We start from the raw sequence: 71,196 nt of genomic DNA, 5'->3' as shown, positions 1-71,196 counted from the left end.
ACCATCTACACAGATGCGTCAAAGAATGAACTAGGATGTGTTTTGATGCAAGAAGGAAGAGTTATAGTTTATGCATCAACTTAGACCCCACGAGATAAATTATCCAACGCATGAATTAGAGCTTGTAGCCGTTGTGCATGCCCTGAAAATTTGGAGACATCATCTCTACGGAGTTAGATGTGAGATTTTCACGGACCACAAAACTTTGAAATATTTTTTCAAGCATAAGGATATTAACATGAGGCAAAGGAGATGACTCGAATTAGTAAAGGATGTTAACTGCGACATTAACTATCACCCTGGCAAGGCCAATGTAGTAGCCAATGCATTGAGCCGAAAGGTCTCGTCAAAGTAAGGATGTCTTCTCACGAGAGAGGATGAGCTTATAAAGGACTTTGACAAGATGAGGATAGAGATGACAAAACCACCAGGGACGATAGCGAGTATTGTTGCGATGATGCCTAGTTTGAGGAAAATGGTGATTGAAGCACAAGGAAAGATGAGACAATGAACAAGTTACGAGAAAGGATAAGAGCATGAGATCTCAAGAGTTACCAAAAAGCATCAGACAATGCTATCTTATTTGAGGGAAGAATATGCATTTCCCGCGATGATGAACTTAAGAATACGATCATGAGTGAGACTCATGACACGCCTTACACCGCTCACCAGGCACAAAGATGTATCAGGTTGTGAAAAATAGATTTTTGGGGGACAGAATGAAATGAGACATAGCTTCGTTTGTAGAGCGATGCTTAGCTTGTCAGCAAGTGAAAGCGTTACACCAACGACCCTATGGGAAGTTAAAACCGTTGGAGATTCCCGAATGGAAATGGGATCACATAGCGATGGATTTTGTGATAGCTTTACCGAAAAGTCAAAGAGGAAATACAGCAATTTGGATGATTGTAGATCGACTAACAAAATCTGCACATTTCATACCGATCCTATTCGCGTATGGACCAGATAAGTTAGCACAATTGTATGTTCGTGACATTATAAGATTGCATTGAGTACCGGTGTAGATCACCTCAAAATATATATATATATATATATATATATATATATATATATATATTACATCACGTTTTTGGATGAGTTACAGAAAGAGTTGGGTACAAGGATGAATTTTAGCATAGCAGACGATAGAAGATATGATAGAAACTACTATCCTTGATAGAGGAGTAAATCGGGAGAATGTGTTGCCACTAATTGAGTTTGCCTATAAGATGTGAGACAAAGTTTCGAGATAGGAGACAAAGTTTTCTTGAAGGTTTCACCCTCAAAGGGGATGAATAGATTTGGAGTTAAAGGACAGCTTAGACCCAGAGTTATAAGTCCTTACGAGATATTGCAAAAGATAGGTCCAATAGCGTATAGGTTGGCTTTGTCACCTAGCTTTGGAAATTGTGCGTTCCACGGTATGCTCGTGTCAATCACTTTGGACTGAGATTCAAAGTTTTCATCTAGATTCTGTATGAACTTGAAGAAGAAATTAGGCACAAGGTTAGATTTCAGTACCACCTTTTGCCCACAAACATATAGATGGTTGAGAGAATAATTCACTCTCGAAGACACGTTAAAAGTAGTACAAGGAAAAAGGTGAAAGTGATGAACAGTGATGTCATTGATTGAGTTTGCCTACAATAATAGTTATCAGGCAACAATCAATATGGCGCCTTATGAGGCAATGTATGGAAGAAAATATAGATCACCACTCTACTGAGATAAAGTAGGTGTAAGGAGAATTTTAGGACTAGACACGATGAATGAGATGATTGAGATAGTCTGACAGAAAGCAAGATGAGAGAAAAATATCATAACTTTTGTGATGATATGCAAATTTCGGGACGAAATTTTTGTTAAGAGGGGTAGTATGTAATAGCCCGCTCTTTTATTCTATGATTAAGATAAGTAAATGCGATATTTATTTATCGCATTCTTCAGTAAATGAAATCCAGTAATTATTTATGTTTAAAATTCAGCTATGATTCTAAATTGTATGTATACTATGCCTATTATTATTTTAGTTGTGCTTATTAACTCGAGTGAGAAAAACCGCAATATAAATTATTGAGCCAGTCAATAATTTATATTTTCAGATTTATAATTGACTTAGCAAAGTCAAGTTAAAGTTGTTATTTTATATGCGATAGAGATTTTATTTCTATTAGTTACTTGAAAGTCGTGATTTAGTTCCGACTAATGAGAACGAGTTAAATTAGTTATTTAATTCGTAGAGATGTTACATCGAAGCATAGTTATTCAGCAAAACCTAGAACCAATTTTATAGATATGCGATGATACAAAGAAATTAGATTTTCAGATACAACTTTACACAATGACTGTAGGGAATTATTTACATCACCACTATTCCCTACTTACAATCAAAACCTATCACTATCACAAAACACTACAGCTACATACCTACAAGCATGCGGGAGATAACGCGTGAGTGTAAAAAGAAGAAAAATGAGAGAAGACCAATCGGCTCCTCCCTTCAATTCAGCCAACCACCATCTCCAATCCTTTGACTTTACAGCCAACAACTCACGCATTAAAGCACCAGCCTAACACTTCATTCCTTCTCTCATACACCAACCACCAGAAAGGGAGATGAAGAGAAGTTAATTCCTGCTGCCAACTGCCAAGTATCGAGAGTTCCTTCCCCATTGAATTCAATAATAACAGCAGCCAATCAAGCACAAAATACACAAGGTATTTACACCATCTCAGTTCAGTTCAATTTCTTGCTTCATACAATCATATCAAGCATATGTTTTCAGTTGTATGGAAATACAAATATTACAACTATAGAATGATAGAGAACTAGATGATTAGCTCAACCACAATTTATATATGCTTCTTCGCTAGATAAACGATGAGAATTCATATGACAACAGAAGAAACTTTTGCCTAGTTTTAACTCTTGCATACTCGAGCAACTCAACATACTAAGCACAACAAGGAAAATCAAGTCTTTACAGTAGAGTTTTCTGAAAATTATTCAAATTCACAAACCTCCTATGGAGTGATAAAACGAGAGGGAGGAGAACGAGTCGGACTCCGGGGAAGGGCAGCTCCAACGGGCTGGCCGCTGTCGGCAGAAGCTATCTGTCGTCCCTCGTCAACTCTGGAACAACGACGCCGGCGGATCCAAGAGAGACCGCGGCCGCCGAGACTCCAGTTGACGACGGCGGCGGTGGCTCTGAGCGAGGCGGGCTGCTGGAGATCAGACCAGCGACCTCGATTCCGGGCAAAGCAGCTGCAACTCCGGGCGGCGGCGTTACCTCAGCAGCGGCGACGTCCGGCGATAGAGCTTCCAGGCGTGTCGGCGGACGGCGGCGGTTGCACCAGATCTTCGCTGGTCTTCCAGAGGCGGCGGCGTCGAACCGTGATGAGATGAGAGAAGAAGGCAGCGATTCTTGAGAGGGGCGGGTGGCCGAGGACGGCACCCTCAGCCGGACACGGCCTCGCCGGGGCCGTTCGCGGCGGAGCTGCGGAGGCGGCGGAATTTCGAGGGAGAAGGGGCGGATATGGCGGAACCAAGGGAGAAAGAGAAAAGCTATGTGCGTGTGAGTGAGCGGCTGAAAGGGGGGGAGAAAAGGGCTTGAAGGCTAGGTGTTGGGCTTTGAGGCTTGGGCCAATTGGGCCGATTTTTTTCATTTTTTTTTTATTTCAGTTGGGCTTCTTATTTGGGCCGGTTTTCTTTTGATTTAATTTATCAGCTGGGCCTTTATTTTAATTGCTTGGGCTGTAAAATTTTAAGAACTAGCCCTACATTTGGGTAGTCCATAAATTAATTAATTTGACTATAATTAGTTTGATTAATTATTTTAAAGATGATTTGCATAAAAATATTAATATTATTATGTGCATATTTTAAGTTATTACTTATTATATGCTAAGCATGACATGCATTTGCATATGCATTTTGCAATAAAAGTATTTATGATTTAATTGGTTTTAATTATAATTCCAATTTTTAAAGAAAATCGAGTAAGAATATTGTTGGTGTTCTTAACTCAAGAGAAATGTTTTCAATTATTTATTCATTAAATTTTGAAAACCCGGCTAAGTGAATCATAGAATGTTAAGCACTACACCATGACTTAATATTAGATTCAAGGAGATCTATTAAGAATAGAATTTCTTGTAGGCTTTGTGACCAGGGGGATTAGCGCTGCTTTCCCAAGACAGGTTTTTATGTGTATGATCTTCAGGCTTTGCCTATCCAGGTGGGCATTACTTTTACTATACGTATATAGAGATCCCCTGCGTGTCGTAGGCCTCTTATACGAATGAATGCATGAGATGATTTAACTGTTAATTTCAGTTTTATATATCTATCAAATGAGTTTAATGTTACATTTGAGCAAGTTATTTCGTTACAAAATATTTGAGTTAAAGTTATTTCAAGTATTGTCTTGCCATAAAATGTTTAAATTTTAGTATGATATCTATCTGCTTTGGCTTTGCCAATGATGCAATCGAATTCGGGTCCTGAGCAGTTGATAGCTATCCTGCCAGGGCTAGTGTACACCAGTGACCGTGAGTCATCTAGCGGGTTGGCCGGTCAAGTGACCGTGAGAGGTGGCCACCTCTCCGGCACACAGTTTCAGATATGATAGATTACAAAAGAACTTAGTCTGATCAGACGAACTTTAAGAATCACAAATGAACTTAGTAAGCTTGGGCCTTTTTAGCGAAAAACCCCCTTGTTGTACTATTTATGATGGCATGACAGTTTACAGTCTTTAAGCATGTATTTTATACCTAGGCATACGTGCCCACTGAGTGCTTTTGTACTCAGCCCTGCATATGTTTTCTAAATGTGCAGGTTGAGCTGATGTGATGATGGTGCTGCAATGAGCGGAGTTTCCAGGGTTGTTAATAAATAGTTAACCTGTCTAGAATATGTCTTCATACATATGTCTGGCTACTTTCCGCTGCAAGATGTTGTTGATGTTATAGTATGTTATGTCATACTTTGAGTCTTAAGAGAATGGTTTCATATGATGTATAACTTGATTAATGATATTAATTAAGTTTTATGCTGTCTTTCATAGACTATTTTCAATTGAGTATTCATGAATAAAAATGACGAGTTTTATTAAGATGAGTAAGTTTTACGGCTATAAATGACGCCCCTTTTCTTCCCCTTCTTCTTTAACCCCATCCCTAGTCATAGATCACTCGGCTTAACTATCCTTAGTTAGGGCGGGCTGTGACAAAGTGGTATCAGAGCGAAGGAAAGCTCTGAATTATAAGTCTTGAGTTTAGTCTAGAATGAGTCACTAGACTAATAGTTATTAACAACCGTGAGCTCAGCGCACCATCACACCAGACTCAACGAGGTATGTAAAATTTCAAAGTTTATTTGACATTAAATTTTGAAGAGCATGATGTTGAGGTTATATGATGAGTTATGATGTTATACTTTGAAGATGCATAGTTTGAGTTTGAGGATTACAACATGATTAATAATGAGTTATTATGTTATAAAAGCATATGTTGACGTTACATGATGAATCATGAGAGCGTTTATATCATATGATGTTATATGATTGAGGATGCATAATTATGAGTTATGATGTGATGTATTTGAGATGTTTTGTGATGAGAATTGTTTGAGCAGTTGTGATAAGTCACAATGATTTAGATGAAGGAATCTAATGTCATTGTTAAGAGAGATTTTCTACTCAGTAGAAGGATGAAATGAGAACTTAGAGCTAAAGCTTGAGAGAATTAGCAATTGCTTTAAGTACTTGTTTGTATGAGTTATGAGTTTGAGTTATGAGCTTGAGTATAATAGCATGATTAATGATGAGTTATTAACATGCTGCAATGAGATATTGTACGATATGTTTGAGATGTTTTATGACGCGAGTTTTGCTCACGCAACCTTAATGGTACTTAAGGAGGTATCATGAGCCATAGTCTTTGGAGATGGCTTTGAGAGAGAATTGTTGAGTTGTCTTACTGAATCACGATGATTTAGATTAAGGGATCTAATATCATTGTTTAGAGAGATTCCCTACTGAGTAAAGATGGGACGAGATGAGAATTTAGATGTTTTGAGCTTGAGTTTTAAGATAACAGTACTACTTAGTAGGAGTTTTGCTAAGTTATGTTTTGTTTATTTCTGTTGCTGGAGCCAAGTAGAGTTAGTTCCTAGAGTCACCTTTAAGTTCTCCTTATAGGTTGGCCAGGACTGTTGGCACTGCACGAAAGTGGACTGTTGTGAGATCGAACTCAGGAAAGATCGGATACGAGGATGAGGCGTACAGTATGTGGTACAGAGATACCCTAGCATATTTTCAAACACATGTTCATAGACTATGAAAGGATGAAAGCCTTATGGTTGTTACTAGACTGGATGGCATCGTGCACCTAGTCCCCTTGCTACCAATCGAGTGGTAGGATTGAGCAAGGAAGAAAGCCTCTCAATATGATGGGACGTGTAGTCTTGAGTGCTGGACCCACAGGAGATGAGATTTATTACAGATGCCCAGATTTTCTATGCGGATCTACTGACCGGATGCCTGTTTTCTACCAGGGACTCTAGAAGAGTGTAGTAGATATCGAGTCGATCCTTGGGTATCAGTTACCAAAGATGATAAATGATAAACGATAATGAGGATGAGAAGTAGCCGAGGAGGGCTAGAGTTGATGAGGATGAGAAGAAAAGTCGATGTAGACTAGAGTTAAGGATGATCTTGAGAGTATGAGCGGTACACCCTCGTTGTTGATTAGTTTCAATTACATTGCGATGTATATAACTTACTTAGGAGATACTGGTACTTGAGCTTTTGACATGCTGATAGATAAGCATGCAAATATAGTACCCTACTGATGTTAAATAGATGGATGTTCCTAGTGTGCTAAAGTAGCAACTAGATGAGTTAACTGGTAGAAACTACCGTAAGAGGTCCAGACCGAGACATAGTACTATTAATAGTGTCGGTTTAGAAGGGACATTACGATAGATACTATGGTTTTTTTTGTAGGGTTTATATAACCCCTTTATGTAAGTCCTCTAAAAAGAGGCATTCTACTGATGGATATAATAGGTTGACCAGAGTGGTCTTTTTGTTAGCATTTCGTGAGTGCTTATTGCCTTACAGATGAATGTTAAGGTGACCGTGAGGGTTTCCTTAAAGTTGAGTTAGTAAATTGAACTTGAGTTTCGAGGATGCTTAGAGCGTTGGTCGTTGTGATTTCAAAAATGCCTCAAAGATGTCATCAAGAGTGTGATGTGAAGGATAGGCGGGATAATACTCCGCCACCACCACCGCAACATGAGAGGAGAGTCAAAAAAAAAAATATTGAACTTTCGAAACAATAGTCTAGAACATAGGACCCTAAGTTTAAGCTTTTAGCTTGCTGGTATGAACTTAAGTTTTGTTAAATATAGTATGTTGAGGGTTTAGAAGACACAGAATTTCCAAGTTCGGGATAGTATATCCCGTGTGACTGGGGAGTGATTATGTTGGACCTGGCCAGTCCGCATGATCCAAATCTCAGTAGACGTGTTTTGGGTTTATAAACCCATGTGTTTCAACTTTCGGTTGAAAAGCCAGATGGGTTCTTACTCTAGGTCATTTTTGTTCGACCTGGTAGTTACTTCATTCTACCCTCTGGTCATTCATTTGAGTCTCTTGAACAATTTGTTTTGATGTCATTCTAAGGTTGAACTCTTACAACTTTTGAGTTATCCTAGTAGATTCTTTTGATGTATAAGACTAGTGAGAGGCACGTCAGAGGACTTTAACACCCGAGCAACTGGTAAACTACACCTGAGAACAATTCAAGGCTACTCTTGAGAAATATGTACCGAGGAGTACAGTAAGCAGCGAGAGACTTATTATCGAAGTTTGATTCAAGGAAAGAAATCGATTGTAGAGTATAATTGAGAACTCTGTGAGCTATCACGTTCGCTCATCAGAAGATGGATACTGATGAAGAGATGTTTGAGTTTTAAGTGCTGGTTTAAGGTAGGATTTTAAGGTAGTATGGGCAAGATATTGGATGCACCAGTTAGAATCCTGTTTAATACAGGAGCCTTGCATTCTTTAAGTGTTTGAAGCATGTTACCTTCAAACTCGAACCAAAACGAGCTAGTCCCAAGTTGAGAGTAATCACTCATGTAGGAAGAGCTACTACAGTTTCTCACATGATTTCTAAATTAGAGTTTGAGTTAGGACCACTAAAGATGAAAACAAGAACCTTGCACTTAATGCCTATGTGGAACGTAGACATTATTCTAAGGATGGACTGGTTAGCAGAGAACTTTGCCCCGATTGATTGTAAGAAGAGACAGATAACTTTCCAACCACCTGGGAAGGAACGGACATATTTTCACGGCATTGATAGAAAGAAGAGAGTTCCAATCGTTTCGGCACTTCAGGCGTCGAAATTAGTAAAGAAGAAAGGAGCACAAGCTTACTTAATTTACTTGAATGATGAAGAAGAATCAAGTAAAAAAAAAAAAAAAAAAAAAAAAAAACTTTGAGGATGTAGCAGTGGTAAGGGAATATAGAGATGTATTTCCCGAGGTCTTACCAGGATTTGCCACCAACAAGACAGTTGGAGTTCACTATCGACCTAGAACCTGGATCAGCACTAGTGTCGAAGGCACCCTATGGAATAGCGCCTAAGGAGCTACAAGAACTGAAGATTCAGCTACAAGAATTGCTCGAGTTAGGTTTTATTAGATCTAGTGTATCCCGTGGGGAGCACCAGTCCTTTTTGTCAAAAAGAAGAATGGCACGTTGAGAATGTGTATAGATTATCGAGAGCTGAATAAATTGACACTCAAGAACAAATATCCTTTACCAAGGATAGATGACTTGTTTGATCAATTACGAGGAGCGACTTTTTCTTGAAAGTTGACTTGAGATCATATTACCACCAGTTCAAATTTTGACAGAAGGATACACCTAAGACAGCTTTTCAAATGAGGTATGAGCACTATGAGTTCATAGTTATGCCATTCGGTTTGACGAAGGCACCAGTAGTTTCATGGATCACATGAATCGAGTGTTCCATCAATAATTGGATAAATTTATCCTAGTTTTCATAGATGATATTCTCATCTATTCGAAGAATAAGAAGGAGCGCCAAAACATTTGAGAACGATGTTGGAAACGCTAAGAGTTGAGAAGTTTTTGCCAAATTCACCAAGTGCGAGTTTTGGTTGAACGAAGTAACTTTTCTAGGACATATTGTATCATCCGAAGGAATTAAAATTGACCCCGCCAAGGTACCAGCTGTACATGAGTGGAGATCACCAACTACGCCTAACGAGATTCGCAACTTTTTAGGCTTAGCAGGATACTATCAGAGGTTTATTAAAGGATTTCCCATGATAGTAAGACCGAGAAAAGAAGTTAAGTACAATTGGAAAGAAGAGTGTAAAGAGAGTTTTTAAGAGCTTAAAGGAAATTGACTACAGCACCAGTGCTGCTAGTCTCGGAAATGGATAAAGAGTATACCATCTACACAGATGCGTCAAAGAATGAACTAGGATGTGTTTTGATGCAAGAAGGAAGAGTTATAGTTTATGCATCAACTTAGACCCCACGAGATAAATTATCCAACGCATGAATTAGAGCTTGTAGCCGTTGTGCATGCCCTGAAAATTTGGAGACATCATCTCTACGGAGTTAGATGTGAGATTTTCACGGACCACAAAACTTTGAAATATTTTTTCAAGCATAAGGATATTAACATGAGGCAAAGGAGATGACTCGAATTAGTAAAGGATGTTAACTGCGACATTAACTATCACCCTGGCAAGGCCAATGTAGTAGCCAATGCATTGAGCCGAAAGGTCTCGTCAAAGTAAGGATGTCTTCTCACGAGAGAGGATGAGCTTATAAAGGACTTTGACAAGATGAGGATAGAGATGACAAAACCACCAGGGACGATAGCGAGTATTGTTGCGATGATGCCTAGTTTGAGGAAAATGGTGATTGAAGCACAAGGAAAGATGAGACAATGAACAAGTTACGAGAAAGGATAAGAGCATGAGATCTCAAGAGTTACCAAAAAGCATCAGACAATGCTATCTTATTTGAGGGAAGAATATGCATTTCCCGCGATGATGAACTTAAGAATACGATCATGAGTGAGACTCATGACACGCCTTACACCGCTCACCAGGCACAAAGATGTATCAGGTTGTGAAAAATAGATTTTTGGGGGACAGAATGAAATGAGACATAGCTTCGTTTGTAGAGCGATGCTTAGCTTGTCAGCAAGTGAAAGCGTTACACCAACGACCCTATGGGAAGTTAAAACCGTTGGAGATTCCCGAATGGAAATGGGATCACATAGCGATGGATTTTGTGATAGCTTTACCGAAAAGTCAAAGAGGAAATACAGCAATTTGGATGATTGTAGATCGACTAACAAAATCTGCACATTTCATACCGATCCTATTCGCGTATGGACCAGATAAGTTAGCACAATTGTATGTTCGTGACATTATAAGATTGCATTGAGTACCGGTGTAGATCACCTCAAAAAATATATATATATATATATATATATATATATATATATATATTACATCACGTTTTTGGATGAGTTACAGAAAGAGTTGGGTACAAGGATGAATTTTAGCATAGCAGACGATAGAAGATATGATAGAAACTACTATCCTTGATAGAGGAGTAAATCGGGAGAATGTGTTGCCACTAATTGAGTTTGCCTATAAGATGTGAGACAAAGTTTCGAGATAGGAGACAATGTTTTCTTGAAGGTTTCACCCTCAAAGGGGATGAATAGATTTGGAGTTAAAGGACAGCTTAGACCCAGAGTTATAAGTCCTTACGAGATATTGCAAAAGATAGGTCCAATAGCGTATAGGTTGGCTTTGTCACCTAGCTTTGGAAATTGTGCGTTCCACGGTATGCTCGTGTCAATCACTTTGGACTGAGATTCAAAGTTTTCATCTAGATTCTGTATGAACTTGAAGAAGAAATTAGGCACAAGGTTAGATTTCAGTACCACCTTTTGCCCACAAACATATAGATGGTTGAGAGAATAATTCAGACTCTCGAAGACACGTTAAAAGTAGTACAAGGAAAAAGGTGAAAGTGATGAACAGTGATGTCATTGATTGAGTTTGCCTACAATAATAGTTATCAGGCAACAATCAATATGGCGCCTTATGAGGCAATGTATGGAAGAAAATATAGATCACCACTCTACTGAGATAAAGTAGGTGTAAGGAGAATTTTAGGACTAGACACGATGAATGAGATGATTGAGATAGTCTGACAGAAAGCAAGATGAGAGAAAAATATCATAACTTTTGTGATGATATGCAAATTTCGGGACGAAATTTTTGTTAAGAGGGGTAGTATGTAATAGCCCGCTCTTTTATTCTATGATTAAGATAAGTAAATGCGATATTTATTTATCGCATTCTTCAGTAAATGAAATCCAGTAATTATTTATGTTTAAAATTCAGCTATGATTCTAAATTGTATGTATACTATGCCTATTATTATTTTAGTTGTGCTTATTAACTCGAGTGAGAAAAACCGCAATATAAATTATTGAGCCAGTCAATAATTTATATTTTCAGATTTATAATTGACTTAGCAAAGTCAAGTTAAAGTTGTTATTTTATATGCGATAGAGATTTTATTTCTATTAGTTACTTGAAAGTCGTGATTTAGTTCCGACTAATGAGAACGAGTTAAATTAGTTATTTAATTCGTAGAGATGTTACATCGAAGCATAGTTATTCAGCAAAACCTAGAACCAATTTTATAGATATGCGATGATACAAAGAAATTAGATTTTCAGATACAACTTTACACAATGACTGTAGGGAATTATTTACATCACCACTATTCCCTACTTACAATCAAAACCTATCACTATCACAAAACACTACAGCTACATACCTACAAGCATGCGGGAGATAACGCGTGAGTGTAAAAAGAAGAAAAATGAGAGAAGACCAATCGGCTCCTCCCTTCAATTCAGCCAACCACCATCTCCAATCCTTTGACTTTACAGCCAACAACTCACGCATTAAAGCACCAGCCTAACACTTCATTCCTTCTCTCATACACCAACCACCAGAAAGGGAGATGAAGAGAAGTTAATTCCTGCTGCCAACTGCCAAGTATCGAGAGTTCCTTCCCCATTGAATTCAATAATAACAGCAGCCAATCAAGCACAAAATACACAAGGTATTTACACCATCTCAGTTCAGTTCAATTTCTTGCTTCATACAATCATATCAAGCATATGTTTTCAGTTGTATGGAAATACAAATATTACAACTATAGAATGATAGAGAACTAGATGATTAGCTCAACCACAATTTATATATGCTTCTTCGCTAGATAAACGATGAGAATTCATATGACAACAGAAGAAACTTTTGCCTAGTTTTAACTCTTGCATACTCGAGCAACTCAACATACTAAGCACAACAAGGAAAATCAAGTCTTTACAGTAGAGTTTTCTGAAAATTATTCAAATTCACAAACCTCCTATGGAGTGATAAAACGAGAGGGAGGAGAACGAGTCGGACTCCGGGGAAGGGCAGCTCCAACGGGCTGGCCGCTGTCGGCAGAAGCTATCTGTCGTCCCTCGTCAACTCTGGAACAACGACGCCGGCGGATCCAAGAGAGACCGCGGCCGCCGAGACTCCAGTTGACGACGGCGGCGGTGGCTCTGAGCGAGGCGGGCTGCTGGAGATCAGACCAGCGACCTCGATTCCGGGCAAAGCAGCTGCAACTCCGGGCGGCGGCGTTACCTCAGCAGCGGCGACGTCCGGCGATAGAGCTTCCAGGCGTGTCGGCGGACGGCGGCGGTTGCACCAGATCTTCGCTGGTCTTCCAGAGGCGGCGGCGTCGAACCGTGATGAGATGAGAGAAGAAGGCAGCGATTCTTGAGAGGGGCGGGTGGCCGAGGACGGCACCCTCAGCCGGACACGGCCTCGCCGGGGCCGTTCGCGGCGGAGCTGCGGAGGCGGCGGAATTTCGAGGGAGAAGGGGCGGATATGGCGGAACCAAGGGAGAAAGAGAAAAGCTATGTGCGTGTGAGTGAGCGGCTGAAAGGGGGGGAGAAAAGGGCTTGAAGGCTAGGTGTTGGGCTTTGAGGCTTGGGCCAATTGGGCCGATTTTTTTCATTTTTTTTTATTTCAGTTGGGCTTCTTATTTGGGCCGGTTTTCTTTTGATTTAATTTATCAGCTGGGCCTTTATTTTAATTGCTTGGGCTGTAAAATTTTAAGAACTAGCCCTACATTTGGGTAGTCCATAAATTAATTAATTTGACTATAATTAGTTTGATTAATTATTTTAAAGATGATTTGCATAAAAATATTAATATTATTATGTGCATATTTTAAGTTATTACTTATTATATGCTAAGCATGACATGCATTTGCATATGCATTTTGCAATAAAAGTATTTATGATTTAATTGGTTTTAATTATAATTCCAATTTTTAAAGAAAATCGAGTAAGAATATTGTTGGTGTTCTTAACTCAAGAGAAATGTTTTCAATTATTTATTCATTAAATTTTGAAAACCCGGCTAAGTGAATCATAGAATGTTAAGCACTACACCATGACTTAATATTAGATTCAAGGAGATCTATTAAGAATAGAATTTCTTGTAGGCTTTGTGACCAGGGGGATTAGCGCTGCTTTCCCAAGACAGGTTTTTATGTGTATGATCTTCAGGCTTTGCCTATCCAGGTGGGCATTACTTTTACTATACGTATATAGAGATCCCCTGCGTGTCGTAGGCCTCTTATACGAATGAATGCATGAGATGATTTAACTGTTAATTTCAGTTTTATATATCTATCAAATGAGTTTAATGTTACATTTGAGCAAGTTATTTCGTTACAAAATATTTGAGTTAAAGTTATTTCAAGTATTGTCTTGCCATAAAATGTTTAAATTTTAGTATGATATCTATCTGCTTTGGCTTTGCCAATGATGCAATCGAATTCGGGTCCTGAGCAGTTGATAGCTATCCTGCCAGGGCTAGTGTACACCAGTGACCGTGAGTCATCTAGCGGGTTGGCCGGTCAAGTGACCGTGAGAGGTGGCCACCTCTCCGGCACACAGTTTCAGATATGATAGATTACAAAAGAACTTAGTCTGATCAGACGAACTTTAAGAATCACAAATGAACTTAGTAAGCTTGGGCCTTTTTAGCGAAAAACCCCCTTGCTGTACTATTTATGATGGCATGACAGTTTACAGTCTTTAAGCATGTATTTTATACCTAGGCATACGTGCCCACTGAGTGCTTTTGTACTCAGCCCTGCATATGTTTTCTAAATGTGCAGGTTGAGCTGATGTGATGATGGTGCTGCAATGAGCGGAGTTTCCAGGGTTGTTAATAAATAGTTAACCTGTCTAGAATATGTCTTCATACATATGTCTGGCTACTTTCCGCTGCAAGATGTTGTTGATGTTATAGTATGTTATGTCATACTTTGAGTCTTAAGAGAATGGTTTCATATGATGTATAACTTGATTAATGATATTAATTAAGTTTTATGCTGTCTTTCATAGACTATTTTCAATTGAGTATTCATGAATAAAAATGACGAGTTTTATTAAGATGAGTAAGTTTTACGGCTATAAATGACGCCCCTTTTCTTCCCCTTCTTCTTTAACCCCATCCCTAGTCATAGATCACTCAGCTTAACTATCCTTAGTTAGGGCGGGCTGTGACATAATACTAGTGGGCTTTATATTTTTTGGGGCCCCTTAAATTTGGGGGCCCTAGGCCATTGCCCCATTGGCCTAATCAAAGGGCCGGCCCTGATTGCATCCCCTGGCGGAGCGAGGAATTTTTACGGCGATTTTTTTTAGGTGTTCCGTATATTTTACGTGTTTTTTTATTTATTAAAATACAAGTATAAGTATAAGAGAAATAATAAAAGAACTGATCTTGGGTGCAATCGGTTACACCGTGCAACCGGGTTGCACCCTAACCTGCACCCTGACCAAAACCCGCGCACCCTGATCCGAACCATGTAAATGACACTATTTGGTTACTGACACTGCTTGTAATTGACACTATTCGGTTATACAAATGATACTGCGTATAAATGACACTGTGTATAATTGACACTATTCGGAAAATGATACTTTTCTGTAATTGTCAATATAAGATTGTAAATGACACTATAATATTTTAAAGGGATTATGGCCAAAAAATACACGAACTTTGAAAAAAATTATAGTTTTCACATGAACTTTCAATTAAGCCAAAAAAATACATGAATTTATATTTTGTTGTAATTTTCACCCAAGTTTGACTTTCAATGAATTTAGAGCTTAATTGATGGTCGAAATGATGTCAAATATATTAATTTTTGCCTTCTTAAACCTCCGAACTACTAAATACCTCATCATCATAAGTTAGACCAACATCAGGTGAATTTTCGACTGCCAACTAAGCTCTAATTTCGCCGAAAGTCAAACTCAGGTGAAAATTGCAACAAAAATATAAATTCATGTATTTTATGGCTTAATTGAAAATTCATGTGAAAATTGCAGCATTTTTCAAAGTTCGTGTATTTTTTTTCCATTACCCCTATTTTAAATGACACTATAAGATTGAAAATGACACAATAACATTTTAAAATGACTTAGTGTCATTTGTATAACTGAATAATGTCAATTATAATATCATTTGTATAAATGAATAGTATCACTTATAAACAGTGTCATTTGTATAATTGAATAGTGTCAATGATAGGATGCGGGTTCGGATATATGCGTGTTAGAATGCGGGTGGGTCAAGATGCGGGTCAGGGTGCAACCGGTTGTACCCAAGTTTTTGTGGTAATAAAGAACAACATTTTCATAGATTATATAATTTCAATACATTATAAATTTTTTTGGAGCATTTCATACATTTTAGGCATTTTTTTATTAAAAGGCAAGTATAATAATAACAATGAACAACATTTTCATGGATTATATAATTTCAATATATTACAAACTAGTTTAATATATTAAAAAAAATTGGGGCATTTCCGTACATTTTAGGTATTTTTTTTATTAAAAGACAAGTATAATAATAATAAAGAACAAACCTTTTCATATATTCTATAATTTCAATACATTGGAAACTAGTTTCAATACATTATAATTTTTTTTTGGTATTTCGTACCTTTAGGTATTTTTTTATTAAAAGAAAGTACAATAATAATAATATTAATGAACATCATTTTTATAGATTATATAATTTTAAATAACACAATTAACCTTAAATAAATCTTAGAGTTAATATATAAAACTATCCACTTTCATATTGTAAAGATAAAAATTGTCCACTAAGATAAAAATAATAAAAACTGTCCACTTTTTAATTGAAAAGACAGAAATACCCTCATTTAAAAATATGTACTCTCTCTTCCTCTCATTCTCTTCTATCTCTCCACTCTCTTTCTCTCTCTTCTCCCTCACGGTACACTCCCTTCCCCCCTCTCTCTCTCTCACGAAAAACAGATCAATCCCCTCTCTCTGTCGTCGATCTGTCTTCGCCATGGCCACCGCTCATTCCAGCCAGAACTCCGCCGTCGATCTCCCCCAACCGTTGATCTTCCTCCCTGCAGTGTGTTGTGAAGCACGCCGTCGCGGTGTGCCCTAGCATCGCCTCCTGCGACGCTCACTCCGCCATCCTCCCCGCGAATTCCTCGCTGTATGTCGGCTCCAGCCCTCCGTCAGCCCTAAGGTAGCTCCAGTAGAATATGTGCCGACAATTCGCCAGTTGTCGGATCTTATCCTCGTCGTGGAATTCGTCCAAGCAGATTGCAGATTTCTCCAGCCCCTGCTGCCAAATCAGAGAACTTCACCATCGGCAGCAGCTCGTGGATGAGCGCCGCAGAGACGGAGCGCGATTCAGAGGCAAAATGTTGGCGGAGCGGGTATGATGCAGATCCTGGATTGAGGATTTTAATATTTGATTTTCTGGATTAATTCTCATTTTTCTGGCGGAGCGGGTACAAAGAGAGAGTGTTTGTGTGTGTGTGAGAGAGAGAGAGGGTGTGTATGTGTGTTGTGCAGAGGAAGGGGCAGGGAGGTGGGAGTTGGTGGTGGGGTGATGGCTGAGTTTGGGAATTGTAGAAACACAGCCAACATAAAAGCCTGCCACATCAAATCTCACCCCAAACATGGCAAAGCTTAGGAATTGACCATACTTTTCCCATTCCGATCTGCCCCTTCCCCTGCCCCCTTTATATTTCAATCACCATCTCCATTTTACACTACATTTCATCAATATGCCTACATTATGCCCTAATAGTTAGCAGATTTTCAGTTCGATTCCCACTGCGGGCGAAGAGAGAGAGAGAGAAGCTGAAGAAGAAGCATTGTTGCATGGAGCGGCGGAGATGATTAGATCCTGGCAGCCTCTGAAACTTGTGCTTTCCACTGCACTTCCCTATTGTCAATTGAGAGTTGTGATATGAGATTTTGCTCTTCCGTATTGTCAATTGTGAGTTGTGATATGGGAGTATGGTTTCGTGATTTTATGAGTCTAGTTGCTGCTGCTGTCTTTTCAATTGTAGAACTCATTGAGATTGTTGCTACTATCTATTTTGAAATCAAATGATACTTCATTTCATATGAAGAAAATCAACGCCATAGTAATATGGGTCTACATAAAGCAGTGCTAAAAAATAATGCACACCAAGTGTATATATTATATTCAAGAAATCTCAAATTTTAATCCTTAATCTGGTTGCCAATTTGGACAAAGCCTATCCAGATTTGTTGTCAACCAAATTGAAATATGCGAAGGCACAACAGAAGCTAAATAATAGCTTTCTTTCACGGTGTAGAAAGCAATTAAAGATAATTAATTACCAGAGTTGATTCCATTATGTAGAAAGCAATTAAGTGGATGATTTACGAATTTTATTTTAATTGATTGAAAGAGAAAAATAGATTTTGGATAATTGATTAATTATCTTGAATTCACAATAATTCACAACTTAATTTTCTTAAATTCACAATCAGCTCGATGAATTCACAACTTAATATTTTTGAATTTACAACCAAATTTATAAATTCACAACCAAAATAAATTCTAGTTTTAATTGTAAATTCAAACTTTAAAAACCCCAAATTCACAACTACTTGAATTCACAACCAAAATAAATTCATGTTGTGAATTAAATTTTAATTGTGAATTCGACTGGTTGTTAATTCACAATCAAAATATTCTGATTGTGAATTAAATTTTGGTTGTGAATTCGACTGGTTGTGAATTCACAACCAAAAAATTATGGTTGTGAATTAAATTGTAGTTGTGAATTCGACTGGTTATGATTTCACAACAAAAAAATTCTGGTTTAGGGTTTAGGGTTTAGGATTTAGTGTTTAGTGTTTAAGTTTAGGGTTTAGGGTTCACAACTAGGGTTTACAGTTTTAGTTCAGTTCAGTTGTGAATTTACTGTTTCAGTTCAGTTGTGAATTCACAATCATAATAATTCACAACTAGGGTTTAGGGTTTCAGTTTAGTTGAGTTGTGAATTTACTGTTTCAGTTCAGTTGTGAATTCACAATTGTAATAAATCACAACTAGGGTTTAGGTTTAGGGTTTAATGTTTCAGTTCAGTTCAGTTGTGAATTCACAATCGTAATAATTCACAACTAGGGTTTAGGTTTAGGGTTTAGGGTTTCAGTTCAGTTCAGTTGTGAATTTACTGATTAAGTTCATTTGTGAATTTACTGTTTCAGTTCAGTTGTGAATTCACAACTAGGGTTTAGATTTAGGGTTTCAGTTCAGTTCAGTTGTGAATTACTGTTTCAGTTCAGTTGTGAATTCACAATTGTAATAATTCACAACTAGGGTTTAGGTTTAGGGTTTAGTGTGTCAGTTCAGTTCAGTTGTGAATTTACTATTTCAGTTCAGTTGTGAATTCACAACTATGGTTTAGTTTTAGGGTTTAGTGTTTCAGTTCAGTTCAGTTGTGAATTCACAATCGTAATAATTCACAACTAGGGTTTAGGGTCAGTTCAGTTGTGAATTCAAAACCAAAAAAATCTGGTTGTGAATTAAATTTTGATTGTGAATTCGACTGGTTGTGAATTCACAAACAAAAAATTCTGGTTGTGAATTCGATTGGTTGTGAATTCACAATTCACAATCAGTGTGAATTGCGGGATTTTTTAAAGGGGTGAAGTAAAGTGGACATTTTTTTAATTTTTAATGTGAAGGGCATTTTGGTAACAGTGAACATTTTTTAAGTTTTTTATTTTAGTGGACATTTTTTATTTTTACAATATGAAAGTGGTCATTTTAAAAATCAACTCTAAATCTTATATGAGAGAATATAACAAGCAATCAATTTTTATAAAACAAGATTCTTTTATAATTAAGGATAGATACATACATACATACATACATATATATATATATATATATATATATATATATATTTTAAAATTAAAAAAAATCTCAAAAAATTGCTGATTGCATCGTTCATTTGCTGTTTCTTCATTTTTTTTATTTTTTTTAAAGTTTTATCCTCCATATATTGAGATTACAATTCCATTATTGCTGGATCTTTTTTATAATTTTAACATTATAAAATGTACTTAAAACTCGCGCATTCGTCTAAAAGAAGAGCATTTTAATGGCAAGACACGTACGTAAATGCATATATACAGACTTTGATTTTATATGTAATTAACTTATAAAATAAATTATCTCAATAACAATTTAGAAATATTAGAATAAAAATAAATGTATAAAATAAAAAAGATTAATTATAAGATTTCTCCATATATATAATATTCGAACCGGAGTTAGAGTGACGAAGAAGTACTAGTTTTGGTCTTAATTAATTAATTGTAGCTCTAAAAGTAAGAATAATTGTTATAAAATAATATGTTATTTGAAATATACATATATATTCCAAATTAATTGATGCAGAAAAGCCAAATTAAAACGTTCCATATACATGTAAGTAAATATTTTGCGAAGGAACCCGAATAAAATTAAAACGGACATATAGAAAATATATACAAGATGATATATTATAGAAACGATTGGACATATGCATGAAATCAAATAAAGCAGATTCTATCCCTTAAATTCTCAAATAGGTTTCTTGATTATCAAGCCATCCAAACCCTAAAACTTGTTCTATAAGTTTAGCATTTAAAAATTGCGCATCACTAAAGCTTGCCACTCATATTACAGTAGTCGAAAATATGCTCACAGTCACCATGCTTCGCTTAGTTTGTACCTCTACAGTTATTCCCTTCGCTGCAGTTGGTGCAATCGCCTCTCCGAAAATTCGCTTTCTATCCATCGGTAATGCTTTGAGAGAGAGCCCCATCGTTTCCGGCCGCCACTTCTCCTCCGATTCTGGCAACCTCATTGGCCGTAGAATCGTCGGAGCCATAAAATCCCAAATCAAATCCCTCGAGTTGGACATCGTGAAAACTGTCCGTATTCTATTTATCCTTTTGGGTAAACAACACACTAATATTTATCAAATTTTGTATATATGTTGCTACGCAGAGTGGTTTGCCGGCCGATCTCCCGTTCACGGTCGAAGACGACGATCGATACTGCCACATCATGTTGAAAAGGGAATTGGGGGATGAGAGAATCGAAGTCACCGTGAACCCGGTCCACGACGTACCACAAAACAACTCGTCAGAATCCGAGGCGCCATCCGTTCGCATAAACGTGTCCATCTCAAAAGAAAACAAGGGAACATTGGACTTGGGAGCAAATGTCTGTGCTGATCTAGTTTCTGTGAACAAAATATCATTTTCTGAGCCCAATACCTATGTTCCTTCCCTCAGCTATCACACGTGCGTTATTACTTGTTCAATTAATCTTATAGTAATGTTGAATTTGGTTTTGTTAATTAATTTTGGTGAATATAAATGCAGGGAGGCGGCCGAGGCTGATGACTTGGAGGAAGCTTTGTATTGGTTTGTTAGAGATAGAGGTATTGAGGCATCAAATGTTGGCTTCTTGTACAAATATATGGTGGAGAAACGCAGACGTTGGGGTACGGTGTGGGTGCCCGGCCGGAAGCCGGAAACCGATGACCTCAAGAAATTGATGAAATTCGTTGAGGATTGGCACAAGACTACTACTACATCTACATAGACCATACGAGTATTTAATTTATTGTGTATCTAGATTTGGTTTTGCTCATTTTCGCAAGTATTGTCAACTATTGGGAAGCTGTTCCGCAAGCATTTTATGTGTTTGCTAAGTTGTTAACTGAAATGATGTTTTAATTAGTCAATATTGAGCAGCAAACTCGACCAACTGTAATCTTATATCCAAAAGAAATCTTAAGCAAAAATATTGTTTTCTGGGATGCTCTTCTCACGATCGGCTTTTGCATTGTAAGCAGCAACTTGATTTCTCATAAAATAGATTCACTTCATATTTAATATGAAAAATGATATAGTTAATACCATTATTTATACGGTTAAATCCCATTCTTGGAGTGGATGGGGAACTAATTACTAACATCTAACATGACTTTGCCCGATCAAAAAAAAAAAAAAAAAAAAAAAAAAAATCCCATTCTTGCGAACAAGTCAACTTCAAATTCTAAAACATATATTTGTCCAAATGTTTATTGTTGGGTTATATTCAGATGTTAGTTATTTTATTTATTTATTTTTTTTTTCTTGAGGGGAGTTGGGGAAGGGGAGCAGTGGGGAATGAGATCAGTGTACCACATTATATCGCACTTTGTGTCCCACTTTCAATTCTGTTTAATTTCTTATACTATATATTTTCTTCAATTTCAATTTTATATGCTTTAGTTTAATTTTGTAATTATTAACTAGGGTTTATTCCATCAATCTAGGGTATATAAATATTTTTTATCATTTAATTTCACTTTTATTAGCTAATAATAGGTTGATAAATTCAAAGTGATGGTATATACTTTTTAAAAAATTTAAATTTTTGAAATAAATATTAAATATAATTCATAATATTATAATAAATTTTATTTTTATAAAAAATATTTTTAAAATAATAGATATAAGCATGGGACATAGATATTAAAATATTTTTCTATTATTTTTAAAATAATAGAAAAATATTTTTTCTAATTTGTACAATATACATATCACAATATATTTAGTGACATAGTAAATTGTAATTAAATTTTACTATCTTCAAAAGTGTATGTACTAATATAACTAAATTTGTTTAAGTGAAATTGTAAAATATACCCCTTAAAAAAATGTAAAATATAAAATAATGTACAAAAACTCTTCTCTTTTTTTTTTTGTCAAAATTGTTGTACATGCATTACATTATTACATAAGTAAAAATTGGATGAGAATTGGTATTGTTTGTTTCTCTCTCTAGATAACCTATTGATTCCCGATCATTACTTCTTTCTCTCACTATATGTTTCTTGATTTCTGTTTGTGTTTTGTTTGGCAATTTTTTAATTAAATTATAAGTTTACAAAATATTTTTTTTAGAATATTCACAAAAATTAATTCATTTTTCATAATTTTCTATAATATGATCGATGAGCCCTTTTCTTCATTTACATATAATTATTTAGCATTATTAAAATTATTTTTTAAATGGATCCTTTCTTAATTCACAATATAATAATTATTTTTATTAAAATCTATATAGTGTTCTTTAAGGATTTTTTTTTTTTAGTGTGTATATATTGGCCAAGCGATAAAGCTTAATGCTTAAGGCCAAAAATCTTGGGTACGAGTATCATGTGACGCGATTTTTAAATTTTCTTATTTAATTGTGTTAATTTTTCAAGAAAGAAAAAAAATGAGTTTTCTTTTAGACTTTCAAAATTCGGCGCCGTGATTCAAAAATGAAGTTTTGAATGCGTAGCTTTGTTCGTCTCTCTCTACTTTCTTTTTCCAGATGAGTAGGTAAAACTTCTTCATTCGAGCTACCTTCTTATTTGAGTTCCTCCGCTGCACTAACCTAAGAAAAGCCCTAACTTGCTGCTGCACTGCACCACCGCCGCCGTATCCTCGCCTCCGTCGCAAGTTCTAGTTTTACATTTCAATTATTGCGTTATGAGGCAATATTAAAGGTAGATTATCAGTTAGTTTTGATTTTGTTTGTCAATAATTGAGATTTTCATTATTGAGGGAAAAATTATTGAGCTAAAGTTTAGGCGCAGATTGTCTTCTTTAAGATGATGCACTTCAATTTCACTGCACATGTTTTGTTAGTAATTTTTCATTGTTTGTAATTGTGATGATTTCGTTTCGTGTTTCTTCTTACCTTTCTAATATGTGAGAACAGGATATTAACTGATATTTTTCATGTTCACTCTTATTTGTAACAATTTATAGTATATTTTAACATCTTCCTGGTGCTCTATGAGTTGATCTTCTTTCAATTACTTTAGGATGGAGCACCATTAATGCGTTTCAAAGTCTTTTAACATCAGATGCTTATTGTTTTTGCTATTTTCCCAAATTTAGGACTATATTCTTTTCCTGCAATCCACTTGTTCACCACCTTCGAAATAGGTTCTTTGAAGAACTTTATTATACTTGCTCCCTACTTTTTTTTTACTCTAAAAAATTATCCCCTGTTGCTGACATTTGTACTCTGAATTTCATTCTAAAGCTTCTATTGTTACAGACTTACAGTCAGTCAATGATTCAATCTTTTGAGGTCACAGAACTACCAGTTGCACATTTTGAATTGATTGTGTTTTTCTATGTTTTTATTTTAGCATTTCCCTATATATATACTCCCTCCGTCCCTAAAATAACTTCCTCTTTTTCCATTTTGGGACGTCCCCCAAATAACTTCCTCTTTCTTTCTTTCCATTTTTGGAAACCTACCCCACCACTAACAATACTTTATTTATTCTTACTTTTCACTTTTCACCACTCCCAATACTAATTATAACACTTTTCACAACTTCCAATAATAATTATATCAATTTTTCTCCACTATCAATACACTTTACAACTTTTTATTAAAACCCGTGCCGTCCCCAAAGAGGAAGCCATTTCGGGGACGGAGGGAGTATATATATATGGTTGAGTTTAACAAAGAATGACCCTATGTATAGAGATTAAAGAATAAATCTCATCCAATTTTAATTACCAATTAAAATGAACGAAATTATAGTTTAATTAAGAAAAGAGCATAACAGTAACTACATTTGGGTTAAAAAACTACGCCAAAAAATGAGTTAATTACGCCAAAAATCATGAACTTTGGGCCAATTTCAAAAATTTGTCATGAACTTTTTTTTTTAAATAAAAAATTCCCTGAATTTAAGGGATTGAACAATTTTTCCATGCTTTTTTGCTCCGGTGAAGCACCGAGCTGACATGACACCGACATTGCGCCTACTTTGACTGAAAATTGACACATGGAAAAAAAGAACAAACCCCCCCCCCCCCATCGTCTCCCCCCTTTCCCCCACCCGCCAAACCCTAATTTCACCTCCTTCCACCGACCGCCGCACTAGATCCAGCGCCCCTGCCGACGCCGCACCAGATCCGCTGCCCAGTCTACCCACCAATCGTAGGAGTAAAGCCAGTTGCCTTCGCCCCCCACCCACCCCCGCAGATCCACCGCCTAAGGCGCCGAGGTGCTTGAAGAAGCTGTACCATAACAAAAATTCCGCCAGAGGCAGGAGGATCCGAGAACGGCGTTGGCTCTATCCTCGAATAGCCTGGTTCGATCCTCCGACGACGAAACCCTCTGCACATGTTTTTACGAGATGGAGCATTACCAGACCAGATCTGTCGCTCTCTCCGTTGCCTTTCCCCACCACCACACCAGATATGCCGCCCCCTACGCTGCCTTCCCTCACCACCACACAAGATTCGCCGCTTTCCTATTCCCCCAACCAACCCTGCAGATCCACCGCCTCCGCCACCAAACGTTTGCTGATTCCATCAAATTCCTATGTGGATGTCGTCGGTGGTGAGAGACGAGGGCGTGAAGGGGCCGACGAGAAGGAAAAAGGGTGCGAAGGGGCCGTTGGCTTTGGGCTCGGTGAACTACCGCCGCTGCCCCTAATTTTAGCAGACTTCTTAGTCGCGAAGAAGACAAAGGAAAACGAAGCAATTAAAAGGTGAACTCTGGCTCATCCCCTACTCCGATTCGCGGTAGGCAGCGGCAATAGTTGCGCCTCATCTTCACACAACAGCAACTCCTATTCGCGGCGACAGCGTCAATTCTAGGAGAGAGAAAGTGGAGAGAGAGAGACAACACACATGACAAAAATGACGTCGTTTTATCACACCTAAACGACGTCGTTTTATTAATCGTTCGACAATGCCACATCATTTTTTCAGTAACTTAAAATATGCCATGTCAGCTTTGAATTTGAGAATTTTTAGAAAGCATGGAAAAATTGTTCAAGTCCTTAAATTCAGAGAATTTTTTATAATAAAAAAAAAATTCATGGCAAGTTTGGAAATCAGCCCAAAGTTCATGGTTTTTGGCGTAATTAACCCATCTTCAATTAAAGATAAATGCAAGATCTTTAATTTGGTATAAAAATTATCAAATATGAATTTAAAACAAATAAATTATTATACTTTAAAATTTTAAGATGTTTATTTTTTCTCTCTCCTCTTTTTTTTAATCAATTTTTCATATTTTTTGTCTTTTCTTATTTATATGGTTGTTTTAAGGTTATCGTTATTATTAATATTTGGGAAAAGGTACAGATGCACCCTTGTAGTGGTAGCCCCTATAGCGTATAGCTCATCTTACTCACTGTGTGTGCAAATAGGCCCCCAAAGTCCAAAAAATCGGTCAATTAAACCCCTTTGACTAACAGTTGTTAGTGAATTTTTTTCAACCCCCATTTTCTTTCTTCTTTTAATTTCTACCCTCAATTTCTATCCCTAATTCCAATTAAGTCCTCGCCGATATCTTCATCGGCGCCGCAGGTAGCCTCTTCCTCAATCCGGCGCTGCCATCGCCGCCGCCACCACCACCGAGGTGCAAGAAGCACGCCGCCAACCTCATCGTCACCACCCCGAGGTTTTCCGCATTTCAATTACGATTCTCTGCAATCTCTCTTCCCCCAAAATAACGGTGATTAGATTTGTGTGAATTTTGATGCAATTGCTCGCAGCTGGTTGTTGGAAACCACCGCCATGCACGACGGCGACCCCCGCCACGGTGGCGATGGAACGCTTGTGCTCGACTTGAAGAATCTGAAGGTGATATCGTCGCTCGGTAGAGGAGCTAAAGGCGTCGTGTTCCTCATTCTGACGGAGAGTGGAGAATTGCTCGTGCTCAAAGCAATCCTACGTACGATCTTCCGTCGAGAAGAAGAAGATTTCGAGCGTCGGAGACGACGACGAGTACGAGAGAATCTTCTTCGAACGAGATGTGTTGGCGTCGTTTCACCATCCTCTGCTGCCGAGACTCCACAGAGTTTTGGTTACTGATAAGATCGTCGGATATGCGATCGATTACTGCTCCGGCCGCGATCTGCATTGCTTGAGGAAGAAACAGACTGAGAAAATGTTCTTCGATGCTCCAAGACAATCATCTCCTTGTGAATGCGAGATGCGACGAAGCGTCTACCCACCTCGGTGGTGGCGGCGGCGATGGTGACGGCGAATTGAGGAAGAGGCTACAGGCGGTGCCGATGGAGATGTCGGCGAGGGCTTAATTGGAATCGGGGATAGAAATTGGGCGTAGAAATTGAAAGAAGAAATGAATTGGGGGTTAAAAAAAATGACTAACGTTTGACTAACAGCTGTTAGTCCAAGAGGTTTAATTGATCGATTTTTCGGACTTTAGAGGCCTATTTGCACACACAGTGAGTAAGGGGAGCTATACGCTATAGGGGCTACCACTACTAGGGGTGGGAAGATAGGGTTCGGGTATAGGGTACCCGAATACCCGACCCGAAAAAATCGGGTATCGGGTACCCTATACCCGAAAAATTAGGGACCGGGTTCGGGATCGGGTATTTAGGGTGGGGAAAAATCAGGTATCGGGTATACCCGAAATACCCGGTTTTTATTAAATATTATTAAATTATTTAATTAAATTTTAATTCCTTAATTTCAATTTTCAAATCAAAGGAGTGAACTACTGAACTGTAACCCTACCTACAAAATTTTCAATTTTGATTTGATGTTATATATTATTTATTAATACAGATTTTCGATTTTTTTTTTAAAAAAAATCGGGTATTTTCGAGTATTAGGGTACCCTAATACCCGATTAAGGAAAACCAGGTACCCTAATACCCGAAATACCCGATTTTACACAGTTTGACCTGAAACATGTAATTTTGACCGGGTAATTAGGGTACCCGAATACCCGACTCGGGTATTAGGGTACCCGATTTTTTTTCGGGTTCGGGATCGGGTATCGATTTCCCATCTTAATCGGGACCGGGTACCCGATTTTTTCGGGTAGGGTACCCGATCCCGACCCGATTCCCAGCCCTAACCACTACAAGGGTGCATCTGCACATTTTTTCTTAATATTTTTTCTCTCTCATTCTCTACTACAAAATTTTGTTTCTACTCTCTTCTCTTTTGATAAAAATAAATAAATATCATTGAAACATTATATTTATATGTTGGATTATTTTATTAAGCATAACATAAAGATACTTTAAATTCTTTTGTGGAAATATCACATCTCCTTAATACTAAACAAACGTTTACTTTTCTCTTTGGTTTTACTGTATATAAATTTAGTGGCCTTTGCACATCAATTTTGAAATATATATTAAAATTATCCAATTATTATATATTTTTTATTTTGCATACTCGCTTATTTTTTAGTCAAATTTTGTGTTGAAATACTATATGAAATTCTACGTACCATATTTGTCGATTACTAATACAATGTTAATTTGGGCATATTAAAACAACGTCATTTACGTTTAAAATTAGCATCTAACTAAATAAATTAACAATTGAAGTATTAAATTGAGAGAAAGTGAGATGAATGAAGCTGATGAGAGAAAATGACAAAAAGTAATCCAAGAAATCAAAGTAATAGATAGAAACTCTTTTTGCTGCAACAAATTAATTTGATTAGATATAAGGATTAGGAGAAAACGAAAATAGGAATGAAAATAATTTTAGGTTTTTTAATTGTCTAACAACCTGAAACGACGTTGTTTCCATCCAACTGACGTTATATCTATTTTACCACACAATTATATTTATGTCAAGCTGAGATTATATGAAAAATAGAATTTCAAAAATATTTTTTTTATGATTGTGAATGAGGGTACTTAATTACTATATAATAATAATAATAATAATGTGTGATGTCAATTTCCATTATAAGTAATTTAAATAGTTTACAAATAATTATAAATATACGTTTATATACCATGTTCAAAATTATAATCAATAAAATTTTATAAACTTTGAAATTATACCTTTTCGGCAAAAAATTGATTTTAGAAATGTATTTAAGTATGTTTAAAAGAGAAAGCTAAAGCAAAATGATATATTTCATTTTTATTGGGATTTGTTTTTGGCATCAAATAATTATTCAATTCTTTTATCGGTATTCTAAAAAATTCTAATAATAGAATTTATTTTCCCACTGATCAATTGAAACTTTTCTAATAATTAAGATGACATAGGTAATGAGCAAACTTAGAAAAATAATTTTATGCACGATTAGCTCATGTTTTAAAAATATATATTGTGATGTGAATACTTTTTTTTAATTATTATTTCTTAGTTTCTTTTAATTTGATTGATGTGTTTATTCTATAATTTTAGGGAAGAAAACAAAGTTTTCCATCAAATAGGTGAAAAATTAAAAATGATACTTTTGAAAATTATAAAATAAAATTAAGGATCTTTACTGAGTAATTGATGAAGATTATTTTATTTTTTAAGAAAAAATAATTTACATTTACTTATATTCTAACTATATTTAATATTTACTTTTTTATTTATTTGATACATCATTTAATTATTATTTTTTTGATAAATTAATACGATTAAATAAAGAAATTTAAAGGCCGCGCCACAGGGGGCTCGATCCCAAGACCTTTGGTTTTAGACATTAACCCCTAATCGCTTAGCCGATACACACACTACATCATTTAATTTTGATGCAAAGCTATGTTCCCCGTGCATTGCACGGGCGAGTGTACTAGTATAAATTAATCAATAGTTTAACAAGTAATATTAAAAAGGAAAATGTTTGGCAAAAAAATATTAAAAAGGTAATGAAAAAAAAAGACTTGCCTAAAAGTAACACTCGTTTAAGAGCAATATGGTGGTATACACTAAATTATGGGACATAAAATCCCATCAGTTATCTAAAAGCGAAAGAGTGAATAAAAACAAAAGAGAGAAGAAACTTATTTACCACGTAAGCCGGCTTTTTTCTTTCTTCTCCGACAAGTCAAACAAAAAATTACTTAAAACCCTAAATCTCCAATTCCCGTCACTCAAGAATATCAACAAAGATGCTTCGCGTAGCTGCTTCCTTTTCCTCTACAGTACTTCCTCGTGCAGTGGTCGGTGCAATTACCGATTTGGAATTCTCTCCCAACCCATCCCAAATCCATTGCCCCGTTCAGAAAATCACCTCGTTAAGAGAAATTTCCCAAACCAAATCCTGTGCAGAAATTTCTCTACAGTTTCACCAGACGCGTTGAAAAAAGTCGATCAGAAACTCAGCAAAGCGCTCAAACATGAAATCAGATCTCTTGATCCTTCCACCATACAAGTAGGGCATCATCGTTCCCTTTCTATTTCCCCCTTTTTGTCTCTTCAGTAATTCCAAATTTCCGTAATTATTTGCAAGTCCCCGAAGCTCCAACCGGTTTCCCCTTCGAAATCGAAGATATTCCCGGGAAAATCCTGATCAAATTGAAAAGAGAATTTGAGGGGGAGAAAGTGGAGGTGGAAGTATTCGACCCTATTTACCCAGACGAAGACGACGGCAGCGACGGAGAAAAGAAGCAGCCGGAAAATAAATGCTGCTGGTACCCCGATGAAGCGCGCATCCAATTAAATATAAACATCACTAATACGAGTTGTATTAATAATCACGTTAAAGAGAACATGAAACTCCTTCTACCCTTGCGATCACGCAAGAACAGCCGACTCAAGTCTAATTTTCTGCATAACCTAGCCAAAATGAATCCTTAGCCTTTTATATAGGAAGGCTTAGGGAACAAGAAACATAAGCTATTGTAATGGGCCTTAACAATTAAGCTAATGTAATGGGCCTTAACAGATTGGGCCTATTAAGTAAATAAGGATAGCTATTCATTGTAACGAGTGGGCTTGCGAATATCTCGACGCGGGCGTCGCACAGCAAGGCTCGGCTCCAGATCGACTTGTACCTCAGCTTCCTCTTCGCCAACCTCAATATCTTCGGTGTGGACATGGTCAGCAATGTCGATGGTCGTATCAACTCTCCCCTCGTCAAAACCACCTTGTCCTCAAGGTGAAAATCCGGAAAAGAAGCCCGAAAAGAATCTAGCGGCTCCCAAGTAGCAGCATCAGGAGGAAGGCCCTGAAACCGTTGCTTGTGGAATGTGCCCCATAAGCGGAGGGAGCGTGGTTGAGTGGAGCCGGATAGAGAATGGAGGCTAGAGACGTCGGCTAGAATGACACCATCGTCGGGAGGATGTTCTCCAAATTCAGGCAATTCTGGCTCTTCCGAAGAAGGATCAACATCATCGCTTGCAAGGAGCATAACAGTGTGGGAAGTCTTGCAGCGGTGGGATGGGTTCCATTTCTGGTCGCAGTGGAAACACAACCCGCGCTCACGTTACTCACGCGTCTCTGCTGGGGTGAGGCGTCAAATCGGAATGGTAGGTGAGTCGCGTCGAGCTGTAGAGATAGGTGAGGTGGTGAGAGGCGGTCGAGGCGAGGCGGGAGGAGCAGTATGAGTGGTGGTTGGGGAGGATACCACTGTTGTGGCAGGAGGCCGAGAGAACGAGTGGGCAAAAGTTCGAGTCTCGGATTGGGTGTCCAGATATTTGCTCTCGAATACATGAGATAAGGCAAATGTCTCATCCAAGGTTGCTGGCCGATTCAGTTGGAGAGCCCGGCGAAGCGAAGGCTTGAGGCCTGAAATATAGAAAGAAATAAGCAAGGGTTTAGAGATGCCCTTAGTGCGACCCATCAACGATTCAAAAGTCGACTGATAATCGGCAACACACCCTTGCTGTGTGAGTTTGGCCAGAGTGCCCTCCGGATCATCAAATTGATAATTACCAAAGCGAGATTTAACACGACCCAAGAAATCCGACCAAGAAGAGAGCAAGTTCTGTGACTTCAGCCATTGAAACCACGTGGAGGCTTTGCCATCAAGATGGAAAGCAACTATTTGGAGGCGTTGAGCATCAGGGGTGTTGTGATATTGGAAATACTCTTCAATCTTGAAAATCCAAGTATGAGGGTTGTCGCCGTCAAAACGAGGAACATCGAGACGGACTGTCGGGCCACGTGGCATCGAGTTGTCGACGATGGCAGAGGACGAAGTGGTATGAAAGGATTTGAACAGAGAAACAAGTTCATCGATCTGTTTTTGGATGATGGCGTTGTGGGCGTCAAGGTTTTTCTTCCATTCGGGTACATTGGAAGCCATGGGAAGAGCAATGAAAGCACCAATTAATACGAGTTGTATTAATAATCACGTTAAAGAGAACCTGAAACTCCTTCTACCCTTGCGATCACGCAAGAACAGCCGACTCAAGTCTAATTTTCTGCATAACCTAGCCAAAAGGAATCCTTAGCCTTTTATATATGAAGGCTTAGGGAACAAGAAACATAAGCTACTGTAATGGGCCTTAACAATTAAGCTAATGTAATGGGCCTTAACAGATTGGGCCTATTAAGTAAATAAGGATAGCTATTCATTGTAACGAGTGGGCTTGCGAATATCTCGACGCGGGCGTCGCACAGCAAGGCTCGGCTCCGGATCGACTTGTACCTCATCTTCCTCTTCGCCAACCTCAATATCTTCGGTGTGGGCATGGTCAGCAGCATCGATGGTCGTATCAATCACCAAGGAAGATACATGGAGAGAAATTGATGATCATGCTGTGGGGAGTTGTCGGCTACGTTGGCTACCCGACTATGTTTTATGTCAACGGGGTTCATCTTAAGCGCGAGTACGGCGTCGTTTTGCAGCTTCTTATATTGATTAATTAGTCTCTAATCAAATCGCATGCGGTTGTGTTTATTGATCGTTAATCATAGTGCTAAATTAATTTTGATTTTTGCAGAATGGTCGATTTTGATTGGCTAAAGATCATTCGAGCAAGAGGGATCGATGATTCCATGGCGGAATTCTTGATGGAGTACATGAACAGGAGACCGGATCGTGACCTGTTGGCTTACTTTGAAGAAATTTAGGGAGTTTGTCAAGGCGTGATGATTCTTGAGGATGAAATGTTACTGTTGAGAATGCATTATATATCTACTTTTCATCCCTCTTTTCTTTGGTGAAGAACTCGAGCTCATGATTGGTGATGCATTATAGATTGCACAATTTTATTTTCTTTTTTTTTCTTTTTTTTTGTTGCACAAAAATATTACTATTGTAGTTATTATAGAGAGTGTGCATGGTTTCCAATACTTACGTCGTTTATGGAATGCTTTTTTATTGAGTTGGAATCCCTTCTATGGGAATAAATTTGAATGAAGGGACAACACATAGGAGAAAATATATGGGGAATCTAACTACATAGTAAAGTAATGTGTGAAAAACCGGTAAAGGATTAGTGCATGATCGATAATCTCATTCATGCATACCCTTAAATTATGTTACATGCGCAGTCTGTTGGTAAGACGCTTCCCCTCCAACCAATAGGTCGGGGGTTCGAGTCACCTTAGGAGCTAGAGTGTGAGTGGGTTTTTTCCTTTCTTTGGTTGTAACAAATTTAAAAAAAAAATGTTACATGCGAATAAGCATTTTATGCGTACCTTGAAAGATGCAGACGCTCTCTCTTGATAACCTTGTTTTCTTGCCCTAGCCGCCTCTCTTCCGGCGGATGTCATGACAGGTCGGCTCTTAATCTTCCTCTTATTTCAAGCAACTTCTCTCCGGTTCATCTGCAAAAGATTGCGAATGGAAATACCACTTCCTTGCGTGGGGGTTCCGCTGATAGAATTCTTGCTAGGGCTTCGTCCATGAACTCTATACCGTTGATGGACAACATGGTTCAACAGTACTAGGCGTCTGAGGTATCTTCTTTCAGTGGGGGTCATGCGACGCATCATGGCAACTCTTCTAGGGTTTTGCCCACCAAAGCTCTCTCGCTGGGTACTGGTTCTCCCAATCTTGAATCTCAGACTGCAGCTATACCTACGGAGGTCGCTTCCAGTACCCTTAAACCCTCGGCCCGTGTTGACAATTCTGTCCAACGTCGGTTCTTACACCACATCGTTTTGCCCAATTATGTTGACAATTCTGCCCAGATCTTCTTAACGCACAAGTTCACGACTCTTTCTATGTTGAGTTCGATTTTGAAACGTTACCTTTGTTTTGATCGAAATGTAAAATCACGGGTCATAATATTGATACGTGCCGCAAGATTTTATCTGCGACTTTAAAGCTTTCTCCGACTCACATTGGAGAGCAAGCTGCTAATCTGTCTCAAGATCAGCGACATCCTGAGGGGGTTAAGAAGTCCACGACAAACTGGCATTCTAAAGGCTACGATAATAAATTCGCGGCGCGGAACAAGGCTGCGACTCATTTGGAAGAGGGAGCCGGGCAACACAATGCTGGTTGCAGCAGCTCAGCGGCCATTGATAGGGCTGTTCCGACAGCGATGTCTGGGCCAGATTTGCTCAAGGAAATTTCAAAGCCGGTTGCTGATCCTGGGGTTTCAGCTATGATGAGGAATGATGATCAGGCTTCAGACGACATGCCAACTCTTGAGGATATTATCGAGCAGGAGGAGTTCAACGACCATGAAGCGGTTCAACAGGAGGTTTCGGGAAACAAGAGGTACGTGGTTGTTCTGGTGAGATGCAAGAGCCCATCAAAATTTTAGAGGTGGAGACAATTCCACAAAATGTAGAGCGTGGCGGGGGTGTTTCGCATAAAGGTAGATAGGTTCGTCCACTCCAGAGGACATTGCTACTCGCATTAGTAGACTAGAAGAACAGGTTAGCCAGGGGATGCAAATGCTTTCGGAAGCCCCGACCAAGCGAGGACGAAAGGGCATGGGAAGTGAGTCTGTGCTTGCAATTCCAGAGGGTAGCATAAAAGGTCGCCTAAGGAATGCGGAAGAAATGGGCTACAAGCCGAGGGAATTTGTGATTGACCTTAGTAATAGTCCTAGTATGCGTGCAATGAATAATATCGTCCACGGACGTTGGTTGGCTGAAATGGACGACTATCCTGAGTTTCGTTATTGATTTGATGTTTTTGTTTTGTTTTACGATTCTCTTTCGAGTTACGTGCCCTAAGTCTGCGTCTTTGTGCTTTCAAGGATTGTTTTCTTTTTTCTTTTTCTTTTATAATAAACCTCAATTTCATGTTACATGGATATCTAAAACTTGTCGTGCCGACGGAATAGTGATGACAAAATAATGATCGATTTTAAAATAAAATAAAAATTCAAACAAATAAATATCATTGTTATTTTAAAAGAAATAATATTATAATTACAAAAAGTTTATGAAATTACCATCAATTTTAAAATAAGAAAAAAATATAAAAATAAAATCAATTTTAAATTAAATTAATAATTATCGACGGATTAATGAAGATAATAATAATAATAATAATAATAATAATAATAATAATAATAATAATAATAATAATCATCATAATAATAATAATTTAAACAAATAATGTTATTTAATTTAATGTCTCGCTATGTGTCTCCTTATCATTTTTTTCTTCAAATTTAGTTTATTTGAAAAGTGTCATTATAAGTAGAAAAAACTAAAAAGGTAAGTGTGCCAAGATAATGGAATGGAGTGAGTATTAATTAATCCATATATACTATAATTTTTTCAAGTTTCAATTCTTTATACAGATTAACCAACTTCTCGGTACAAAGCACACCATATATATTCTTCAAAAAGTATACATATTGAAACTATAACAATAACAAAACAAAATAAAAAGACCTTAGAAAACTAATTAATCAAATTAAACCATACACCTCCAAGCATCGTTCATCATCCAAATTAATCTCCATGGTCACACCATCACACTCGGGAACTTGCACGACCCATGACCTGCAAAAACAACCCCCCAATTTCAAGCAAAATTAATATCCTTCAAAAATATTTGAACATATTATATCAACAATAAAAAAGTGCTTACTGGGATCGACAGTGGTCTGAACTGCAAGGCCATTGAAGTAACAAGAGGCACCATCACCTCTGAGCTTAGCCCAATAAGAGCTGAACGCATAGCTCGCATGAGATACGATCGACACCGGCTCGTAGCATGCACCCCCCGGAGCCAGTTCTTTGCAGGTGCCGTTGCCTTGCAGGCAGGCGAACTCCACGGCTGACGCCAACTCCATTTCCCTCGCCGTCGTCTTCGCCAAAACGCACCATATCTTCCCTTTGTAAGGCCGGTTGTTCACCGGCTTCGCCAAATGTCGTGCTCCGCCTTTATCTCCGGCGGGGCATGCCCCGGACAAATCCATCTGCAACACATTAGTTTTCTGCTTTATTTGTGTGTAAATATACGAACATTGAACATTTTCATTTTTACCAACTTTAACTTTTGAATATAAATACAAGAACTTAATTTGTGCTCGTCTGATTTTTCCCAAAATTAATGCTGACGTGTCTGTGGAAATAGCCACCGTAGAATGACCGGCCGATGATCTTATTTTTTTGAGTCATTTGCGTGTAAATACACGAACTTTCGGCATTTTCTCCCACGAACTTTATATTTTTTCTGTTTTTTCCCACAAAATTCATTTTCCTTATATTTGTCACTCAATGATGGAAATTTTGAATACAAAGTAACATACTCCCCCCGTTCCCCTATAAATATGCATAGTTGACCTTGATACGAATTTTAATAAAAAGTTGGTTGAAGATAGTGGAAAAAAGGTCCCACATTGAGGGAATGGTCAAGTAGATTATGGGTAAATAATGTAAGTTAGAAGGATAAAATTGTAAAAATTATGTGCAGAGTAGTGTTCAAAAATAGAGTATGCATAAATTTTGAGTACATACCAAAAAGGAAAGTTATGCATAAATATTTAAGTTTTCCAATTTCTCACAACAGAAAATTTAAAATTAATATTTTAACGATAAATAATTAGTTAAATACAAACTTGAGAAATATGCTATGGTATAATTTTTTGATCTAAATATTATTTTCAAGCTTTTCAATTTCTCGACAAAAAAAAAAACAACTATACTCACATTTTAACCGTACCATAATCAATATTGCAACACAAACTAATTGAGAAATACGAGGAAAATGAATTTTGTGGGAAAAAATGAATTTCGTGAGAAAAACAAAAGACTAAAGAGTATTAAGTTCTTAAGAAAAACTAAAAAATACTGAAAGTACTGGTATTTACACGCAAATTTATAAGCCTAGTTTTATTTTATGAGTAGCTAGGGTTTGTAAAACACGATACCTGGTGGATCGATCGCCCCCTGCTGTTTAGAAGACCCCAGTGCCTCTCGGTGCCGCGCCCGGGCTTCTGATTCTCGTCGTAGAGAGAGAAAATGAAGGTCGGAATCTCAACTCCTGGCCTAGCCGGCGTCCCAAGCGGCGGCTCGTACGACATCTTGGCTGCGAGGTTGCAGAGGTAGGTATCTGAATTGTGTTCGTTGGCGCCGGGTTGATCGATGTCGCCTTCATGAGGCCACCCGGTCTCGGCGATCACGATCCTAACGTCGTGGAAACCGATCTTCTCCATGGCGAAGTTGACGGAATCAAGCATTTGATCGAGAAGATTTGTGTAGATCAATCCAGTGTTTGGGTCGATGTAAGTCCCATTCCCTTCCTTGAGCAACGCAAAGTCGAGGCTCATGTTCGTTGGGTTTTCCGACCACGGGAAGAAGGGGTACACGTCGAGGAAGAAGAAGGATCTCGTTCCGTTCAAGAACTTCACCACCGACGTCATCACCTCAGCCACGTCAGGCCGGAATTTCCCGGCTGAGGGCGGGAAACTCGACTCGAGCACGTCCATGGCCACGGGGGTCCCCACTTTGATGTTGTGGATGTCGTGCTCGCTTAGGGATTTCCTAATGTATCGCATCGCGGGCGCGAGGTCCAGCCACATGACCCGTTGGTCGTTGTGGCTGAACACCTCGTTCCCCACGAGCACGAACCTGATCTTCGTGCTCGGGTAGTAGGCCAGGACGTTTTTGTTGACCCACTCGTCCGCCTCGGACCGATTCGAGGCGATGCGCGAGATCTGGTCGTTGGGGACCATGACCGTGACGTGGATGTTGATGCCCGAGAGAAGCTTTAGGACTTCGGGGTCGGAGTCGTAAAGCTTCACGTGTCGGATGTTCATCGATTGGAGAAGCTCGATGGAGCGGTAGGGCGACGGCAGGTTGTTTCCGATCCGGCCGTAGTTTATGCCGATCTTGTCCGAGCCTAGTAATGCAGCTGAGGAAAAACATATAAGTGTTCAAAATGGTAAGTATTATGATCGAATGAAATTAATTACCATATATGATTGAGAGAAGAACAAGGTATTTACATGAGAGAGAAACTATATAACATAGTGAGAGAGCGAAAATAGTCTTCTTCATTGTTGCTTTTCCTCCTGTTTGTGTGTGTCAAAATGTGATGTGAGTAATCCTACATATATAGTGGGAAACTATGCAGAAAGTCTTCAACTTCCGAATTCAAGAGGATGCTGCCCAATGGTCTTTGTGTCATGTAGGATAAAAGAAAGATGAATACTTTTTGGTTGGAGAATAAGGCAATAACAATCTATGATAGGAGATGAAGATTGTGACTAGTAAATAATTGGAACATTCGGACCGGTTGATTTAGGTTAGGTTGTCATGTTTTAGGGGTTAATTGTTAGGAAAATAAAAAAGAAAACTAGACACCAAAAGTGTGCTACATAATATTAGATGAAATTTAATGTCCCACAATTTTACGTGTGATATGGCATTACACTATTATTGTTATTGTTCTAATAATATTTTTATTAAATTAATTTTTTTTATAACATTATGAATCCCTTCTTTTAAGTAAATAAATTTGAATGCATTGCATGCAGTGATATATAGGAGAAAATTTACGTGAAATCAAACTTATCAAACTACATAGTATGGCACCGTAATGTGAATGTAAATATAAATAAAAAATAGTAGTAATTAAGACAAAAACTTGGGTCCATTAATTATATAATAAATAATATAATGGTAATTATAAGGTTATAATTAAGAGGTGGTCTTAGGTACAATCGAGTGTATCGTACAACCGGATTGACCCGCATCTAGGCCCTGATCTGCATCCTGATCCAAACTCACAGCCTGACCCAAATCGTTTAAATGACACTATTTAGTTATACCACTACAAGAATTCAACTCATAGACAACATATTTTAATAAATATGTTATTAATTATTATATAGACAACAAATATGGCTAATTTTGTTATCTATAACCATTAAAAAAGGGTTAATTGTAGTTTATGGCCCGAACTTTTGAGCCATTTGTAAATATGGCCTGAACTTTAAAAAATACAAAAAAATAGCCTGAACTTTGAATTCATTTGTAAAAATGACCCAAACTTTAAAAATACAGAAAAATGGCATGAACTTTGTAGTCATTTGTAAAAATGGCCTGAACTTTAAAGTCATTTGTAAAAATGACATGAACTTTGAAGTCATTTGTAAAAATAGCCAAACTTTAAAGTCATTTGTAAAAATAACACGAATTTAAAAAAAATACAAAAATAATTTGAATTTTGAAAATTTGTAAAAATGGTATGAACTTTTAAAAAATACCAAAAATAATTTGAATTATGAAGATTTGTAAAAATGAAATACCGGTGGCGAGGCTCCGCCAGTACACTAGTCACCGACGAGTGAAATACCGGCGGCAAGGCTCCGTCAGTGACCAATTTTTTTGTAGTGTTGGGTATTTCATATAATTCATAATAATTCCAATCACAAGTTCACTTTGCGACAAACTGAGATAGAAAAATGACCCATCAAAGTTGATTGGTACAAACAAATTGAGTGGAGAAAATGACCCACCAAAGTTGATTAATTGGTTGGGTATTTTATAATTATTGAGTGTAAATGAGATTTAAAATATAAGGGCATCCACTATAGACAGTCAAGGTGGGCTCTTAAATGTGGTCCCCGCCATTTAAGAGCACATTTAAGAGCCCATCGGGAGAGCCACAACCCCAACTCTTTAATTTTGATTTTTATTGTGTATTTATTTTTAATGTTTGTTTCAATTAATTTTAACACTATATTTAATAATATAAATTTCATTAAAATTAAAAATTAATCCTACATTGATTGAAATTGAAAATTCAATAAAATAAAGACCTAAATTACTTCAATTTTAAAGAGCATAAAAAAAACTATGATAAATTGTTGCGTTTCTTGATATCTCCCACCAACTTCAAGTGGTGAGCCAACTCGTTGGGTTTCATGCCGGAGGTATCCTTACCCAAGATGATGTTGTCGGCGAGGTCGCGTTGGGCTTGGGAGAAGATGCCCATAACCTTGACCATGTTCTTTGGTGAAACAAGGAACCAACACCTAATCTAAACAGTAATAAACGACGCTGATTATACCTAGTTGCAACTGATCGGAGAAAGCAAAGGAAGAATGCTAGAACACGAGAGAAACTTGCTGCTATATTCAAAAATAAGAGATAACGTAAATCTACAATGCACAAGCTCGAAGCCTATTTATAGATTACATAGGAGGGCAAAATAGTAAAATCGATGCTAAGGCATGCATTTGGCGTGGTCGAGGGGCATATTGGTAAATTCGCCTTCACGCGGGAAATCTCCCGCGTTTCTGGCGATTCCGCTGATGGAGACCGTTCCTCTGGCTCAAACTGCTTCTCTGGTGAAGGTTACTTCTCTGACGAAGGTGACTTCTCTGTCGTGCGTGATTCCTCTGGTGAGTAAGATTCCTCTGGTGAGTAAGATTCCTCTGGCGAGTGAGATTCCTCTGGTGAGGATGTTTCCTCTGGCAAATATGATTCCTCTGGCGAGGATGATCCCTCTGACGAGTGCATTTCCTCTGCCATACTTATTCTACTGGCGGGTTCGATTCCTCTGATTTACATCATTTCTCTACTCTGCACATACCTCATCATTCTTCATGGCCTCGCAAGCTCGAGTTTGCGCCTTCTTCTTGCCTTTGTCTTTCTTTATCGTCTTTTACCCTTGGGGCCTTGTGGACACACTTTGCTCGCTAGAGGTGGTTGTATAGCGACCATTCGAGCCCTTGGAGCGTTTGGAGGAGTGGACATCCTCGCCAATTGTTGCGAATTTTTTACATTCGTGAATCACAAGCCATGCATGTAGGTACTTAAATATAGCACCATACTCGGAAGTGTACATTTGTTGAGCTTGAGTAGTAATTTGCTCATCGCTCATGCCGGAGCCCCAATTATTCCGGCACTTGTCATAGATTGCTTCCCACAACTTGACCTCATTTTGCACGCGTTGAAAGTGAGACTTTATTTGTTTCACGTCGCGTACAGTTGTGCCTAGGGGCCGTTGATCATTGTACTTCTTGACGATAGAGCCCCAATAGTTGGCTCCGTTTTGCTCGGACCCTTTGACCGCATACAAACGACACACAAGTGTCGTTTCTGTCGGAGTGTAGCCACCACGTTGTTTGATGGACGACGGCATATAGGCTATCTCCTCCACCTCGGGGTCGGCCATCACCACAAATTGGGCATTCAAATTGATTCCCTCAATACCCACCGCTTGAAAGGCGTTTGAAGATTGAGAGAATGGCGAGAGCGCATTGCCGGGTGAATTTGGATTGCTGGGATTGGGATTTTGGGAGTGATTGCTCCAATATTTTGCCCAACTCTCATCCATTTTTTTGGGAGCAAATTTTTTTTATGAAAGATAGAAAGAAGATGAAAAAAAAGAGATTGAATAGTGTGAAAAAATAATAGAGAAGCATCTCAATTTATAGAAACAAGTTTGTAGTTAAAAAGATTTTTTTAAAAAAAGGATGAAAGAGTTGTTTCCCAACAGTTCTCTTCCAAAAGGGCCGTTTCATCTCAATTTTCAATTTTTATTTTATTTTTAATTTTTTTAATTTTCGAATTAGGCGCGTGTCATGCACACGCCACCAATTTTGCCCTCTGCACCGGGCACGGACAGGGGAAGCTGGAGCAGACAGACAAGGCGCGGCAATTGGGAGGGGGGTGCGCACTGGCTTCCGCACCCCCCATTGTGGATGCCCTAAGGTGTAGTTTCCAAAAAAGAAAAACATACAAATTTTGTGGATTGAAGAAAATAGTTGTAAACATACAATTTTCATGTAGACGGTTGTTTATTAAGATGGATTGAAATTTTAGAATATCTGAAGGCCGTTAATAATTTCTATCTTTTGAGCTAATTTTGATTTATTCTCATTAGTGAGATTGGAGATAAATTAGTATGAGAATAAAAATACTTAATTATACATTTTATCAATCATAAAAAATCTCTCATTGGTGAGATTGGAGATATATTAGTATGAAAATAAAAATATTTAATTATATATTTGATCAATCATGAAAAATACTCTCTCCGTTCATCACTTTTGGTGAATACGAGTTTTAATTAAGAAAATACTCCCTCCGTCCTCATAATAACGTCCCGAATTTCCTTTTTGGGGTCCCATTTATAATGTCTAAACCGAAAAAAATGAAATAATTTACTTTATCTATTTTCTCTGTCTCTATTCTCATTTACTTTATCTATCTCTTTCATAATTTATTTTATCTCTCTTACTTTATCTATATTTTCTTAATTTGAGTGTCCAATTTTTTGGGACATTATAATTGGGACGGATGGAGTAGTTGGTATATGTGTGTTATAAGTAGAAATAAGTTATTGTAATTGAATTGAGTGTGAGGCCATATAAAAATGAGTGATTGTAGTTAAAAGGAGAAAGTGAAGTCATACCAAAAAATAAAAGTATTACACTCTTTATGAAAACTCGATCAAATAATTGTGTTATATTCTTGGTGGACGGAGGGAGCAAATGCTAACTATGTATGTTGAGAAATTGAATGAAAATTAATAAGTGGCCAAGATACCTACAAATGTGTATTACATTACAAAAGAATAATGATTTCTAGTGAAAATTAACCACCTTCATATCAGGTTCAAATTATCAAACAGCATTTTCCCACCTTCCATATACAACACAAGCCCTTATTTCCCTCACTGAAACCACATTCTAGACAATCATGAATCAAACTATATCAACATTAAAAGACTTTGAAATCAAATCATTAATGACAACATCAAAAGCAACAACAAAAGAACCACATAGTGTGGAGGTGTCTGAAAACGGCCAGCATTCGGCAGCCTCGGATAATCATCGGGCGACGGCATCACGCAATCCTGACCGTTAAAAGAAATCTTCCTCGGAAATCCCCACCCTTCCTTAAATGTGAAGTCTTCATCTTTATGCAGAAGTATCTCTGTCTGCACATTCCCATTCTTCCCTGACTGCAGAAGCATGTCATTGTAATATTGTATCCCATAAAACACCCCACTATCATCTGAAAATTCAACAAAAAAAAATAAAATCAATATTCTCAATTCATTAATTGATGAATAAAAATTGCAACTATTGGAAGATATAGTATGTAAATAAATTGATGCGCGCTCACTTATGTTTCCATAAACATTGAGAGGCTTGTAATTGAAGCTGAAGACTTGTTCAACACTTCGGAGATTAGGGTGCAACACCACCAAATTCCAGTCGCTATAATTCCTGACGTAGTTTAGGTTGGTGACGGTGACTTTCACCCTCCAATAATGCGTGTAACTGAGCTTGATGTGCCAGTGGACCTTTATCGGGCACATGTGGTTCGTGCACTGCACCACCGGCTTTGCTGGCTCGTTATGACTTAGCTGCAGCTGCGGAGGCGACCACTCCCCTACCCTGTACATTCAAATAAGAAAAAGGATTAGTTGTATGTAAATACACAAACTATCGTCAAATTTTGATTTTTTACCAAATAAAAAATACGCACACATTATATGTTTTTGAATTTGGTTCGAGTCTAATATTCACTAGCCAATAACTCGATTATTCATAGTCTGATGATGGACAATTCAAAGGTATTATTAGACAGTAGCTTACTAATGGTGCGTGTAAAATTCCGGCAGAAAGAGAAAAGATATAAAGTTTCGTGGAACCAACTTTAAAGCCATTTTCCACACTTTCAATGACCAAACTCCAACTATATGGGTACCATTGAAAAGCTACCGTCGAGTGTTTTCCAATAATACCTTTGGATTGTTCATCAAACATCGAAAAATTGAGTTATTGGCCACCGAAATTCAGACTCTTGCCGAATTCCGAAACATGCAAAGTTTGGATAAATCTTAACCAATTTTGGAGCTAATTGTTAAAATAGGACCATAACTTTCAGTGTTTTTAAAAAGAGGACTATATGTTACGAAATTTTAAAATGAGGACTAAAGCTTTCATTTTTTACATTTACACTCCTATTCCGGGCCGTGATGGAAGCTATAGTTCTCATTTTGGATGTGACAAATAGGAGTGTAATTGTAAAAAATGGAAACTATATATAGTCCTCTTGTCAAATTCCGTAACTTATAGTCCTCGTTTTCAAATTTCGTAACATATGGTCCTTTTTATGAGAACATTGAAAATTACAGTCCTGTGTTAATAATTAGCTCACCAATTTTGTCGTAGGTTGTGTATTTATAAGCAATTAATCCAAAAAAAAACATACTTCACACACTGAGTTCCAGCTTGTTCCTGGCAAGCACAGCTACACTGTGGGCACTTGACAATGGTCTGATTATAGAAAGCAGACAACGAAACGCAGCAACTCGGCGCAGGCGACGCACGAAACTGCGAATACGTGCACGTCACGTTCCACGTCTCTGCAGCACAAAAATAAAATAAACAAAACGATAATATTTTTTGAGATAAATATACATACTTACATACCAAATGCCTGCGTCCTTCTACGGCCTTGATCCTCAGCGAATTTGGTGGGGGGTACTTGGACGGCCTCGCCGCACGTGTAGCCCGGGGCGCCGAGGGAGAAGGCCGTCGGCATCCCGGGCTTGGACGAGGGGCCGTCGGCGTCCGCGGTCCCGATGTGCATCTGGAAAGCGGAGATGTGTTTGGCGGGATCTTGAGTGACGGATGTGAGGATTCCGCCTCGGCAGCAGTTGGCGACCTGCTTGTTGTAAGGGGCGGCGGGGAGGAGGTCGATTATGACGGGCTCCCTTTCGCAGCAATGCGGCAGAACTTTGCCTTTGAATAAGGAGCAGTTTCCCTGCTCAGTCGCCTCTGCGCCCAACATGTTCCATATCACCTCGCTGCCTCGCCATCTCCAGCTTAGCTTCCACCCCGGCTGCTCCATCTGCCGGAATAGCTGGTAGTTCACGATCGATATCCGTATCTGAAGACCCAGGATTTTGATTTCGGGGATGCGGATTTACAAACACACACAAATTGCATATCAGAAAAGGAAAAAAAAAATAGTATAATTTACAAATGAGTTGGACATTTTGTCGAATAGGTTATGTGCACTACAAATTGTACCGAACTTAAACGAAGAAAGTGTAATAAGACGAGGAAGAGGACGCACGAAGAGAAGATGTTTTTATCAAGCTCTCGCCTTTTCTATCTATTCTCTAAGTTGAATCAGGCTGTTTCTCACTCAACTCTCTTTTAAATTTTTATGCTGCGCACCCTGAGTCGGCTTCCAACGAAACGACGAAATGGTGGAAATTTTTTTGGGCACTTCATCTTCCACCAACTTGATTGCTATGAATGCCAACTTAAGGAATCATCATGTCCCTACCTCTGCGATCTGTTTCTGGTGTAATAAGGATTGGGGTACGACAACACATGGGCTTATTTGGTGTTATGCTGTGAGGAAAGCTTGGAAAGAATCGAAGTTTTGGGGTGTTCTTAAGCGCTCTAAAAGTTTGGCTTTGGAAGATATTTGTCGAGCTATGGTGTTTGATTTAGGTGAGGAGGCTCTTGAGAGATGATTTTGCTCTTGAGAGATGATTTTTCTCCCTCTGGTTGGTGAGGCACCTGTGTGAGGTAAAGCATGGTTCAAGACCAAAATCTGATTTGGTTGATGTTTGCGGGGGGGCGCGGCAGCTGTTAGCATTCTAGAGTGCACGCTGCCAAGTGGGTATCGATGAACGCCTTCTTCCTCGGGAAGGAGCGGCGAACTGGTACCCCCCGCCAAACGGCGTGTTGAGGGTTGATGTTGATGTCGCTTACAAAGATGATGGATCCAGGCATGCCGTGGGTTTTGTGGTGAGGGATTCGGCAGGGATTCTGGTGGCTACTGGATCTCAAACTATTGGACACACTGAAACAGTTTTGCTTGGGGAATTACACGCTCTCCTTATCGCGATTGGTTTTTGTATGGAGAATGACACGGGCCCGGTGGTGGTTTTAACTGATTCATTGTTGGTTGTTCACGTTCTCCAGGACTCCTCTCATGGCTCAGACTCTCTCTGTGACGATTTATGGGAAACGTTTGCTCATGCGAGAAATTTCATTGTGGTGGACTTCATGCACATGCGGCGTGAGACTAATAGAGCGGCTCATGAGTTAGCTCAATTTGCTTGTTCTGTTTCTGATGTTTTTATTTGGAAGGCCGATTTTCCTAATTGGCTTCTAAATATTGTTCTTTCTGATTCGTCTTAATATTATCCCGTTTGTTTCAAAAAAAAAAAAACTCTCTTTTAAATTTTTTATTTTTTAGTTTGAATACATGTTCGTCTTTTTTAATTTAGGTTGAGATAAGGAAAATACCAAAGCCCTACAAAAGTAACGGCGGAAGGAAAGAGCACAATTAATAATACTAGCTTTATCCATAAAAAATAATCCTAGAATGAGATCATACTCAATTTCAATAAAAATTGTAGTAGTTGAGTAATTGTGGGTGGAGAAATGAACCCAACAATCAAAAGTTTCTAAAAATGAAAATTGACTAATTATTATGGATGTTCTAAAATATAAAAAAAAAATTACTCCCTCCGTCCACTAATTGTTGTCCTAGGGGGACAACAATTAGTGGACGGAGGGAGTATTATTTTGTAGACGGAGAGAATACTATTTTATTGGCAACGGTATAACTTTACCCCACCGCGCCCCTCTCTCAATCCGTCAACATTTGACGCTGGATATATGGGCGTGGTTCAAATAAAAACCTAGCTTATTATTTTGAGAATTTTGCATTGAACCTTATAGGTTGCTGCACTGAAACTCTATTAGATTCGACAAATATCGTGAATTCACCATGTGCACAACAATTATTTGTGATTTGCACTAAAAGTATAAGTTACTAAACTGCAATTAGTTCTAATCATCTTACAAATAAGAAGGTTTTTTTTATACGATCACATAGGCAAAGATCAAGTAGTTAGTGATTGTTTTAGTTATTTCTTTGGCACTTCCTCGTCCACCAAAAGATGACTTCAGGCAATGTGGCATGGGTAAGAAAATTTGTGTTATTTATTTGGTGGGTGGAAAAAGGGCGCACAAATTAAGAAAATAGAAAAAATTAATTTAGTTAATGAGTTGACAAAAACAACCACAAATTATTTTAGACATCTTTTTATGGACGTATCAAAATGATAAATTAAATCATTTTTTTGTGGACGGACGAAGAACTATATTATTCTAGCTAAATGGGTTAAGGCCTAATGTTATTTCTTGATACAATGGGCTTACAAAAGGAGGCCCATAGCTTAGGATTATCTTACTTTGATTTGTCACTATCTTTTGTTTGCTTTCAGGTATAAGAGAGAGATAAGTTACATTTACCACCTTATACCTCGTTTGTTTTAATGTATGAAAAAAATCGGGCAGATTGTATAATTTTTCGGACAGCTCCTTATCCCTTGGAAAATGGATAATTTTATACCTAAGAAAGTGTGATATAATTTTATACCACTTTATAAGGAGTGAATAAATATATTATTCTTCAAACCAAACAAGATATTAATATAAACTCATTTGGAAACGTTTGCTGGTTTTGGCCTTGTGTGTGGGAAAAGTGATAGAGAATCAAATAAAATCAGATGTATAATTAGGATTAACTAGCATCCTACAAAAGCTTTTTGAGTCTCTTTTTTTTTCTTTCTTTCTTTTAATTATTGATTGACAACTTCAATTAAATTGGATTGATTATAAGGCTAATTCAAGCAGTAAGTATTCGCATCTTCTGAACTGATCAGTTAAAAGGTATGAAAAGAATAATTCTCCAATGCTCAAATTCATAGTTAAATAGCCACAATAACAGATAAAGGCGCTAGCTGTGCATCCACAACGAAAATTTAAATATAAATATATAATAGAAAAATTAAAAATCATGAGCATATATATTTGAATAAAAAAGTTGATAGAGAGATGAAATCAATGTGAGGATACTTACATCTTTTGAAGAATCGTCGTTTTCTTGCAAGACATCCCATCTGATGGTGATGTTCCCATTAGGATCCAATGGATCATACGCATCTGCATTGCAACTGAAACTCACTATCATAACAGTTTAACAATGAATTTTTTAAATATCAATTGAATTTGTTTCTACACCAACACCAAATTAATTCAAACCCCAAAAGGCTAAACTCACAGGCTGGTGACATAAAAATCGCACAGCAGAATAAACTAATCACCAAGATTATATCTAATAATCTGTGCTTCGTAACAAACCAACATAGCATCACCTCCATTAATCTGACTGCTCTCTCTCTCTCTCTCTCTCTCTCTCTCTCTCTCTCTCTTCTGGTTTACTTTTCTCTTCTTCTTTTTTTCTTCTAATCAAATGTGATGCGAAGTGTGTGTGTGTAGGACAAACAGTGAAAAGCTGTAATATTTTTGAAATACAGTTTTGTCTGCAATGAATTAGTCGGAAAATTCACATTAATTAATGATTTGGGAAATCTAAATTTGCGAAAAAATTATAAGAAAACATTAATTGTGATGCCATAAATACAAGGTGGGGTGGCAGGAATGTGTCTATACGAGAATTATGCATTCAAAGCTCATAAATCTCGGTGGCTGCCGTTTTGGCTTAAGTTTTTCCAACTTTGAATACTTTTTTTTCCTTCGTTTCTTCTTTTAATTTCGTTTTTTTTTTGTTAATTTTTTTTTTCCATACTATTTCTGTAAATTATAATTTAATGCTTGTAATAACTCGTATTTTTTGTAATTGAATAAGAAAATGGTAATTATGTCTGTTATGATCCAGTAGTCTTTCTGACAAGATTTGTAAATAAAGGAAACCAGCTGCATTAGTGCCTTAATCACATGATTCCATAATCTTCTTTTGGAAAACAAATATTTGGCCCTCTAAATTTATTTTACTTTTCTATCTCTTGTATTTACTGTTTTGATAAAAACTCATCTACTTTTTATATACAAGAACATCATCAAGATAATTAATTACATCTACTGAAATGTGTCTGATAATAAAAAACAAAACATGGGATCAGCAGCCAAATTATGATCTTTTAATTTTTCCTATACATTAATAATTTAGAAAAATCACAATTATAGTAGTATAAAATCTGAAAAAAGCATTAACTGATGCATTCAATTATGCATTCTAAACGAGAATTATGCATTCAATTCAAAGCTCATACATTTCGGTGTGTGTAAGTGTGTGTGTGAGAGAGTGAGAGAGAGAGAGAGGGAGGGGCCGAAGGGGAGATCTATACAAATTTATTTTCTGAATTACCAATGTATTTCGAAGTCCAATACGCAAAACACTTTCCTACCAATATAGTGTGTGTATAGATTACATGAAATGGAATCAGCCAACAACGAGCAAAGGATATTTGATGTGCATTCTATATCCGGCTACACAAAATAAGCTAATTAAAACCAAGAATTCCTCCTCAAATATGCAATTAAGTTACACATTAACAAGTAATTAAAATAGCCCAGATACATCCACTCCAAAAATCATATTCGAGATCACTCCAAATCCAAGCTGTCTTACTAGACCAAACATCGACTTACCCACTCTATTCCCATTATTATTATTACTCACCTGCAAATTTTGCGCCTGTTGCGGTGCAAAATTTCCAGGTGGATACATGTTTGGACCACCACCGTAGTACATATTAAACCCAGGCCCATAACTCGGGTAACCCGGGCCATAAGGGTACCCGTAAAAGGGTGGAAAATGTGGCGGGGCCTGAAAGGGAATCCCCGTGTTATGATCAAACGTGGGGATTCCCCGTTGACCAGTATTAAAGTCGTGTTGCTGGAAACCCACTACGGGTTCCAGCACACACTCCAAGTGAATGTCGACCCGACAAGCGCCACACCCATAGCGCCACCCGCTGCACGGGCGCCTACACACAGCGCAGGCGCCTGCAGCGGGCGGGGACCGGAGGATTAAAGGATGGACCTTGTGAAGCGCATGCTTGAGCTTCTCCGGAAGCTGCGTACACAGCGGGTGCACGTCGAACTCGCACTCCTTGCACCTGTAGAACAGCCCGTCGACCGATTCGCGACAGACGTCGCAGACACGGTTGACGGCTCGCGCGGCGCCGGGCTTGGCAGGCTTCCGCAAGACGAGGGTGAGGGCGTGGTGGTGCATGAAGGAGGGGAGGGAACGGGGGCACGTGCCGCAGTAGTCGTGGAGGTCGAAATCGCAGGCTTTGCATCGGAATCGCTTCCCGATTCCGATAGTCTTGCAGCCGTCGCAGGAGAATTCTTGATCGTCGTCTGCGGCTGCGAGAGGGTGGGCGTGAGTGAAGTGGTCTATGGAGTTTTTTGGTAGAGGAGCCATGGAATTGAAGCCTTGTTGAGAATGTGAATCAATCAAGGATAAAAACAAGGCTTTTTCTTTGCAGGCCTGCATTGATTTTGATGTTTGTATGTTTATAGTATTATTTGTGAGGATTGTCAATAAAGAAAGACTTTGGATTAGATTAATGTGAGTTGACTTGCTGGAATTCAAGGATTGGATGAATCTTAATTATCTACCTGTCGTGTATGAGTATAATTTTTAGGTCGTAAAATTAATTCGGTGAATGATCGAGTGATCGAGTGATCAGATCGGGCAGATCTCATCTATTTTCATTAGAAAATTCAAGGAATTTTATGTGATTTTACACGATATAAGAGGAAGCAATCGAATGTCAATTTAATAAACAATGGTTTATGTGTTTGTTGAAACGGTCAAAAAAGAACGAAGGAGACAATGTATATTGATATAGTAGGTTTATACTAACAGTTGGTGAGTAGTGTATTTATATATATACTTCGTATATTCTTTCATTTTTTTTTCCTTTTCAATGAAGCACTTGGTAAATACTTTTTTTATGTCCCATTGATAATGGCTTATTACTATTCTATATAATTATTTTATAAAAAAATTAAATGATAAAGTGATAGAAAATGGTGATTAATTTATGAAAGATTATGGTTTTCTTGTTTGGAACAGGCCATTGTCAACAAAAAATGAAAGTTGTTGTTGTCCATCCGAGAGGAGAGATGGTCGACAATGGCTTGCTGCTCTTCCGGTGGGGGTAGAGGAAGTCTAGGCAGCTCATCGAAAGAGAGAATTGAAGGATAAAGAAATTTAGGAATTTAGACAAAATTAATAGGAAGTTTGGCAAATAAAATCACGAATTAGTTCGAGATTACAATTTTAATGTGACTTTTGAAGTGTGGCGAATTAAATCATCACCTTTTTAATTTTTATAAGAGTGGATTTTGAAAATAGCCACTTTTATATAGTAAAAATAAATTTTACCCACTAATATAAAAACTTTAAAAAATACCCACATTTACCATTTTACCCTTACATATAAAATTTTACAAATACCCACTGTTCACTGGTTGTGAATTCAACTCGAATTCACAACTAAATTCAAGTATTGGTTGTGAATAACAAGTGTTGGTTGTGAATTCGCGTGAATTCACAACCAACATTATTTTGAGTTGTGAATTCACAACCGATAAAACTTGAATTCACAACCAACATTATTTCAAATTGTGAATTCACAACCAACGCTGATAATTCAGTTGTGAATTCAAGAACATTTGTACAAAATTGCGCGATTTTCATCAATTTCTTCATTGCTTGTATGTTTTTTCAATTACGTTCAATTGAATTAGGGAGAAATTTATCCAATCTGCAGAAATTCATTCCAATCATTCTCATCGGCAATCATTCTCATCGGCATCAAAATTCATCCCTAAATTCAAAATTCAAACATGAGGAGATTTGCAGTGATGGAGAGGAGCAGAGATTTACGAAGAGAGAGAGAGAGAGATGCGATGCAATTTTCAGATAGGGAAGAATGGGAATAGGGCAGCGGTACCCCAGCGAAACCAGCGGCAGAGGCATCGGACCTTCGCCGGTCCAAGGCGGCGGCGACAGAACAGATCGAGAGGGAGAGAAGATATGCGATGAGAGAGAGAGCGAGAGGAGAGAGAGAGAGAGAGAGCGGCGGCGCCGGCATCAGACCTTCGTTGATACAAGGCGGCAGCCCCCGCGGAAGAAGAGACAACGGTCACCCCCACACATCTCCCTTCCCCTCGCTCGTCTCTTTCCCGCTCCGATCTGAACGACGGTAGGGCCGCCGCCGCCAAACCCTAGGCTCCCAAATCCGGTCTCCTCTCAAATCCCGATGACCACAGTACAACCAAACCCTAGCCGCCACTTCCTCCGCCTCATCTACGACACGCAGTCGCCGCTGCCATAGATCTAGCAGATAGAGAGAAAAAGAGGAGTGCGAGCACAAAGAAAGAGAGAGGAGAGACAGAGAGCGAAGAGAAGAAGAAGAGAGACACGCCGAGATTGGAGATGAGGAGAGGAACGCGCCGGCGGAAACGCCGATGTCGCCATCGCCGCCATCGGCCGCCACCGCCGTGCTCCAGTCGATCCGCCGCCTCCAATCGATCTGCCACCTTAATCGTCTGAGAGAGAGAGAGAGAGAGAGAGAGAGAGAGAGAGAGAGAGAGAGAGAGAGAGAGAGAGGGAGCGCGGGTGGGGGGAGGAATGAGAGAGAGAGTGGCGAGAATTGCAAATATTTAAGGAGGGGTATTTTAGTCTTTTCGTTCAAAAAGTGGGTAAAATTTTATATTTTTATCCTAGTGGGTAAAATTTATTTTTGCTATATGAAAGTGGGTATTTTTATATATTGACACTTTTTATAATTCCCTCCCCCCAATTTTTTTTTTTAGTCTAAATTGGAGCTTACGTGGTAATGCGTGGAGGTTCGAGTGTTGCTTTTGCTGCCCTTTCGAGTTTGTTATGCTCTTCTCTTTGTTTATTTTTTATTCTGCGAGCCAAGATTGTCTGAAGGTGATGGTTAGACTGCAGCTCTGAAGTCAATCCACTCCGCTTTCTCGGCATTTTTCCCTTTCGGTTTTATCTTTAGACGATCACTCTTTTTCCTCTTCTCGCTTTTTTCCTCGCGGGTTTTTCTTGAAGAGGTTTTAATGAGGCTCAGCCCTTAGTTTGTTCCTCTGTGCTCTCAAGGGTTTGGATTTTTCTTTTTTCTTTTTTAATATAAGATCTATTTAATTAATTGGAGCTTACGTGGATTTGTAAAGATGGCGTCGTTTTTGTGAGGCTTAAATGTCGCCGTTTCGTACAATTTCAATTAAAAATTTCCTCAACTTATAAAGGAACTATACCCTGTTTTTGCACCTTAATTTCAAATATTCAGCAGTTTTATTGCAAACAACGTTGTAACATGAATATTATGTGACAAATTAATCCACGTAAACTCCAACCCAATAATTCGGCGATCAAAAAAATGGAGGAACAAAATTACAAAAGTGGAGATTTAATTCGCCAAACTTCAAAAATCACATTAAAATTGTAATCTCGAACTAATTCGTGATTTTATTTGTCAAAACCCCAAATTAATAATGTAAAAAAAGTAATTAATTTAATTAATAAATTGAAATTACAAAATTGATTAATTATTTTTAATTTGGACATAAATTTAATTTAAAATAATTAATTATTTATATATCTCCTTAACCATAAATCTACAAACATACTTAAATAATTAAACACTATCTTCTACAAATATAATTAAACAGCTAAATATTATCTCCTTAAATTTCGTGCGCAAAAGAAACACTATTTTCATAATTATGATGGACGAAGGGAGACAGAGGGAGTACATATAATAAATTTCAAATATATTACTGTTATTTATGAATTTTATGTATAACACGTACGAATTTACTGTATAAAGGTATGAATTGCGAAAAATAAATTTTTGCTACCTTTGGGATTCGAACTCAGGACCATGAATTCATCCAACAGGGTGATGAATCAACCGTAGATCTTGATGATCTAAGGACTGAAAATTATTCTTATTTTGTATTTTAAGAAGCGTTCTTATTTTGAATTCCCCTATATATATATGGTTAATTAAGATCAAAGTCTTAATTAAGATCAAATTCATTGTGATGTGGTCATTAAATTTCTTTGTTTCATTGTTAATTTATAAAAAAATAAAAAATCTAATTTAGTTGCACCACATTCAAATAAAATACTATCTTAAGACTCCATGTGTATAGGAGTAAAAACAGCTAGCTAGACAAGTGACTAAACGACTTACAAATGAACTAGAATTGTAATAAGAAGCTACCAAAGTATTTTAAAGTCAAAACAATAATATGTGTAATACATAATATTAAACTCCTGAACAATACTTGGAGAGGGCTGGGCATGAACATCAATCGCTGCTGTAGTGACGCACTGTAAGCTCTAATGCGTTGCCTTTATTTATGCAGAATACTTCTGAGGCATATTGTCCAAGATTATTGTCCAAAAAATCGTCTTCATCATCGTTTCCTATGTTTGAAAAATCTTTTTTCTTGAGATAAACACAGAGCATGACGAGGAACGCTATAAGATTGAGACTACACAAAGTTGTCAAAACCCAGTAATATCGATCCAGACGACTCTTGTTCAACGTGTACTGAAACCAGTTGTTGCTGTCTCCCGCCTCACTCACTTTCCCAACAACATAAATTGAGAGCGCTCCGCATAGGAACCCCAAACCACTCACTCAATCCTGGTACCTCTTCATCGATTTAGGCGCCATCGATTTAGGCGCCTCGCTCTCGAGAAACGACGCAAGTCCGTATTCAGAAAACAATTCCACGGCGGCCAAAAATCCGATCTGGAAATACAGCCAGGCGGCGCTCATGGGAACATCGCCATCATCAGGCAGGTCAAGTAGATTATGCCTTCTCAGCACGTGAACTCTTCGTCTCTCCACGGCAGCATAACACAGAATACATAATAGCCAACAAACCACTTGGGATAGCTCCATATTTCCCCAAGATTACTTTTATCTTGGCCATCTTTGACATGAGAGCATACTTAACCAAGGTGAATACTAGAAGCAGCAGCTGAAGAGGAGGCTCCCACTTCCCTATTCTGGAGTTCATATGACTCGCTTGTTCTATGAAGTAAGTGTTTCCGATTGAGGCTACCACGCCGCACATTATGAAGCTGCTCATGAGTGGAACCATACGGATCAGAATTTTGACGGATTCCACTTGCGACACCGAGCAGACTCTCCATGATTTCTCACCGGGTACTATAATGGCCGCCTTATGCAGAAACCTGCCATTAATTATGCGCATTAATTTATCGATCAAGATTTATAGGTGAAAACTGTGTATAATTACCCGAGAAGAGCAGTAGGAGAGAGTGACTTATATTCCTCGCTATCAATGCTGTGGAGCCGCGAATTATCATGTTTGGGGAATGGTTGGGATCTCTTGAATGCAGCGGCTACGAACACTCTGAGGAAATCAGTAATGGGGTTGCTGCTCTCTGGTTTTTGTTTGGGTTTTTTGTAGGAGCAGACACCCAGCAAGTAGAAGAGGGTTGCAGAAGTGGTAATACAAGCGGAAACTCCAAACAGGACATACCACTTTTTAACGTATGGAAATGCGATAATCACAGTTACTGGCGTGAAAAAGAATACGAGCAGGCATATGAGTATCCACCAGATTGGTGGTGTCCATTTCTCCTTTATCGTAGCATCCTTATGATTGTTGGTCTCATCTTCTTGATCGTTATTGTTAGCCTCGTCGTCTTGTTCAGTGTCAGCCGTCTGATCTTCTTGATCGCTATTGTTGGTCTCGTCGTGTTCAGTGTTAGCCGTGTGATCTTGTTGGCGCTTGGGCTTGAGATGTTTATTGTTGGTCTGATCGTGAATGAATGGTTCGGTGGAGGCAAAGCGAGCGCCCCTCCCTGAAGCTATCAAGGCCAAGCCGAGCATGAAGAGAAGCTTTTCGGTATGGGCAACACATTCAGTCTCCTCCATGTCTTGGCATCTGCGGCCTCCTGAAACTATATGCCCAAACACTGGCGCTGTTGCCACTGTGATAAGGACTATACCCTGCATCCATGATATATATATATATAGAGAGAGAGAGATGTATCAAATGAGAATGTATATCTTTGGTGAAAAATGATACTCCTTCCGTCCCGCACCAAAAATAATAGGGTAGAAAATTAAGAAAATATAGATAAAATAAATGAAGATAAGTAAATTAATGAGGAGAAATAAAGAGTATTGAAAAAGTAAAGGAGAAATAAAGTAAATGAGTAGAGAGGGTAGTTTTTTTGGATTGGGACGTTATAAATGGGACAGGGGAGTAATATAATAATAAATCAGTAAAATCTATGAATCTGACATGAACAAATCAGTGTAATATATGAACAACGCATTCAACTAAGGTGATTATTCATGTGTTGCATTAATTTATTTATGTCGATTTATATATCTCGCGGATTTATTTATGTGTGATTTTCATTGGATCCAAACCATATATTGATATTTTATTTAAAATTTGAAAAATATGTCTAAACTTTTGTTAATAGTCAGTGGCAAAGTAAACAACACCATAAACAATAGTAGACTAAAACAAATTCACATATGATTAATAAAAACAAATAGTACTTCCTCGTTCCATTATAAATGTTCCATTATTTTTGGGCACGGTGATTAAGGAATGAGTAATTAGTAAATAAATTAAGTTGATGGAGAGCAAAATATATTGAAATTTGTAAAAGTATGTATAGAGATAGTAAAGTGGTGGGCCCATTAGTTAATTAGTATTGTAATTATTCGTCAAAAAGAAATGAGACATTTGTAATGAGACATTCCATAATGAGACATTCCAAAAATAATTTATCTTGGTGAGCAACTATATTCATGAATATACAAAATTTAATTATTATCAAATAAAATTTATGCAAACTTATTTTCAAATGAAAGATATATTCCAAGGTATATTTATATATGCTCCCTTTGTCTCGCTATTTGTGGTTCATTTTTAATTATTGGCATAAAAATTAAGCAGAATGTGTGAATTGGATAAAAATAGTGAACCCAACAATTTCATGAGCTAATTGTTGTCTTTCATAAAAATAAGCTATTTTTAGTGAGATAGGTCAAAATAGAAAACGAGTCAATTTTTAGCAAAAAGAATTGGTGTATATAATAGATGATCCACAAACCCCACTATATATACATAATATATTCAAATTTGAAATACCCTCCCGCATATGTTAGTAGGCACCTTCAACATGATCATTCTCAATAATATAATTTGGTTTAACATAAAAAAAAATGTTATTTTTTATATAATTTTATTTGAATATATTGTATCGATCTTAAATCATTAATTTATGTTAAACTCTACATTCTGGCCATAACTTTCTCGCCAAATTTTTTTATTACAAGTGCTATGGAGTCATGGATAACTATAAAAATTTTCATATTTATTTTATTTTATTTTATTTTATTTTATGTTATGATGTGATAGTAGACTCAAACTAGAGACATTTGACTTTAAATTTATACTATAAAAGATGTTTGTATGAACTAACCGCAGTGCTGGATATGCCGGAAAGTGCAAGAGTGACCAAATTTCCAAGAAGAGTGTCAGCAAGGAAGAGAAAGAAAAATGGAAGAATTCTGTAGAATCCACCCCATATATTCAGAATTGTAGCAGCGTTGGTGAAGCTTAGCTTCCAAACACTTGTGAAATAAGTTTGCATGATGAAGAAGACTCCTTCCATCACTGTCTCCGCCCACACCAGACCTTTAATCAAGAAAAACAATTAAGGTTCATAATTATATATGTTAATCAGATATGTATATGACGAAATTAAGGTTCTATTTTGTTTACCTGCAACTCTGAGGATACCATCCTTGTAAAAAGAATATTAATCACTTCGTCTATATATTCTCTGCACAACCACGGAAATATATGGATTGTAAACTACAAGTATGGAAATTAAAGCAAAAATAGACAAAAAATTATGTACTTTAAACTAAATAGTTGTGTGAAAATTGAAACATATTTAGAGAAGAAATTTAAAGAAGGGAAATTAAAATTTGTGTATTTTAAGCAGTTAACCACAAAAATAAATCAAAAAAGAAGAAGAAAAGCCTAATCCACTTCACCTCCATCGTTTAGCTCTATCATTTGCAGATTTGATATGAAAATGACAGTAGAAAATACGTACATTAATTGCAGAGAGAGAGGACGAAACAGTGCATGTCACATTTGTAGTTAATAAATACATATATATATATATATAATATGTATATACGTTGAAAGGTAAAACAATATAATTAACGTTGTTCATTTAATTACCTCCACTCCCCAATGCCAGAGCCTTTTGATCTTCACTCACTTGTTATTTTACACACGGGGAAAGAGAGAGAGGTTACCTTGAAAGATATTATGGACTAGATTAGGATATATTTGATATATTCTAATACTAAGTAAGACAGTTCAAGTGTGAATTACTTAGTCGTAATTGTTGACTCAAGTGTGAATTCCTTAGTCGTAATTGTTGACTAAGGAAGACAAGACAATTTAGAATTGTCTTCTTCGCTTATAAATAAGGAAGCTTGGTCTTACGAATAACATACGAAAACATACGAAAACATTAGCTTAGAGCTTTTGGTTTGCAAACACTAAGAGAGCACTATAGTTTCAATCGGAGATTTCCTAGCTGTCAACGATTGAATCGTGCACTTGGAATAGTTCCTGCATCGAATCGACATACACGTGGATACCTTAGTAGTGGATTCACGGCACGAATCGAGACGCACATTTACCACATAACAAGTAAGTTATTCTTATTGTTGTGTGTCTATCTCTACACATGATGCATTTGTAAATCTAGATCTAATCCTTGAATATATATTCCGCTGCGTATCATTAGATGATGTCAAGGATAACCAACAGTGGTATCAGAGCCCGGGGCTCGATTTACAATTGCTATTGTGTTCTAATTGTTTATGGGTTAAGAAAAATCTGATTTTAGATATCTGTTTTCGAAAATCGAAATTTAATTTGGAATTACAAATTTTCGAAATTTGTTTTGAGAATTGGTTTTCTGAAATTGGATGTTCATTGGATGAACCTACGAGCCTTTCGCCTGCTGCTGCCATCGACCACCGCCGATGCAGAGGGCGTGGGTGATTGACGAGGCGGTGCAGGTGGGTCGGGGCTCGCCGGTGCGCCGCGCCCGACCACTCGCCGCCGTCTGCGTCGCACCTCGATTCAGAGACGCCGCTGTCCCTCTGCAACGCGTCCATATCGCGGGCTTGGAGTCCGGAAATGGAGGGTGACTGATGGTGGAGGTCTTGCACGCCTCCGGGCGGTGAACGGCGACAAAGGAGCTTCGAGCTCCTGCCGGAATGACCGAGAAACCGTGAGGACGCAGGGAGGCGTCTGGAGAAGTCGCCGCCTTCCTCCGACGCAGCTTTGAGTTGCGGCCGACGAGGGTACGTCCGGCGAGGCCGCGCGACGTCGTCTGCGTCGTTGCTTCGCGCGCGGCGGCGGCGGGCTGACTGGCGAAAAGGCGGCAGCAGGGCTCCGATCGCGGCTGACGGGAATCGAAAGGGGGCGCTGCTGTTGCAGCTGTAAACCCTTATTTCTGGTCTGGAACATGCAATTTGGGCTTTGGTCTGGGCCTGGGGCTGCTGGGCTGAGGTCTCTAAGGTGTTTGGGCCCGGTCTGGGTCTGATTCTATGGGCTGCTGTTATTGACCATTTGTGGGCTGCAATATGATTTATTAAAGGGGCTGGGCTTGTTTTAATAAATGGCCCAGTTGGGCTAAAACAGATTTTTAAAAAAAAAAAAAAACTTTTATTAATTTAGAATTAATAATTGAATCCCAATTTCAGAATTAATTTATTAATTGGATTAATAGATTTAAATTATTGTTATTAGTTTAGAATTAATAATAATAGAAATAAATTTATATTAATTTAGAATTAATATAAATTGATTAATCCATATTTAATTAGAGAATAAAATATTAATTTGATTAATGATTTTATTCGTAGAGATTTTATGTCTTTATGTGATAAGCATGTTATTTGATTTTATGCTTATTATTTAACTATAGTAGTTAAAGACCGCATTTATCTTGGGTAGGCGGCGCCCAATATATGTAGTTCGCTTTGCTATGTATGGGTAGGCGGCGCCCAATATGTGTGGTCCGCATTTTATATGCCTGGGTAGGCGGCACCCAGTAATTGTTTTGCTATTTAATATTGGATATTAAATATAAGCAATTAGTATCACATACTAAATCCCCATTAAATATAAGTCTTTGTGTAAGCACAAAACGCGTCGTCCATCATAATTGTCTGAGCAACCCATCCTTTTCGATCAAGAGTATTTACACCCAAGTGTTTGCTCTAGTCTACAAGGCCAAGGCTCATTCATAGGTTGGCACCGTGTGATGGGGTTGACTTGCTTGATCATTTGTGGCGTGAAACTCGACCAAAGTGATTTAAGGACGCAGATTAATTAGATTAATCAACCGAGAGTTGCAAAATTGTTGTTGCAATTGGCTTAGAGGCCTATTAAGTAATATTATTGCAGTCATCAGCCCAAGCAGAGGCTGCATAATATTGACTTGGATCTCGGACCACTAAGATTTATATAACATATAAATCCGTATTTTACGTTGGGGGCGTAAAATATGTCAAAAATTAGTGGGAGCTAATCAATACGATAGCCCATTGTTTGATTAGTGATACAATGTGATCATAGTTTATTCTTTCTAATTTGCTTTTCTTTATTTATTGATCAGATAATATGTCGAATTTGTCATTGAAATGTTTGATGGAAACAAATAAGTTGACTGGGTCAAACTTCACGGATTGGCTCCGTTGCTTGCGTCTGGTCTTAAGGCTAGAAAAGATTGAGTATGTCTTGGACAACCCAATCACTGTCATTCCTGACAAGAAGTCTGCTGAGTATGCATCATTTGATGAGGCTGCTCACAAGAAGCATGTCGAGGATGCAACATCGGCACAATGTGTGATGCTGTCCTCTATGACTACGGAGTTACAGAGGCAACACGAACACATGTTCCCTTATGATATGCTGAAACACTTGAAGAGTCTGTATGCTTCAGAAGCTCAGACTATGGAGTATGAGATACTCCGAGATCTTTTCAAGTGTAAGCTTCATGATGGGGGTCAGGTTTCTGATCATGTACTGAAGATGATCGGGTTGATTGAGAGGTTGGCATCGATTGGAACGATGCTACCCGCTATTGTCTTTGTCAATCTGATTCTGCAGTCTTTGCCTGCCTCATTTGAAAACTTCATAGTGAACTTCAATATGAACGGCACGAAGGCAAGCCTGCCTGAGCTTCACAACATGTTGAAGACCTATGAGTCTTCCACCTCTAAAGGCAAATCTGTGCTCATGGTGAGCTCTACTGCCACGTCTTCCAAAAGGAAGTACAAGCAGAAGAAAAAGCAGAAGAAGGCATTTGATGTTGGTTTCAAGCCTAAAGGTAGAGGGGCTCAGAAAAGGCCGAAGTTGCCAAAGGATGAGTGCCTATTCTGTCATGAAAAGGGGCACTGGAAGAGAGACTGCCCGAAATACAAGGCACAAGGTGCATCGGGTATGAGCTCGGGTATGTTTGTTATTGAGATAAACATGTCTATTAACAATTCACAATCTTGGGTATTAGATACAGCTTGTGGCTCACACATTTGCAATAATGTGCAGGGCCTAAGTGAAACCAAGAAAGTGAGGCCCGGAGAAGTCGATCTACGCGTGGGAAATGGAGCAAGAGTTGTTGCCGAATGCGTAGGGACTTATAGATTAGATCTTCCTTCGGGAAATAGACTAGTTTTAAGTAATTGTTACTTTGTTCCTTCTATTTCCAAGAATATTATTTCCATTCCAATGTTAGACATTGAAGGTTTTTCCTTTCATTTTGGAAACGGTAGAGGTTCATTTTCATTTAATGGATTGTTTTATGGAAGTGCCTCTCTTTTGAATGGTTTATATTATCTTGAATGTGAAAGAAGTGTTCTCAATATACAAAACAAACGACCTAGGCTGAGTAATACGAATAATACTACTTATCTTTGGCATTGTAGACTTGGTCATATCAATGAGAACAGGATAGCAAGAATGAGAAAGTTAGACTATCTCACATCATTTGACTTTGAGTCATACGGTGCTTGTGAATCTTGTCTCAAAGGAAAGATGACTAAGAAACCACTTTCTGGGAAGGGGTTACGAGCCAAAGACTTGCTAGAACTGATTCACACCGATGTGTGTGGACCGTTCCCTACACAAGCAAGAGGTGGATATTCGTACTTCATAACTTTTACTGATGATTTTTCGAGGTATGGATACGTGTATCTCATGAAACACAAATATGAGGCCTTTGAGAAATTTAAGGAGTTTAAGTTAGAAGTCGAGAAGCAACTTGGGAAAAGTATCAAGACTCTTCGATCAGATCGAGGAGGGGAATACTTAAGCCATGAATTTCTTGATTACTTAAAATGACATGGAATTCGGTCGGACTGGACACCTCCGGGAACGCCTCAATTGAATGGGGTATCCGAAAAGAGAAATCGAACTTTATTAGATATGGTTCGATCCATGATGAGTTTTGCAAGTCTCCCTTTATTCCTTTGGGGCTATGCTCTACAGACCGCTGTTTATATTCTGAATAGAGTTCCTTCGAAATCAGTCGAGAAAACACCATATGAGTTATGGTGTGGCCAAAAGGCGATTCTTAAACATATACGGACCTGGGGTTGTCCTGCGTATGTTAAAAAGATGATGACTGATAAATTGGAATCTAAAAGTGAGAAATGTTATCTTGTGGGATATCCTAAGGAAACAAGAGGGTATTATTTATACGTTTCCGGTGATCACAAGGTGATCGTTTCACGGAATGTGACGTTCCTAGAAGACATTTATGTCTCTAAAGAACAAGGTCACAATACGATAGAACTTGAAGAAATTCAAGAACCACAAAATAACATAGAGGATGAAAACTTGTCTAATGGTGTGGACAAGAATTCAGTGGGAGTATTTGATGATCTATTGGGAAGGGGAATATCTCTTAGAGAGACACCTCAAAACAATGAGATGCATCAAAGGCATGATGATACAATAGTTGTATTACCACCACCTCAAGAAAATCTTGAGGAAATCCCTGAAAATTCCGAAACTGTTGAAACATTCAACACAGAGGAACCTCCTCACGATCAGAATGTACAACCTGAACAAACGCAAGAACAACTCCATAGGCCTCGTAGGAATCGTCGAGCACCTGAAAGACTTAATCTATTGGTTGAGAACCAAGATGATGAAGTTGATCTGGATGATGATGAACCTAAGACCTATACCGAAGCGGTGTCGGGCACCGACTCGGAGAAGTGGCTTGAAGCCTTAATTTCCGAAATGGACTCGATGTACTTCAATCTAGTCTGGGAACTAGTTGATTTGCCAGATGGGAAATATCCCATAGGCTGCAAATGGATCTTCAAAAGAAGAGAAATGCAGATGGCATAGTACGAACCTACAAGGCTAGGTTGGTGGCAAAGGGTTATAGTCAACGCGAGGGCATTGATTATGACGAAACCTTTTCACCAGTCGCAAAGATCAAGTCCATTAGGATTTTACTTGCTATAGCTGCATACTATAACTTTGACATTTGGCAAATGGATGTCAAAACCGCATTTCTCAATGGAGAACTTGAAGAGGAAGTCTATATGACTCAACCTGAAGGTTTTGTATCCAAAGAAAGGCCGAATGCAGTATGTAGGCTAAAGAAGTCCATTTATGGACTTAAGCAAGCTTCTAGGAGTTGGAATATTTGCTTTGACAGAGCTATTAAATCGTTTGATTTTGTCAGAAGCAAAGAGGATCCATGTGTTTATAGTAAACGCAAAGATGGGAATATTGTCTACCTTATCATATATGTTGATGACATTTTGATTATGGGTAGTGATCGTTCCATGATGCAATCCGTGAAAGATTGGTTGGCTAGCTCCTTCATGATGAAGGACCTGGGTGATGCATCCTATATCCTTGGGATAAAGATCTATCGGGATAGACCTAATAGATTGTTAGGATTATCACAATCCACCTACATAGACAAATTGCTAAAGCGCTTCTCAATGGAAAATTCCAAGAAAGGATTTCTTCCTATGGGACATGGTATTATCTTGTCTAAGAAGGGTTGCCCTTCTAATGACCAAGAGATCGAATACATGAAAAGGATCCCATATGCTTCTGCTATAGGATCGATAATGTATGCCATGACATCTACTAGGCCAGATGTGGCATATGCGCTTAGCATGACAGGCAGATTTCAGCAAAATCCCGGTGAGGTACATTGGAGAACTGTCAAGACTATTCTAAAGTACCTTAGAAGGACTAAAGAATACTTATTAGTCTATGGTGGACAGCCAGAGTTATCAGTTACTGGGTATACTGATGCTAGCTTCCAAACAGACCATGATGACTATAAGTCACAGTCTGGCTATGTCTTCATCCTCAATGGTGGAGCAGTTAGTTGGAATAGTTCCAAACAAAGCACTACTGCCGACTCCACCACCGAAGCCGAGTATATTGCTGCATCTGAAGCTGCCAAGGAGGCTGTGGCTCTGTTAGAATTCGTGAAAGAACTGGGTGTCATTCCAAGTACCAATTGTGCAATACCGTTGTATTGTGACAATACTGGTGCAGTTGCGCAAGCAAAGGAACCAAGACCCACGAATAGAAACAAGCACATTCCTCGAAGATATCATCTGATCAGAGAAATAATTGAAAGAGGCGATGTGAAATTAGAAAGAGTACCCACTGATGATAACTTAGCTGATCCTTTCACCAAGCCATTGTGTATAGCAAAACACAACAAACATTTTGAGAGCTTGGGTGTTAGACATGTTGGAAGTTGGCTTTAATTTAGTGGGAGTTTTGTTTGAATGTCTTAGAAACAATTTATAATGAGACATCCTTACTTGATCACATTTATTTATATGTTATTTGATTTCATGGGCTTGTGCATTTATTGGAATAATTTGTTTTATTGTTTGACATTATTCTTTTATCTGTTCCCTTGAATTATCACTGTTATTAATGATGTGAGACATTAATGATATAAGTGTAATTCTAAAAGTGCCCTAACCAATGGTCATCAAGAATGGGATATTGATGACATGCGATAGGTTAGCATGTGGTCTGCATCATATTCTTAGAGAATGTAGTTGATCTCACAACTACGAGTAATTTGATTCTCGTGATGGACACATGGATATTTTGGAGAATATTGATATACCCTGCTATTAAATCATTTGTTCTAGTGTCTATGATTTAATAGTGTATGGAGTATGTAATAGTCCTTTGACTTGAGGTCAATACTCATTTTGTTTGTTGAGTGGTGTGCTTTGACCAAGTACAATGCTTGCATTCCATCAAAGGGGTAGATACGGCTTGTGTTGGGTACATCATGAGGCAAATGGAAATGGTAGTTGAGCCAAGAATAGGATTCATTCCTCGATTTGAATTTCGAGAGAACATTTCAAATTCTCTATATTATTTGACCGTTAGTCATTGGCCAATGCAAAGATATATTCAATTAGAATAATTGAATATGATCGGAAGGGTCATTTAATAAAGATGAGATAAAATGATTGAGCTATTGGGATAGACACATGGCAGATCCTAGGCTCAATCGAGTGGTTCGTGAATGAAGGGATATTACATAAACTTCATATAAAGGTTTGTTTACAGAATCCACGTAAACGTTCTTCATATATCGAGTTCGCTACACAACGCAGTCTAGGAGTTTTGTGTAGACTTTAATTTGATTATCGTCGATAATGGAGGCCTAAAGGGTCACACTTTATGTGTATTGTTGATTCGCTTAAGAGTGCAAAGTTAGTGCTTGGTGTTTAATCTAATGCTAGTCCAAGTGGGAGATTGAAAGATATTATGGACTAGATTAGGATATATTTGATATATTCTAATACTAAGTAAGACAGTTCAAGTGTGAATTACTTAGTCGTAATTGTTGACTCAAGTGTGAATTCCTTAGTCGTAATTGTTGACTAAGGAAGACAAGACAATTTAGAATTGTCTTCTTCGCTTATAAATAAGGAAGCTTGGTCTTACGAATAACATACGAAAACATACGAAAACATTAGCTTAGAGCTTTTGGTTTGCAAACACTAAGAGAGCACTATAGTTTCAATCGGAGATTTCCTAGCTGTCAACGATTGAATCGTGCACTTGGAATAGTTCCTGCATCGAATCGACATACACGTGGATACCTTAGTAGTGGATTCACGGCACGAATCGAGACGCACGTTTACCACATAACAAGTAAGTTATTCTTATTGTTGTGTGTCTATCTCTACACATGATGCATTTGTAAATCTAGATCTAATCCTTGAATATATATTCCGCTGCGTATCATTAGATGATGTCAAGGATAACCAACATACCTTTCTTAAATACCATACCCAAACTTGCCCAGATTTCTAGGTTTTTCATTTAAAATTTCATCGTTCACATATAACCACCAAAATACTAATATAGTAATATAGGAGTAATTAATTACAGCTGACACAGAGTTTACTTCCACAAAACGTCAAACCAGTGCATTTGATAAATTTCAATAGAATTATTAAGGATGAGCAAGGAAAACCAACTATCACTAAACAAGTTTTTTAACTAATAGGACTCGCACACAATTTTAAAAGTATGATGTTGATGATGACGACGATGACGACGACAACAATGATGATGATGATGATGATAGTTTTCCAAAAATGTACTCTCTCCGTCCACGAAATGAGTACCCATTTGTGGACGGCACGGGTTTTAAGAAATGTATTGAGTGTAGTGTAAATAGAATAAGGGTCCCTCTTTTTTTAGTGTATTAATTAAAGTGTTGTGTGTGATACACTTGCCAAAAAAGGAAATGAGTACTCATTTCGTGGACGGACGAAAAAGAAAATATGAGTACTCATTTTGTGGACGGATGGAGTATATAACTGCCAGCTTCTAATATAGTAATACAGTTGACGAAGACTTTGATTCGACAAAGAGCAAAAATGAAGGAAGTAAATAATTGAACATAAAAAACAAAAGATATATATATATATATATATATATATATATATATATATATATATATATATCTTACTCAAACCAGCTCATACCTTACTCCATTTCATCAGCCCCGTTCCTGACATTTCAGGGGCCCTAGGCAAAAGAAGATAAAAGGGCCCTTTATATAATAAATAAGTACAAAAATGTCAATATCATAAAAAGCGCTTTCTTCGAGCTTTTGCAGATGCAAAATCATTAATAATTACATCAATGTTAATATGTTCTAACATATCTTTCTCAATAGCCAAAATTGCCAAACCGTTCAACCTTTCTTGCGACATTGATGATCTCAGATAGGTTTTTATTAATTTAAGCTTTGAAAAGCTTCTTTCGGCAGATGCTACAGTCACAGGAACAGTTAATAAAATTCTAAAGCAATCGAAACATTCGGATAGCAATCTGCAGATTTGACAAATGTAAGAATCTCAATGGCAGACAATAAATTAGTAGGCAAAGTCAATTGTAACACTTTCAATTCTGAGTAAAGATCATCTAAATCAATATCAGATAAATTCTCATGAGAAAAGGTAGAGTGAAAATTAACACAAGAATCTCTTAATTCTTTCTCACCTAATGACTTTAACTTATTTGAATCATATAAAAAACCGAAAATACCTTCAAAAGTTTTCAGTTCCTCAAATCTATTCTTTAAAGAAACAATTGTCATATCCACAACAACCAAAAAATATCTAGTTCTGAATAACTCTTCAGGTGAATGATCTTCTTCTTCCTCATTATTCTCACCAAAGTACTTTTTCCTAATGATACGACGTTTAATTGGAAAAATAGGCTCTACATCCATTTCAAGTGCAACACTTTTAGCAACATTCATACTTGATATAAAACCTTCTTCTCTATACTTTTCAAAAAATGATAATACACCTTCTAATTGCTTCATAGTAGCATCGATGCACATAGACTTAGATTGTAACTTTTTGCTTACCATATTAACAACAAAAAGAATTTTCATACCTTACTCCATTTAGATTTCATGTGCAAAAGGAAAATCTCAAGCGTAACCACTTGAAGATTGAAGTTTTCTCTGTTTCTGTAGATTAATTGCTTACTCAGAGGATTACAGGATAGTAATTGAGTCGGTTGTTTTTACATTGGTGGAGAAAGGTCTTAGTTAATTAAGTACTTAGTTATTTTTGTCTTATATTCGTTACGTCCATAAAAATTACAATGTAATTTGAAGATTACGAATTTTAATAATTGAGAGATGCATATAAAATATAAAAAGACGACCCATTAAAATTGAGTTGAGAAAAGAGACCTGCCAAAATTAATGTATTAAATGATTGGATATTATGTAAATATTCAATGTGAATGAAGTTTAATTTTTTTAAAATATAAGGAATAGTTTCAAAAAAAGAAAAGAGTACAATTTTTATGAACAGACGAAAATAATAATATTTTACAATAAAAAGAAAAATATATAATTTATACATAAACCTTCAATTTTATTATAACTACAAATTTACCACTCAATTTTGAAATTCATTTGAAATTTTTTCAAATTGGAAACTCTCTTTTAATATAGTATAGAACTATAGATGTATGGGTTGGAACTTGGAAGCCTCGTACAATTCAAACAACACGATGTTGTTTTCCTTAAAAAAACAAACTAAATTTATTTTTTTATCACCGTACTACTTCGTCAAAGAATGTTATTTTCATGTATTATTTTGAATATATACTCAAAACACACAAAATTTAGATAATGGTGTGTGAATTGGGCAAGCAGTGAAAGACATTATGGACTAGATTAGGATATATTTGATATATTCTAATAACACTTAATTAATTGGGAATTAGTTGGACTATTGGACCTATTAATTGGAGTAGTATTGGCTTCCTTAGTAAGACAACTCTTTGGCTTATAAGAGAAGTCATCTCTTTGGCTTACAAGGTAAGCCAATGCTTTGGCTTATAAGAAGGAGTTCTTAGTCTTACTAGGGTAAGAGCTTTTGCTTGTAAACACTAAGAGAGCACTATAGTTTCAATCAAAGATTTCCTAGCTGTCGAAGATTGATCGTGCACTTGGAATTGTTCCTGCATCGAATCGACATACACGTGGATACCTTAGTAGTGGATTCACGGCAAGAATCGAGACGCATGCTTACCACACAACGAGTAAGTTATTCCTTTCGTTGTGTGCCTATCTCTACACATGATGCATTTGTAAATCTAGATCTAATCCTTGAATGTATATTCCGCTGCGTATCATTAGATGATGTCAAGGATAACCAACAGTGGTATCAGAGCCCGGGGCTCGATTTACAATTGCTATTGTGTTCTAATTGTTTATGGGTTAAGAATATGTGATTTTAGAAATCTGAAATTGAAAATTTGGGATTAAAATGTTCGAAACCATTTTCTGAATTTGGGGTGAAAATTGCTGGGCAATATTTGTATCACACTCGCTGGATCTGAGCCGACCGCTTTCTTGGACGAGGCGGCGACGGTGGCTCGGGGCTCGCCGGTGTGCAGCGCCCGCCCACCGGCCGCCAGCTGCGTCGTGGCTTCAAGCCGATGCGCCGCTGCACCTCTTTAGCAGTCCCGCCATCTCGGGCTTGGAGTCCGAAAAATGGAGGGCGACTGTTGGTGGAGGTCTTGCGTGCTGGAGGCGGCGGATTCACGGCTGTGAACGGCGACGAGGAGCTTCGTGACGGTGAGGACGCGGGCAGGCGTCTGGAGACGTCGCCGCTTACCTCCGACGCGCCTTCGAGCGGCGACCGGCTGGGATCCGTCCAGTGAGAGCGCCGCTTCTTCCTCCGCTGAAAACGCGTCCCCTCCGACGCGGCTTCGAGCCGCGACCGGCGTGGTGACCTCCGGCGTGGACGCGCGACGTCTGATGGCGTCGTTGCTTCGCGCGCGCGCGGCGGCGGGCTGACAGGCGAAGAGGCGGCAGCGGGGCTCCGGGCGAGGCGACGGGAACGAGAAAGGAGGCGGCAACTGCTGCTGCAAATCCTTTTCTCCAACCCTTGCTGCTGAAAATTGGATTTTGGGCTTTAAGTGTTTGGGCCCAATGTGGGCTTGTTTATTTGATTAAATGGGCTGCTGTTGTCGACCTTTTGTGGGCTGCAAATATGATTTATTAAAGGGGTCTGGGCCTGTTTTAATAAATGGCCCAAATTGGGCAGTAACAGTTTATAAAAAAAAAATCTTTTATTAATTTTGAATTAATAATTGAACCCCAATTTCAGAATTAATTTATTAATTGGATTAATAAATTTAAATTATTGTTATTAATTTTGAATTAATAATAATAGAAATAAATTTATATTAATTTAGAATTAATATAAATTGATTAACCCATATTTAATTAGAGAATAAAAAATATTAATTTGATTAATAATTTTATTCGTAGAGATTTTATGTCTTTATCTGATAAGCATGTTATTTGATTTTATGCTTATTATTTAACTATAGTAGTTAAAGACCGCTTTTATCTTGGGTAGGCGGCGCCCAATATATATAGTCCGCTTTGCTATGTATGGGTAGGCGGCGCCCAATATGTGTGGTCCGCATTTTATATGCCTGGGTAGGCGGCACCCAGTAATTGTGTTGCTATTTAATATTGGATATTAAATATAAGCAATTAGTATCACATGCTAAATCCCCATTAAATATAAGTCTTTGTGTAAGCACAAAACGCGTCGTCCATCATAATTGTCTGAGCAACCCATCCTTTTCGATCAAGAGTATTTACACCCAAGTGTTTGCTCTAGTCTACAAGGTCAAGGCTCATTCATAGGTTGGCACCGTGTGATGGGGTTGACTTGCTTGATCATTTGTGGCGTGAAACTCGACCAAAGTGATTTAAGGACACAGATTAATTGGATTAATCAACCAAGAGTTGCAAAATTGTTGTTGCAATTGGCTTAGAGGCCTACTAAGTAATATTATTGTAGTCATCAGCAAAGCAGATGCTGCATAATATTGACTTGGATCTTGGACCACTAAGATTTATATGGATTATAAATTCGTGTTTTACGTTGGGGGCGTAAGATATGTTAAAATTAGTGGGAGCTAATCAATACGATAGCTCATTGTTTGATTAGTGATACAATGTGATCATAGTTTATTCTTTCTAATTTGCTTTTCTTTATTTATAGATCAGATAATATGTCGAATTTGTCACTGAAATGTTTGATAGAAACAAACAAGTTGACTGGGTCAAACTTTACGGATTGGCTCCGTTGCTTGCGTCTGGTCTTAAGGCTAGAGAAGATTGAGTATGTCTTGGACAACCCAATCACTGTCATTCCTGACAAGCAGTCTGCTGAGTATGCATCATTTGATGAAGCTGCTCACAAGAAGCATGTCGAGGATGCAACATCGGCACAATGTGTGATGTTGTCCTCTATGACTACGGAGTTACAGAGGCAACACGAACACATGTTTCCTTATGATATGCTGAAACACTTGAAGAGTCTGTATGCTTCAGAAGCTCAGACTGTGGAGTATGAGATACTCCGAGATCTCTTTAAGTGTAAGCTTCATGATGGGGGTCAGGTTTCTGATCATGTACTGAAGATGATTGGGTTGATTGAGAGGTTGGCATCGATTG

At 37.8% G+C, this 71,196-nt stretch overlaps 6 protein-coding genes and 2 long non-coding RNA genes across 9 annotated transcripts; 4 read left to right on the top strand and 4 right to left on the bottom strand.

The window, feature by feature from the left end:
- Window positions 1-2,281: 2,281 nt before the first annotated feature.
- LOC131022535 (uncharacterized) lies at window positions 2,282-5,113 on the top strand. Its single transcript, XR_009101325.1, has 2 exons — window positions 2,282-4,238; window positions 4,841-5,113. It is a non-coding gene; the product is annotated as an uncharacterized LOC131022535 (long non-coding RNA).
- A 6,665-nt stretch (window positions 5,114-11,778) lies between these two features.
- On the top strand, window positions 11,779-14,609 carry LOC131022534 (uncharacterized). Its single transcript, XR_009101324.1, has 2 exons — window positions 11,779-13,734; window positions 14,337-14,609. It is a non-coding gene; the product is annotated as an uncharacterized LOC131022534 (long non-coding RNA).
- Window positions 14,610-20,212: 5,603 nt separating this feature from the next.
- Window positions 20,213-21,159, top strand: LOC131022533 (uncharacterized protein At2g39795, mitochondrial-like). The gene is made up of 3 exons (XM_057952045.1): window positions 20,213-20,466; window positions 20,543-20,841; window positions 20,923-21,159. Exons 1-3 carry the CDS (start codon window positions 20,230-20,232, stop codon window positions 21,143-21,145), a joined length of 759 nt encoding a protein of 252 aa, XP_057808028.1. The 5' UTR covers window positions 20,213-20,229; the 3' UTR covers window positions 21,146-21,159.
- A 13,848-nt stretch (window positions 21,160-35,007) lies between these two features.
- LOC131022531 (probable glucan endo-1,3-beta-glucosidase A6) lies at window positions 35,008-37,878 on the bottom strand. Its single transcript, XM_057952044.1, has 4 exons — window positions 37,653-37,878; window positions 36,576-37,558; window positions 35,291-35,621; window positions 35,008-35,202 (listed from the first exon to the last, which is right to left on the bottom strand). The coding sequence occupies exons 1-4, from the start codon at window positions 37,702-37,704 to the stop codon at window positions 35,165-35,167; spliced, it is 1,404 nt and encodes a 467-aa protein (XP_057808027.1). The 5' UTR covers window positions 37,705-37,878; the 3' UTR covers window positions 35,008-35,164.
- A 4,326-nt stretch (window positions 37,879-42,204) lies between these two features.
- On the bottom strand, window positions 42,205-48,312 carry LOC131022530 (COBRA-like protein 6). 2 transcript variants are annotated; one of them, XM_057952042.1, is made up of 6 exons: window positions 47,770-48,312; window positions 47,569-47,651; window positions 44,106-44,565; window positions 43,885-44,038; window positions 42,790-43,064; window positions 42,205-42,678 (listed from the first exon to the last, which is right to left on the bottom strand). In XM_057952042.1, exons 1-6 carry the CDS (start codon window positions 47,867-47,869, stop codon window positions 42,398-42,400), a joined length of 1,353 nt encoding a protein of 450 aa, XP_057808025.1. In that variant the 5' UTR covers window positions 47,870-48,312; the 3' UTR covers window positions 42,205-42,397. The 2 variants fall into 2 exon arrangements, with proteins under 2 accessions (XP_057808025.1, XP_057808026.1); XM_057952043.1 differs by lacking the exons at window positions 47,569-47,651; window positions 47,770-48,312 and adding an exon at window positions 45,945-46,050.
- A 539-nt stretch (window positions 48,313-48,851) lies between these two features.
- LOC131022529 (protein VACUOLELESS GAMETOPHYTES-like) lies at window positions 48,852-50,017 on the bottom strand. The gene has a single exon (XM_057952041.1). The coding sequence runs from the start codon at window positions 50,008-50,010 to the stop codon at window positions 49,072-49,074; it is 939 nt and encodes a 312-aa protein (XP_057808024.1). The 5' UTR covers window positions 50,011-50,017; the 3' UTR covers window positions 48,852-49,071.
- A 4,215-nt stretch (window positions 50,018-54,232) lies between these two features.
- Window positions 54,233-57,405, bottom strand: LOC131022528 (protein NRT1/ PTR FAMILY 5.6-like). The gene is made up of 4 exons (XM_057952040.1): window positions 57,339-57,405; window positions 57,037-57,251; window positions 54,822-55,540; window positions 54,233-54,756 (listed from the first exon to the last, which is right to left on the bottom strand). The coding sequence occupies exons 2-4, from the start codon at window positions 57,226-57,228 to the stop codon at window positions 54,369-54,371; spliced, it is 1,299 nt and encodes a 432-aa protein (XP_057808023.1). The 5' UTR covers window positions 57,229-57,251; window positions 57,339-57,405; the 3' UTR covers window positions 54,233-54,368.
- A 490-nt stretch (window positions 57,406-57,895) lies between these two features.
- Window positions 57,896-60,964, top strand: LOC131022925 (uncharacterized). The gene is made up of 3 exons (XM_057952466.1): window positions 57,896-58,289; window positions 60,271-60,821; window positions 60,926-60,964. The coding sequence occupies exons 2-3, from the start codon at window positions 60,276-60,278 to the stop codon at window positions 60,962-60,964; spliced, it is 585 nt and encodes a 194-aa protein (XP_057808449.1). The 5' UTR covers window positions 57,896-58,289; window positions 60,271-60,275.
- Window positions 60,965-71,196: the final 10,232 nt, after the last annotated feature.

This window comes from Salvia miltiorrhiza, chromosome 4 (assembly GCF_028751815.1).
Source record: "Salvia miltiorrhiza cultivar Shanhuang (shh) chromosome 4, IMPLAD_Smil_shh, whole genome shotgun sequence".
Classification (NCBI taxonomy): domain Eukaryota; kingdom Viridiplantae; phylum Streptophyta; class Magnoliopsida; order Lamiales; family Lamiaceae; genus Salvia; species Salvia miltiorrhiza.
This window is presented reverse-complemented; position numbering and strand designations above follow the sequence as displayed.

Coding starts and splice junctions, on each gene's coding strand:
- LOC131022533 (XM_057952045.1), top strand. CDS start 20,230: ATGCTCACAGTCACCATGCTTCGCTTAGTTTGTACCTCTACAGTTATT. Junction 20,467..20,542: donor AGTTGGACATCGTGAAAACT/GTCCGTATTCTA, acceptor GTTGCTACGCAG/AGTGGTTTGCCGGCCGATCT. Junction 20,842..20,922: donor CCTTCCCTCAGCTATCACAC/GTGCGTTATTAC, acceptor ATATAAATGCAG/GGAGGCGGCCGAGGCTGATG.
- LOC131022531 (XM_057952044.1), bottom strand. CDS start 37,704: ATGAAGAAGACTATTTTCGCTCTCTCACTATGTTATATAGTTTCTCTC. Junction 37,559..37,652: donor TTATATAGTTTCTCTCTCAT/GTAAATACCTTG, acceptor GTTTTTCCTCAG/CTGCATTACTAGGCTCGGAC. Junction 35,203..35,290: donor TCAGACCACTGTCGATCCCA/GTAAGCACTTTT, acceptor TTGTTTTTGCAG/GTCATGGGTCGTGCAAGTTC.
- LOC131022530 (XM_057952042.1), bottom strand. CDS start 47,869: ATGGAGGTGATGCTATGTTGGTTTGTTACGAAGCACAGATTATTAGAT. Junction 44,566..47,568: donor ACGACGATTCTTCAAAAGAT/GTAAGTATCCTC, acceptor CTGGGTCTTCAG/ATACGGATATCGATCGTGAA. Junction 43,065..43,884: donor GCTGGAACTCAGTGTGTGAA/GTATGTTTTTTT, acceptor TTGAATGTACAG/GGTAGGGGAGTGGTCGCCTC.
- LOC131022529 (XM_057952041.1), bottom strand. CDS start 50,010: ATGCAGGCCTGCAAAGAAAAAGCCTTGTTTTTATCCTTGATTGATTCA.
- LOC131022528 (XM_057952040.1), bottom strand. CDS start 57,228: ATGGAAGGAGTCTTCTTCATCATGCAAACTTATTTCACAAGTGTTTGG. Junction 55,541..57,036: donor CCGGCATATCCAGCACTGCG/GTTAGTTCATAC, acceptor TCATGGATGCAG/GGTATAGTCCTTATCACAGT. Junction 54,757..54,821: donor TCTCCTACTGCTCTTCTCGG/GTAATTATACAC, acceptor AATTAATGGCAG/GTTTCTGCATAAGGCGGCCA.
- LOC131022925 (XM_057952466.1), top strand. CDS start 60,276: ATGTCGAATTTGTCATTGAAATGTTTGATGGAAACAAATAAGTTGACT. Junction 60,822..60,925: donor TCAATATGAACGGCACGAAG/GCAAGCCTGCCT, acceptor GTCTTCCAAAAG/GAAGTACAAGCAGAAGAAAA.